A 72,089-nucleotide genomic window follows, 5' to 3' on the forward strand; every position below is an offset into this window, starting at 1 on the left:
GCAAGTGGTTAACTGATCAGACTTGTGACATGTGACATTTGCTCAGAGGCAATGTTAGCAATGCAAAATGTATTAAAAAAATATGTATTGAAAAAAAAAGGTGTAGCCCCCCTAATCCATACCAAACCCAGCAGGAATGCAGCCTGGTATGGTCCAGGAAGGTGGGGGCACTCACTCGCCCCCCCCCCCCTTTTCCTAGCCTGCTGGGGCTGCATGCTCAGATAAGGGTCTGGTATAGACATTTTTTTTTATTATTTTGGTATAGGGTTTCCCCTCCAAATTCGTACCAGACCTAAGGGGTCTGGTATGGATTTGGGGGTGGACCTCACGCTCTTTTTCTTGTAAATTTAGCGTGGAAATCAATTCCAGACCCAAGTCACACTCATCTCAAGTTGGATCCTGTTCATTAAAGTTGAATTGATGCTGGACCAAAGTCTCAGGGCAAAGTCGGATCAGATGTCGCCCAGCTTTCGTGTCGGAGAAGTGTGAACCTGGCCTGAAACAGGTACTATCTGCATCTAAACACAGTGAGACACCATCTGTCTGTACTTGCAATTTATTGAACAATTCTGTAAATATAAGACCAAAGCCTCTGATTCACTACTAATAAGTTAAAGGATTTTTTGACAGACCTCCTAAAAAGCAAAACTAAATGACCCTAACGTCATTATTTGAGAACTGAGGCTACAAGATACTATAGAATCACAATATTCTTTATTAGTCTTTATCTGGTTTATTTGCTGTCTAGTCACCTGGGAAGGTTTCACTTCATTTTCTGTCTTGGGGACACAACATGAAATAAAAGGGAATCTCAAGGAGGGGAACATCTCACTCCCCATTCCCTATTTGTTCTTGCGGACAACCGTGCAATGTTGTTTTTTTACCTTAACTTTCTATCCTGGTGACATTGATCACCAACAAAAATAACAAATATTTTTGAACTTTAAATGTTCTACTGTTTTAGAGTGGAATTAAACAAAAAAACGAACATTTATTAAATTGCAGCTTATTCTTATGCCCTGTACACGCGACCGGTTATCCCCTTGGAATAAACTCAGAGGCCGGGTACACACGAGAGGATTTATCCACGGAAATGGTCCGGGGGACCGTTTCCGCGGATAAATCCTCTGGCGGATTTTGATCTCATGGTTGCACTAACCATGAGATCAAAATCCCAGCGGAATTTCGTCAGTGGTGACGTGTCGCGCCGTCGCCGCGATGATGACGCGGCGACATGCGCGACGCTGTCATATAAGCAATTCCGCGCATGCATCGAATCATTACGACGCATGCGGGGGATGGATTCGGACGGATTGATCTGGTGAGTCTGTACAGACCAGCGGATCAATCCGTTGGACTGGATTCCAGCGGATCGATTTCTTAGCATGTCAAGAAATTTTGATCCGCTGGAAATCCATCCCCGGGGAAAAAAATCTGCGGAAACAGATCCGCTGGATCGTACACACCAGGGGATCTATCCGCTGGAACCGGTCCGCGGATCAATTCCAGCGGATCGATCCTCTCGTGTGTACGGGGCTCAGCGGTTTTTCAGACGGAATTCCAAAGGAATTCCACTCAAGCTGTCTTGCATACACACTAAAATCCGACCGTAAAAAATGCGGTGACGTATAACACGTATGATGGCAGCAGGGTTGCTGTTATAAATCATGGGGTCCCGTACAGCCTACCTGGCAGGGACCCCCTTAAATATATCAAAACAAAATTTTCACAAAAAATATGCAAAAATCATTCTTAGCGGACAAAAGATAACAGAGAAGCTGTGTGAATTTGCCCTTTTTTTAAACAGTTTTTTTTTACATTTTGAAATAAAATATTTTATAATTTTTTCAAAAAATGTTTAACTGCTTTAAAATATATATTTTTTTTTTTTATAAATTCTTTATTTTCTTAACTGCATTAGTGTTATACAGCAACACACATGTGTACATTAACAATTCCCGTCTACCTATACAATAGAATAACCTTTCAGCATTTATCAGACCATGCCTTCTCACCTCAGCATTATTACTTTGTTTTAACGTAGCATATTTCTGTTCATCCTACTCTTCTATTTTCTCATATTCTAGTACACTTATGTTAATATTTCTTAACACCAATGCAATATATTTTCCTTACCTAGGGTAATACCCCAGTACCCTCCGCCCCAAGTCTACATGAACAAATTAACCAACCAAAATATAACAAACTCAAGAAGAAAAAAGAGAGAGAAAAAAAAAAAAAAACACATCTTGAACATTGGGCTCCCCCCTACCCACCCGGTCCCCAACATATCCGCCTACGCACTTTGTTCCCTATATTTGATGTATGGTGCCCATACTTCGCGATATTTTCCTTCTTGCTCTCTCAATATCATCGTTAAACTTTCCATTTGCTGGATCTCCGCTATTCTCCCCATCCATTGTAATTTAGTTGGCGCTATCGCACTTTTCCAAAGGGCCGGAATACATGCTTTTGCTGCCGTAATCAAGTGCCTTACCAAAGAATTTTTATATCTTTCATTAGACAGAGGGATATCGTGAAGCAAAAAAGCTGATGGATTTTCTCCCAGAGATACATCTGTGATTTCTAGAACCGTTTCTGACACCATTGTCCAAAATTCTTTTAATCTGGGACATTCCCAAAAAATATGAAATAAAGTGCCCTCTGCGTTCTGACAGCGCCAGCATTGATTGGATACTTGCGGATATATCTTATTCAATACTACCGGAGTTCTGTACCACCTAGTCAAAATTTTTTACCCTCCTTCCTGATACTTAGTTGCCATAGATGCTTTATGTGCAATAGCAGTATCTTCTTTTTCTGTGTCTCCGTGAAGATAATGCCCAGATCTCTTTCCCAAGCTTGCAAAAAGGCCAATTCTGGAGGGGCTTCTAAATCAGCAAGGCATACATAACTGAAAGTGCGTGTCTAAGTGGCTCTCCTTTTAAGCATATCTGCTCAAACCCAGAAGGGATACATATTCCTTTAATGCGTTGCCTAAGTGACTGTAAAAAAGCATTGAGCTGTATTCTCCTAAACGGATCAAGGGTCTCCGAAAAAGCTCTTTCTATCTCTTCCCTAGTCATTACCCGGTTTTCTCTAGAAAAATGCGTCAGCCTACTAATTCCCTGCCGCCTTAATTCTCTAAAGTTCTGATCTATCAACCCCGGCTCAAAACTTGGATTCCCCAGGATTGGGATCATGGGACTTGGATGCATCGATATCTTTTTTTTCTTAAATATTTTTTTTGTCGTCTGGATAGTAGCCCCAATCGTGGGGTGTCTCTTCACCTCCTGTGGTATCTCAGCTTCTGGGAGCCACACTATACCTTCTAAGGGTATAACAGTTGTAGTTTGTTCCAACTGTATCCATGGTTTTGCCTCTTTTACTGTACACCAGTCCACTACCCGTGTTAAATGCGATGCTTCATAATAGCTCACCGGATCTGGGAGGCCTACCCCTCCTCGTTCTTTAGGTAGAGTCAGAATAGCTCTACGTACCCTCGGGGGTTTTCCTGCCCAAATAAATCTTACAAATCTTGCCCTTAGATCTTTCAAAAAGCCAACCGATAACTTAACGGGTAGGGTCTGGAACAAATACAATATTCTCGGCATTATGTTCATTTTGATGATATTTATTTTTCCAAACCAAGTAAAAATTTCTTTCTCCCATCTCTGGAAATCCACTTTGATTTGCCTAATCAGTGGTGCATAATTGAGTTCCAATATACGATTAAGGTTATTTGGTATTTTAGTCCCCAAATAACTTAGATGTGATTCCGTCCATTTAAAACTAAAATTGTCTGCCAGTTGTTGCTTTAACATTCCATTCATTTCCACTCCCATTGCTTCGGACTTACTGTAATTTACTTTAAAATTGGACATCTCCCCATACCTCCGTAACTCTGACAACAATGGCGGCAGAGATATCACTGGTGAAGTTATAAAGAACAGTAAGTCGTCGGCATATGCTGCCACCTTATGTTCCCTCTCTTTTGTTCTAATTCCCCTAATATCTGTATTGGCCCGTATTGTTCTTAGAAAGGGTTCAACTGTGAGAATAAATATGATGGGTGAGAGTGGACATCCCTGACGCGTTCCATTACCTATTGGAAAGGATTCAGACATAACGTCGTTCACCTTCACTCTCGCTCTTGGGCATGAATATAAACTTGTAATCCAATTTACCATTCCTTTTTTTAATCCTATATGTTGTAAAACTGCCCTCAGGAATGTCCACTCTACCCGATCAAATGCTTTCTCCGCATCCGCAGATACGATCACTAATGGTTTCTGCTGGGAGTGTGCTAGTTGAATGGCACTAAGGACCCTTTGTGTGTTTTCCCTCCCCTCTCTACCCGGGGTAAATCCCACCTGATCCGGATGTATGAGGTCCGGGATAAATCCCAATAACCTATTTGCAAGTATCTTCGTTAAAATCTTAAGATCTACATTCAACAATGAAATGGGGCGGTAACTGGCACACTGAGTTGGGTCTTTACCTGCTTTCGGAATTAAAGTTACATGAGCCATCAATGTCTCTCCTCTCATCTCCTGTCCTTCTCGTATAGAATTAAAGGCGGCAAGGAATTTCGGTGCCAACCTTTCTGAAAAAGTTTTATAGTATAGAAGCGTATAGCCATCTGGACCTGGTGATCTTCCTGGTTTTAATACTTTCAACGCTTCTAAGAATTCTTCTAGTTTAATTGGACCATCCATATTTTTTGCCTCCTCTTCTGACAGCCCCGGCATCCCTGATGTTACTATATAATCATTTACCTGTTGTTCCCTGCTTAAAGCCGGATGTTGGCTTGTTATGTTGTATAGTTTCAGATAGTACTCCCTAAACGTCCTTGCGATTTCCTGTGACGATTTAACTAGGGTATCTCCCTGCGTTTTTATATGCTCAATATGATTCCTCGCCCTTGTCTCTCTCAGCGCATTAGCCAACATTCTACCCGGTTTATTTCCAAATTCATAGTATGCACGCTTACATCTAGTTAGTTTTGCCCTCGCTCTCTCCGTTAGTAAAACATTTAGTTCCTCCCGTAATCTCATAAGTTTCTCCTCCTTCCCTATAGTTTGGAGTTTCTTATGCGACCGCTCAACTCTTTTGATCTCCTCAATCAGCGCGTCTAATTCTGCCCCAAAAATTTGTTTCCTACGTGCGCCGAGTGAGATAAGGATCCCCCTTATATAACACTTGTGCGCTTCCCATACGCATAGAGGACTTATTTCTTCTGATGTGTTGACTTCAAAATAAGATTCGATTTCCTTTGCTATTTGATTTTCATACTCTGGATCCTTCAGGAGCATCTCATTCCTTCTCCAATGCCATTCACGGGGAATTAGCTCTCCCAGTTCCAAGATACAGTTGGTGGGCGAATGATCTGATATCGTAAATGAACCTATAGAGGCCCCCACTACGCACGACAGGGCATTCTGTGATACAAAACATAGTCAATTCTGGTATACGTCTTATGTCTCGCTGAAAAAAAAGTATAATCTCTGTCGTGCGCATGGAGGACCCTCCATGTGTCCATCAACTGCAGATCCTGTAATAGTCCCTTTACTCTTCGTATTTTTCTAAATGATAAATGAGATACTCCCTTAGAAACATCTAGAGCCGGATCCAATACCAAATTCAAATCTCCACTTATTATCACCATCCCCTCCTTATTCTGATGGACCATATTCAGATATGTTTCCAGTGCACTAACTTGATTTTCATTTGGCAAATACAAGTTTACCAGTGTAACCTTTTGATCACATAATAGTCCTATCACAATAAGGAGGCGCTCCGTCTCATCTTTCACTGTCTTACACTCTTTCCAAGGCACTTGATTGGACACCAAGATAGATACCCCATTTGTTTTTGTAGACTGGGATGCGCTATGATATACCGTAGGGAATTTACGATTGCCCAATTTCGGGATTTTATCGTTTTTAAAATGTGTCTCCTGTAAAAATATTATTTGGGATTTTAATCTGCTTAATTCCGCTAGGAGTTTTGAGCGTTTCTCTGGGTTATTTAGCCCCTTTACATTATATGAGGTGACATTAAACTTAGTCATCTTACTATTTTACTTATGGCTAGTCCTGTTGGGGACTAGTAGGTTGTCCAATATACAAAACACAAAAAAAAAAAAAAAAAAAAAACGAAAAAAAAAAGAATTAAAATTAAATAGAGACAAACCGCACACTCCGGTTCTGGCAAAATTCCAACCCTACGGATATTGTATTTTCTAAATAGTCACAGGTCTTGTGCCACCGCAAATTGACCTGCAACCTGCAGTGTCTCAAAAAAAAAAAAATTCCACACACAAAAATGTAAACGTCTCTGACTTCCCCCCCACTTGGAGGAGAGACGTTAAGATTAGGAGAAGTGAATAAGCACAGCCTTGATCTGAGCCTTTTTGTCTATACCCCCCGTGCACCCCGCAATTAATCCTGTATTTCTTATATATATCACATCACCTTTCAATACCCATCTCTCAACATTCCTATATCACACATTGCTTATCCAGTAGTATACCCTTTCTTCGTACCTTTCCTATGTTCCCCCCTTTCCCCCCCCCATCCCTTTACCCTCCCTCCACCCTCGCTTCCTCGTTCATTTTATAGTAGATCTATTATCTATCTACTGCGATAGGTGAGGGAGACAAAAAAAAAAAAAAAGGATGCGGGAAAAAGAACGCTTCTTCCACCTTCGCTCCGGGGGCCTATCCTCCCTCCTTCCCTAAAAAAAAAAAAAAAAAAAAAAAAAGGGGGGGCCCCCTCATGTGACTTCCCAAATTATTATATTAATTAGTGCTCAATTAATTAGTGATTAAATATGTAATTTTAAACAATATTATCAGTGATTATTAAATAGGTAAATATCTATTCTCCCCGTGCATTATTTAGTGTCCATTACTTACAAAACATGTTGTATCTGAGGTGTCATTCCCCTAATGACTTCCCCCCCACTCAAAAAAAAAAAAGGTGTTATACCTCTATTCTGTGATTCTTGTGATTTCTCGTGAATCCCCTATTTCATCCACCTCCCCCTTTTTACCCCCCTCCCCCCCCCTTCCCACGTCAATTTTAGAGAATTTTTTTTTTTTTTAAAAACCACACATACCAAAAAAAAAAAAAAAACAACAACAAAAAAAAACAACACCATAATGTTGATAAGCCCCCTTCTATCTTAACCTACCCTCCCCCTCCTTCTCCTTTCCACACATTATATATAGGTGCTCCGGGAGTCCACACTCCAGCCCCTCTTATTTGGAGAGGGTGTCCACAGATGTAAATTTTCCCCAAAAAAAAAAAAAAGAGAAAAAAAAATAAATAAATAAAAAAGGGGGGGGAGAGAGATGTCCAGTATATCGCCGGATTCTACCCTGTCCTCCAGCCTACACATGACCACTTTATTTATACATACATATTATGCCTAGGCCTCTCTTCTCCCCCCTATCCCACCCCAAAAAGGAAAAAAAAAAAGGAAAAAGGGGAGGTACTCCAAAAATAAGTCCTACAACAAAAAAACATGGAGAGAAAGTTCATTTTCTGTCCTGACAACTGTCTCTTGATGCTCCTATTTATTCTAACTGGCATATTCGGTCATTGTTGGTAGTTCTATCCAGTTGGGGACCTCTATCGGATCGGATTCCAAAAAATTAAAAAGATCTGGTAATTGAGACAGTTCTTTCAAAATAAGGGTATGTCCCCCCTTTTTAACGATTACCGCGAATGGGTATCCCCATTTGTATGTCGCTCCCCTCGATAGCATGTGTTCCAGCAACGGTTTCAGCATACGTCGCCGGATTTTAGTTTGCCTGCTGAGATCTGGATATAATTGTATCTCCCCCCCCAAATACTTCACTAATCCCTCTTTCCATGCGGCCCTGAGAATGTCTTCTTTTACTTTAAAAAAATGGACTCTGCACAGAATGTCTCTGGGATTACTCTGCCCCGGGAGACGTGTAGCCGGGACCCTATGTACCCTATCTAATTCGATGGAAGTATCTGGGGGATTTTTTAGTAATTGATTGAAAATGTCCGTGACAGCTCCTCTAAGTGCTGGACCTTCCATTTCCTCTGTAACCCCCTTAATCTGGATATTATTTCTCCTAGATTTATTTTCGAACTCTTCAGATTGCAACTGTAGGGCAATTATATGCTGTTGTTGTTTATTTAATCTTTTCTCTGCAATTTCAAGCCGCTTTTCCATAAAATTTTGCATTTGCTCCATAGACGCTGTTTTTACTTCCACCGCGTCTACTTTGTTGTTTACTGCTATAATCTCCTCTCTCATAGGTCCCGTTATACTGAGAATTAACTGCTGAATATCCTCCTTAGTGGGGAGAGCTTGGATGAGATATTTAAGCTGGGTGAACTCCTGCTCTATCCCTTTCTCTGTTGTTTGCAGTCTAGATATATTATGGGAGCTAGCAGATAAATCTTCAGAGATTCCTAAGGGCAATATGGGGTCCCTTTCCGCAGCCTCCTTAGCCGATCCAGTGTCTATTTGTTGTGCTACCACCGCCGGGGTATTTGCCTGCTGTATGCCCTGTAATACCGCCTCTGGGAATGGTTCCTGTGTCACAGCCATATTTATAGCCGTATCTGCCACCTGTTTCATATCTCTTTTTACCGTCAGGTACCTGGTAATGTATGAGTGAGTTGGTGTGGGTGGCACTCCTGTGTTCTTCCCCCGCCTCGACATATATATCTGAGATTTTACAGATACCGTCCCCGCTTCCCCAAATATGTGGGGGCGCCCAGCTGTGTATTAACTCTACACTCTGTAAGTCTACTGATCCCAGGGGCATATGTCTCTGTTTTATGTCCTGTACGCAATAATACAATGCTTCACAGTCTTATTAACCACCGCCTATTAACCAAGTTTACGGTGATAACTGTAACTGATAGCTTTTTTGCAGCAACAATTAGGGGCGTCCACAGGTTATGCTGCTCACTGACCTTGCAGTCTTCTGCCCAGCTTGTGAATCCGTTCCCACATCTAGTCCAGAATATGCTGTTCTTAATAGTCCTGCAGCTCCAGACTCCCAGCAGTGCTCCACGCTACCATCAGCTGGTCTGCTTCACAGGTGTCGCGTATCTTGCGAGCCTCTCTTCCCGGTCTCCGGTACTTTTGTTCCGCTCTCCGCTCTCCTATTGGCCCCTCAGCTGCGGGCTCCTGTTTGAATTCAGCGCCGCCACCAGCTGATCTGTCCCACGTGTCCTGCGAAGCCGCCGGTGATCAACCCAGGTCTCGCGTGTCTTACGGACTTCTGTTCCCGGGAAGGTACGCGCTCGCAGCACCGCCGTGCTTCGGAACTAGCAGGGTCCCCGCACACTTGTACCTACAGGATTTCACGTCCTTCTAGCCAGTCTCCTACGGGGGTGTCCGGGGCTAGCTCTTGGCTCCGATCTCCTCGGCTCTCACACCGCCATGCTTAGACCACTCCCCCTACAAACGGAAGTCCATGAAGCAAGATCAAAATTTTCACAAAAAATATGCAAAAATCATTCTTAGCGGACAAAAGATAACAGAGAAGCTGTGTGAATTTGCCCTTTTTTTAAACAGTTTTTTTTTTACATTTTGAAATAAAATATTTTATAATTTTTTAAAAAAATGTTTAACTGCTTTAAAATATTTTTTTTTGACAATTTTTTTATTACAAGAATTTTATTGAGTTTTACAAGGGATTAAAACAATACAGGGTAACAATTTTTTTTTTTTTATGGGACAGGGAAGCCGGCAGCTGTGTCTGTGTCTCTCCCTGCAGTAGCTGAAAGTCAGCGGGAGGGAGAGAAACCAGTTTTCAGCTGCTGCAGCTGAACAACCTGTAATTGCCCCCCCCATCCGACCGCATTTATTCCCTCTACTGTTTGGGCCCCCCATGTGTGCCCGGGGCCCCCTACAGGAGGACTGGTGCCCCCCCTATCAGAAGCCCTGGATGGCAGTATAAAGCGGAAGTTCCATTTCAACAACGCCACCCTTTGGGCTGCTTTTGCTGATCTCGTGTTATCGCGTGTTAGTAAAAGTTTGGTGAGAGACGATTCACGCTTTTCAGTCTTTGTGCTTCTCAGATCGTTTTCTGCAGTTCAGGTGGTGCTTGTGGGTTCGTATCTGTCTTTCAATGCTTTCTTGTCCACTCGTTTCTGATTTTCAGGTCCTTCTTCATAGGCCTTTCTGTTCTTCAGTGCGTTCTGTTTAGTTCGTTCTGACCAGCTGACCATTTTCTGTTGCAGGTACGTACTCGTCGTAGAGTTTGTGCTGCATATGGGCTTGTTGTTGGGGTTCATGCTTTGACCCAAACTCAGTTCATGAACAGGGTGAGGAGGAGTTTATGGACAACAAATTGGTTGCTCCAGCGTGACCAATTCTGTCACATTCCTCCACTGCAGGAGATCCAGGGGATTAACCTTGATTACTTCAGGAATTATCTCCAGATGATGGACCCCGTTTTTTCACTGTCTGTTGGCTTTGCTGTCCCCCTATTTTACCAAGCAGGACACCTGCATGTGGCAAGCCATCACTGCCGAGCAAAGGCTAGTTGCCATGTTGAGATACCTGGCGACTAGGAGAAGTCTGCAGGACCTCAAGTTCATGACAAGCATCTCCCCCCAGGCTCTGGGGATCATTATCTCAGAGACCTGTTCTGCCAAAATTCAAGTCCTGCAGAAGGACTATATTAAGGTAAGTTTTCTCCTTTAACATCACATTCTATGTATTTAATGTTTGCTAATGCATTGTATTTCTCTCATCATTCCCTAATTACCATGATTGTAATATGCTGTGAATGTCCCCTTTGTCCCCATGCATGCTGTAAGCTTTTAATGCTCCTTTTTTGGACTACATGCATATTTACCTTCATGCTTTCCTTGGCCCATACACACCTAGCCCAGTCACTTAACAATGTATTTTGTCAGCTCCAATGTAGTGCCTCACCCTAAACACCCCCAAAAATGTCTTGAAATGTTTTTATTCTCATTGAATTCAGGCAGAGTGGCAGAGCCTTTTTTTGGAGGGCCCAAACTCCCCCCAAAAAAAAAATTGTCTTTAACCACTTAAGACCCGGACCTTTAGGCAGCTAAAGGACCTGGCCAGTTTTTGCGATTCGGCACTGCGTCGCTTTAACTGACAATTGCGCGGTCGCGTCCTTTTTTCCCCACAAATAGAGCTTTCTTTTGGTGGTATTTGATCACGTCTGCGCTATAAACAAAAATAAAGCGACAATTTTGAAAAAAATTAAATATTTTTAACTTTTTGCTATAATAAATATCCCCCAAATATATATATATATATATATAAAAAAATGTCCTCAGTTTAGGTCGATATGTATTCTTCTACCTATTTTTGGTAAAAAAAATCGCAATAAGCATTTATCGATTGGTTTGCGCAAAATTTATAGCGTTTACAAAATAGGGGATAGTTTTATTGCATTTTTATTATTTTTTTTTTTACTACTAATGGCGGCGATCAGCGATTTTTTTCGTGACTGCGACATTATGGCGGGCACTTCGGACAATTTTGACACATTTTTGGGACCATTGTCATTTTCACAGCAAAAAATGCATTAAAAATGCATTGTTTACTGTGAAAATTACAATTGGGAGTTAACCACAAGGGGGCGCTGAAGGGGTTAAGTGTGACCTTATTTTTGTTTCTAACTGTAGGGGGTGTGGCTGTAGGTGTGACACACGATCAATGACGGCGCCACAGTGAAGAACGGGGAAGCTGTGTTTACACACAGCTCTCCCCGTTCTTCAGCTCTGGGGACCGATCGCGGGACCCCAGCGGCGATCGGGTCTGCGGGTCCCAGGGTCACGGTCACGGTCACGGCTGGGCACTTAAAGAGGACGTACCTGTACGTGCTTGTGCCCAGCTGTGCCATTCTGCCGACGTATATGTGCAGGAGGCGGTCCTTAAGTGGTTAAATGGCAGACAATTTTTAAAGAATTTTTTAATAAAAAAATAATAATTGTTATGTTGATGTATTGCTTGTGTTTCTTTTAACTGTCTCCTACAGTAGGTTCTTCTAGTGCACTTGTAGTGCCAAGTGTAGTTTCCTTTAGTAAACAACCACCATTGTCACTGTAAACAACAAAACTTACTACAAAAAATGGTATTAAAGGGGTGGTTCACCCTAAAAACTACTTTTTTTTATTACACTGGCCCCCCACATTACAATACGATTAAGGCTATTCTTTTTTTTTTTTATGCTGTACATACCTTTGTACAGCATATTCACCGTGGCTTCGGGGTTCCGAGTCCCGCGGGAGTGGGCGTTCCTAACATGTCTGTGATTGACGTTTTGACCTGTTAGGAACGCCCACTCCCGCGGGACTCGCAAGCCGGAAGCCACGGGTGAATATGCTGTACAAAGTTATGTACAGCATCAAAAAAAAAAATAATAGCCTTAATCGTATTGTAATGTGGGGGGCCAGTGTAATAAAAAAAAAGTAGTTTTTAGGGTGAACCACCCCTTTAAGCATTGAAAGAAGAAGCCACACATTGTTGAGTCCAAAAGCTTTTACACCTTGCACATTTATAGGGGCAGATCCACAGAGAGAGTACGCCGGCGTATCTACTAATACGCCGGCGTACTTTCAAATTTCCCGCATCGTATCTTTTGTTTGAATCCTCAAACCAAGATACGACTGCATCTGGGTTAGATCCGACAGGCATACGGCTTTGTACGCCTTTGGATCTTAGATGCAATACTTCGGCATCCGCTGGGTGGAGTTTGCGTAGTTTTCCGCGTCGGGTATGCAAATTAGCTATTTCCGACGATCCACGAACGTACGCGCGGCTGTCGCATTCTTTTACGTCGTCCCTAGTCGTTTTTTTCCGGCGTATAGTTAAAGCTGGTGTTTTGCGGCGTATAGTTAGACTTGTCATGTTAAGTATGGCCGTCGTTCCCGCGTTTAATTTGATTTTTTTTTCGTAAGTCGGCAGTAAATCGAGATGGACGTAACTCACGTCTATGTTAAAAAAATGACATCCTAGCGACGTCATTTAGCGCAATGCACGGCGGGGAAATTTAGGGATGGTGCATGCGCAGTTCATTCGGCGCGGGGACGCGCTTCATTTAATCGCCGATTTGAATTCCGCCGCCAGAGATAGACTGCACCGCCGTAACTTACGGCGCAAAATCTTTAAGGATTCGAAGATAACACAAGTAAGTTACGGCGGCGTAGCGTATCTCTGATACGCTGCGCCGGGGCAGATCTTTGTGGATCTGCCCCATAGTGTGCATTATTATTTTTTTGTAAAAAATAGAAACAATTTTTATTTTCACCTTTTTTAGAAATACATGTTGACAAAATCGCATAAACAGGCATGTTTTAAACCATAAAACATAGTCAACTCAGGAACTTACAAAGTTAAACATGTAAAAACTGAAGGCAAAATCAGACATTCTATTATGTTAAAAATGTTTTGATCTTGCCTTCATAAGATGGGGTGATGTCACTCCTGTAAAAGCCAAATTTTGAAGATGCACAAAAAATTTTGTGGCAACATGTGGATTTCCCTCCTGATCCCATGCCTAATGTCAACATGTGCTATCTGCCATCATGGGGGATCAATTGACGTGTTTTGGGGGTGCAACCCCTTCCTCTCACCTACTTGAGTTACGAGGGAAGGGGTTGCACCCACAAAATGCATACATTGATCACCCATGATGGCAGATTTGGCTTGAAGAGAGGAGTAAAAAAAATTTAAATAGTGCTTCAAACAAAAGGGGGGGGGGGGGATTTGTGTTTATTTAGATTCGCCCCAAAACATCAATCATGTTCTTACATTTTTGATCCATAAGATTAATATTCCTCATGAATTTTTTTTTTTACTGTAACTGCTGATAAGGTGTGAGCTAGAGTTTGGCTTCAATTTGTTAGTGTATTTAAATCCGCAAATACATTTCATACAACACTTTCCCCACACTGACAATCCTGATGTCTGCTGTGCCTCTTGTGATCATTCATTCAGAGTTGTGTATCATTGATACAGGAGGTGTGTTACTGACCAGATCACAAGGTGAAAACAGAGGTGAAAAAAGCCAAAGAAAACAAAACTGATGCAACCATCACATCTAATGATTGGAAAGCTGCAACATATTCATAGTGAAAATTTTTTTGTTTTTGGAGCAGACTTGAATTCCAGAGACCTGCTGATAGGTAATTGGCTCCTGTATAACATGGCCCAAGTATGCATGAATGTTGGTTATGTACCTTTAGATTGTAGGCTGCTTGAAGGTTGGGAATGAATCTACAATACACAGTGGCCCAGATTCAAGAAGCACTTGCGCCCGCGCAACCATAGTTGCGCGGCGCAAGTGCTTACTTGCTCCGGTGTAACGAGTGCTCCTGATTCAGGAACCTCGTTACACCGAATGCAGCCTAGGATGTGATAAACATAAGCCTCCTTATGCCTTCACATCCCAGGCTGCATTCTTGCGTTGGCCGCTAGGGGGCGCGGCCTTTGTGATCGGCGTGTAGTATGCAAATTGCATACTACCACCGATTCACAAAAGTTGCGCGGGCCCTGCCTACGCAAGGTACGGAGTTTCCGTACGGCGCCTTTAGCATAAGGTTGCTCCTGCTAATAGCAGGCGCAGCCAATGCTAAAGTATAGCTGCGCCTCCCGCTCGCGACGTTCAAATTTAACGTTGTTTACGTAAGTGAACCGTGAATGGCGCTGGACGCCATTCACGTTCACTTACAAGCAAATGACGTCCTTGCGACGTCATTTGCCGCAATGCACGTCGGAGCATGCGCTGTTCGCTCGGCGCGGGAGCGCGCCTAATTTAAATGATTCCCGCCCCCGGCGGGATCATTTACATTAGGCAGCCTTGCGCCCGGCTGCTTAGCATATTGCCCGCGCAATTTACGGAGCAACTGCTCCGTGAATCGCGGGCAAAGCGCAATATTTGCGTGAGCGCAGAGAAAAAAATTTGCTCTTTGCCCACGCAAATATTGCGCGATTCTACTTGAATCTGGGCCAGTATATGTTAAGTGTTGCATAAATTGTCAGCTCTATTTGAATACCTGTAATGAATAAAATAGATAAATAATCTGAAAATTGAGAGTACATTTTAATTTCCTTTTATGTTTATTGATCACCCATTGTAAACTACATTGCTAAAATCAAGTGGTCATCATTTTGTTGCTCAATCTCACAAGCAGTTGTGGCTCAACCTAACTAAATTCTAAATCAGGCCTATAGCTTAATAATGCCAGGAGTAAGATAATAGCTACATATGGAAATGGTCATGTTGATATTTATAGAAATATGTAGAATTCCTCCAACAGGCCATGGAGGAATACACATACAGTGTATATTTTATTTTTTTGAAGTGGATACATTGGAGGAACGTGGTCCACCTGAGGTGTTATTGTGCCGCCTCAGCTGGATCAATTTATAATATGTATTTCATAAAAAAAGCCAAAACTGTCTAGTTTTGCACTGAAACTAGTGCTTAGTCATAGCTGCTAGCAAGCTACGACTAAGTACTAGTTTCAGTGTGAAACGCGTCAGCAGTCAGGTTTTATTTTATTTTGCTGTGACTTGTTGTGCTGTCCTTCTTTTAATAAAAGGCTACAATTTGTTCAGAGTGCGGCTGTTGTCAAGAGACAATCTTTGTTCCTGCTTAACCACTTCCCGCCCGGCCTATGGCCGATTTACGTCCGGGAAGTGGTTATGAAATCCTGACAGGACGTTCTAGAACGTCCTGCAGGATTTCATGCCGCGCGCGCCCGTGGGGGCGCGCATCGCGGTGATCGGTGATGCGGGGTGTCAGTCTGACACCCTGCATCTCCGATCTCGGTAAAGAGCCTCCGGCGGAGACTCTTTACCACGTGATCAGCCGTGTCCAACCACGGCTGATCACGATGTAAACAGGAAGAGCCGTTGATGGCTCTTCCTCACTCGCGTCTGACAGACGCGAGTAGAGGATAGCCGATCGGCGGCTCTCCTGACAGGGGGGGTTCGCGCTGATTGTTTATCAGCGCAGCCCCCCCTCGGATCGCCACACTGGACCACCAGGGATGCCCACCCTGGAGCACCAGGGTGGGCAAAAAAAAAAAATGCCAGAAAAAAAAAAAAAAACAGTCTAAAAAATAAATAAATAAAAAAAGCATACAGAAAAAAGATGCCAGTCAGTGCCCACAAATGGGCACTGACTGGCAACCTGGCAAAAATCAGTGCTGCCACCCCAGTGTCCATCAGCGCCACCCCCCAGTGTCCATCAGCGCCACCCCAGTGTCCATCAGTGCCACCCCAGTGTCCATCAGTGCCACCCCACAGTGCCCATCCATGCCCAGTGCCCACCTATCAGTGCCCATCTGTGCCACCCATAAGTATCCATCAGTGCCGCCCATGAGTGCCCATCTGTGCCGCCTATGAGTGCCCAGTGCCGCCCATGAGTGCCCATCAGTGCCGCCTATGTGTGCCCATCAGTGCCGCCTATGTGTGCCCATCAGTGCCGCCTATGTGTGCCCATCAGTGCCGCCTATGTGTGCCCATCAGTGCCACCTATGTGTGCCCATCAGTGTCGCATACCAGCGCCGCCAATCAGTGCCACCTCATCTGTGCCCGTCAGTACTACCTCATCGATGTCCATCAGTGCCATCTCATCGGTGCCCATTAGTGCCGCCATATCAGTGCCCGTAATTGAAAGAGAAAACTTATTTACAAAAAAATTAACAGAAAAAAATAAAAAAGTAATTTTTTTTCCAAATTTTCAGCCTTTTTTTAGTTGTTGCGCAAAAAAAAAAATCGCAGAGGTGATCGAATACCACCAAAAGAAAGCTCTATTTGTGGGGAAAAAAGGACGCCAATTTTGTTTGGGTACAGTGTAGCATGACCGCGCAATTGCCATTCAAAGTGCGACAGTGCTGAAAGCTGAAAATTGGCTTGGGCGGGAAGCTGCGTAAGTACCTGGTATGGAAGTGGTTAAATAAAAGTACAACTGTATTAGAAAAATTATGATGCGTTGTAGCCTTGCTTTCTTATACGTGCAATATCCTTTAATAGTAGCCCACAATTATGGATTTTGCATTATGGGTAACCCCCTCCAATTATGTGCTTTGTGTAAACTATACACAGTAAAATAGGCTATTTGTATCCCCTTATTTAAATTAATATGTAAGGTAAAAGGAATTCTATAAGATGAAGAAATGATCACATTCACATTACATGCTTTATTTTGTTTAAAAAATAATTCTTAAAATAGCAAAAAATCTGCATTTGGGACATTCTCTACATTACCTGAAACATGGAACCTGTTGAAATATTTGTTCATGTCAAAAGGGAAATATACAGAGCAGATACCCGTTTCTGCTGTAGGCAAAAACACCTATGACCCTCCTTGCCTCAACCATCCATCTCTTTCTTATATGTATAATTTTACTAACTAAGTAACAGTTTACCAATTAAAAATAAATGAGTACAGTGTCACAATAAGGATTAATTAAATATTTTATTGCATGAAATTAAAAGATTAGCTATAGTTTTATGTTTAATAGGTGTGGTGGACTCTTCTGAAGGAGCCAATTTTTGGTTGACTGGCTCCCCAGTCATTGTATTTCCTGTACTCTCCAGGTCTCAGGTAAAACTGACGTCCTCTGTAGTTGGGTTCCTCATAGAACATCCAGTATCCATCTTGTACATCCACGGAGTTGATGTCATGGTAACGGAATCTCTCATAGACATTTGCACAGTCTTCGTTGAACTCCATCATCTGACCTTTGAAGTCTTCTCTTTCATAAATCTTGATTCTGAATAAACCCTGATGCTGTTATAAAAATAAAAAAAAACATTTTAAAATAAATTTACAGTTCAAAAGTTTTTAGCACAAAGTACACTCTATTCCATTTGTGTGCTTTTAAAAAAGTCAAGTGGTTCATAAAAAGCTTAAAGGGGTTGTAAAGTCAGAAGGTTTTTTTTATCTTAATACATTCTATGCATTAAGATAATGTGTGCAGCTGCCTCCCTAATACTTGCTGGAGCCCCATCTATGTCCAGCGAGGTCCATGAGTTTATTGGCCGTCTGGGACTCTCCCTCCTGATTGGTTGAGACATAGCAATGGCGCCATTGGCTCCCACTTTTGTCAATCAAAGTCAATAAGGGGAGAGAGGGGGCGGGGCCCAACCACAGCTCTGTGTCTGAATGGACACACAGAACTGCAGCTTTGGTGCCCCCCATAACAAGCTGCTTGATGTGGGGGCACTTAACAGGAAGGAGGAGCCAGAAGAACAGAAGAGGAACCTGAGAAGAGGAGGATCCAGGCCGCTCTGTGCAAAACCACTGCAACAGATCAGGTAAGTATAACATGTTTGTTATTTTTATAGAAAGAAAGAGACTTTACAATCACTTTAAAAATAGTAATAATAATACAAATTATTTTAATAAATTGTTTTCTGAATTATTACCTTACATTGTAGAAAAGTTATTAAGCTGTCCCTCACATACGATAGCAGGTAAGGTGAATTTAGGTTGCTTACATTTTCTTCTAAAGCTTAATAGGGCCACTGTGGTATTTTGATTTGATTTGCATATGTCAGCTTACTATGTAAAATCTAGTACCTGGCTCAAGCCCCTTTCTACTGTATATGCCTTTTTTATAGGTTCAAAAACAACTTAAAGGGGTTTAAAGGAAAAAATGTTTTTCCCTAAATAGCTTCCTTTACCTTAGTGCAGTCCTCCTTCACTTACCTCATGCTTCAGGGCAGCACAGTGGTGCAGTGAGTAGCACTTTTGCCTAGCAGCAAAAGGTTCGCTGGTTCGAATCCCAACCACGACACCATCTGCCTGGAGTTTGCATGTTCCCCCTGTGTCTGCGTGGGTTTCCTCCGGGTACTCCGGTTTCCTCCCACACTCCAAAGACATGCTGGTAGGTAAATTGGATCTCATCCAAATTGGCCCAGTATATATGTATATATGTGTGTCCCTAGCGTGTCATGATCCTACGGGGTAAAAATGACCGCACCAACCAAGCAGATACTGTCTGGAAAAAGTGCCCAGAGGCAATTCAGTTCGCATGTGTTGCGCTATACAAGTCATTCATTCATTCATTCCATTTTGCTTTTATATGTCCTTATTTCTTCTGAGAAATGCTCACTTCCTGTTCTTCTGTCTGTAACTCAACACCGTAATGCGAGGCTTTCTCCCTGGTGTGGAGAAAGCCTCTTGAGGGGGGAGAGGGCGAGCAGGAGTGTCAGGACACCCACTAACACACAGCTCCTTTCTCTATCTGAAAAGTAGAGAGTGTCCTGACTTGCCTGCTCGCCCCCTCCCCCCTCAAGAGGCTTTCTCCACACCAGGAAGAAAGCCTCGCATTACGGTGTTGAGTTACAGACAGAAGAACAGGAAGGGAGCATTTATCAGAAGAAATAAGGACATTTAAAAGCAAAATCGAAGGATGAGGTAAGTGAAGGAGGATTGCACTAAGGTAAAGGAAGCTATTTAGGGAAAAAAATCCTTTACAACCCCTTTAATCAGAAGCCTGTGACAGATGTTCACTTAATCTAAGAAGATACAATTGGTACATCAGAGCATTTGAGGCTCTTAGGGCACTTTAGAAGGGGGTACCTTCTTGGGGAACTTAGTAGAGAATGTCTTTCATTACATGTAAATAATGGCTTAAAGCATCTGCTTTAATGTTAATAAACAGTATTAATTAAATAGTTTAAATTGTTTAAATTATATACAGAAAATGCATACTTATAATACGTTGTTTTTGCAAAGAAAACTGTTTTGCTGATATTTAAAGTTGCCTCTGGTGTGGAAAGGGTGGATTAGGAGATAGTTGACCTTATCTGTATATGATTTAATCTATTTTAATAAAATATTTTTGGGTTTTTCAAAAGTTATTTAACATAATTGCATGGCAATTTAAGTGCATTGCTAAAAAATAAATACAAAAACGTGATAGTTACTTGAGGACTCAGGCGACAAGACCTAATAGAATCATTATAGCCCATCCATTGCTGGAAGTCTGGGTATTCTCCTCTGTGAAGGAAGTATTGGTGTCCTCTGTAGTTGGGGTGTTCATACAGGATCCAATTTCCACCCTCCACACGGATGGAGTTGCAGCGTCTAAAGTATGAAGACAGGTCTGGGCATTCAGAGTTACACTCATAAGAGCGACCCTGGAAATTCCTGTCTTCGTAGAAGATGATCTGTGAAAAGTAATATATTGTCAACCATTTGTACATTTCTTTCATTACTGAAAACAGATGATTTAAAATGCAAGTAATTCTGTTCTTGTAAAATAAAAAATGTGCTAACCTAAAGTCAGCAATTCTAAAAATCAAAGTAATTTTAGTATACCTTTCCCATGTTGTAGGTTTAGATGTGTCCCAGTGAAGTGTGAACTCTGGACAGTAGGGATTGAAGGTTTATATACACAATGCTCTGAATGTGTAAAAATAATGCTTGCACTTTTCACCAGTGAACAAAAAAGAGAGCTGTTTCATCCCTTTTATGTAAAGGACCCCTCCGTTTCTTTGTGATTATTGTTCTTATTTGTTCCATGGCACAAAGCCGGCAAAACATTGTGTCACTTTGAACAAATGATGATTTTACACTGTATGAAGTGTTTATATTGTATTTCAAGAACAAATGATAGCCAATTTTAAAAGAAAAAAGCCCATATAGGTAAAAATACAATAGGACATTTACTCAAATCAGACCTCTATTGATTATAAAACTTTGCAGACATTACACCACTTTAGAACTCTAAAAATAAAAAAAGGTGAATCTCCAAACCTAGGACATAGAGGGCCAGATTCTCGTACCTTTGCGGCGGCGCAACGTAACCCGTTTACGTTACACCGCCGCAAGTTTTCAGTGTAAGTGCCTGATCCACAAAGCACTTACCTGTAAACTTGCGGTGGTGTATCGTAAACACGTCCGGCGCAAGCCCGCCCAATTCAAATGGGGCGTGTACCATTTAAATTAGGCACGCTCCCGCGCCGGACGTACTGCGCATGCTCAGTTTGGAAATTCCCGCCGTGCTTTGCGCGATGTGACGTCATTTTTTAGAATGGCGATGTGCGTAGCATCCATTCGTATTCCCTGACGTCTTACGCCAAAACAAAAAAAAATTGAAATTCGACCCGGGAACGACGGCCATACTTTAACATGGCTCGACTAAAGTTAAGCCATGTTAAAGCAGGTGTAAATTTGCGACGGGAAAAAATTACTAGCGACGACGTAACGAACGCGAAAACCGTCGTGGATCGCCGTAAATGCTCATTAGCATACCCGACGCAGGAAAACGACGCAAACTCCACCCAGTGGCGGCCGAGGTACTGCATCCTAAGATCCGACGGTGTAAGTCAATTACACCTGTCGGATCTTAGGGCTATCTATGCAGAACTGATTCTATGAATCAGTCGCATAGATACTCTGAGAGATACGACGGCGTATCAGAGATACGCCGTCGTATCTCTTCTGTAAATCTGGCACTATAATCCTAACCCTAATATTTGTGGACCATTTCAACCAAAACTTCCTTAGCAATATAGATTTTATTTAAAAAATATGTTTAAATATATAAATATAAATGTAATAATAATAATAATTTAAATATATTTTATATATTTCCCTCATATTAGATATCTGTTTAGAAAATTAGATGAGATGGCCGCACACTGCAACGGGATACTGTGTATTGCTTCTTTATTCTAAATGACAGGTAAAACAGGACAGGAATCAAGGCAAGTAAACATGTTTCACGCAATATAGTGCTTAATCATAACAAGAAGCCACTGACAGATTCGTTGCTGAAAAGGCAAAGCAGATAAATCTGATCAGTCCAGTTAACCCCAATTAACAAGCATTGTCATACATGTCATCAAGGTACTATTACAGTGATAATTAAGATCATACAAAAACAACATAAGAAATAAAAAAGGAGAAAGAGATATAAATATAAACACTGTGACAGACACCCCCTGTCAAGTGTCGATGGTGTGTATTTGCCACAAAGAATTTTGATGTTCTTGATGAAAATGGGTGGCGGTGAGAGGTCTGTAGCAGGACGCAGGCAGCACCGGCCACACCTTGCTCCCCACCAGGGGTATAATTTGTCTTCCCTGGGTTAATCAGGGTTTGTGCTGAGAAAGGAGACAAGCAGGCTGTGAGGGGACATGTCTGCAGGACTGGAGCAGACCCAGTAAGGTCTGTTTACTAGCCAGGAGGCTTAAAACTGTTTTGGCTGGGCTTTTGTTTTGGACTGTGTTTCTTACCCCTGCACGTAAATCTTTTGTTTGCTGTACATGCTGACCAATAAATATGGGCAGGAAGCCCTTAAACCTTACATATGTCTTGGATTACCTCTCTAGAAAGCTCTCAACTTTAAGCTGAACCCCACAATCTGGCAATCCCTCTACTGATCCTCACTGAAAAGCAAGTTTGCTGGCTGCCCAACAGCAACAAGATTCTTCTGCACAACAAGAGACCAATAGACTGTTGGCTGGTGATGAGCATGGAAGCAAAAATGTCTGCTTTACCTCAAGGCCGACAGGCCCTAACAGAAGAGCTACAGCAGTTGCCACCTCAGACTGCAAGTGTTTTCACTGGGTCCACTGAGATATATGTATGCTTGTGTAATTGGCCGCAGGACCAGTTATGGGCAGGTGCCTAGTAGTGTTGCTCACGAATATTCGTATTGCGAATATTCGGCTAGAATATGGCATATTCGAGTATTCGCGATATATTTCGAATTTCGCTGTGAATATTCGCAATTCCGAATATTCGCATTTTTTCAATTTTATTTTTAAAACAGATCACATCCTATCGACGTCTAAAAGCATTGCTGGTATGATTAGAGACCCTGGGCCGAGTAGCTAAGCTGAGGCGATCCTTTTATGTTGCAGAATTGAAAAAAAAAAATTGCAAATTTTCACTAATGCGAATGCGAAAATGATTGCGAATTTTCGATAACTGTGATAGGAGATCTCTGATTGTCTCTGATGCAAAAGGGGGGGGCTTTGTGTATGTTTCTGTTATGAATATTTGTATGTTTGATATTATTTTTTTTTGTAAGAAGGAAAAAATTGCGCATACCTTAAAAAAAGGGGAGAATACAGCAGCAACTCAAAAATGTTATACAACATAAATTAATACAAGACAGAAAATGGAGTCGCTCTACAAGAATAAAAAATATGTCTAGTGACAAGACATGTGGGCAAATTATAAAATAAGCAAGCGCAAATAACTTGTGAAATACACAGTGAAACAAATATATAAAGAAATATAGTCCCAATAATAGAAAAATAATCTTTCATAAAAATGTCTTTGATATGTGAAGTGAAAAAAAGTCCAAAGCATGCAGCATGAACGTGTTCAATCTTCAAGGTGTTTGATTGACAAACGGCTGTGACAGATGGATAGAGTAAAGAATCACCACCAATGCAAAACACTTTTTATTTTCTATTGTAAAATATCACGAATATTCTGAGCCAATCAGAGTGCTCCTTCCGCATTTGCCGAATATTCGCAATTATTTTGTATTGTAAAATATCAAGAATATTCTGAGCCAATCAGAGTGCTCCTTCCGCATTTGCCGAATATTCGCAATTATTTTGTATTGTAAAATATCAAGAATATTCTGAGCCAATCAGAGTGCTCTTTCCGCATTTGCCGAATATTCGCAATTATTTTGTATTGTAAAATATCAAGAATATTCTGAGCCAATCAGAGTGCTCCTTCCGCATTTGCCGAATATTCGCAATTATTTTGTATTGTAAAATATCACGAATATTCTGAGCCAATCAGGGTGCTCCTACAGCATTTGTCGAAATTGCGCAGTAAATATCGCATTCGCATTTTGCGAAATTTCGAAAAAATATCAAGAATATTCTGAGCCAATCAGAGTGCTCCTACCGCAGTTATCGAAATTTCGCAATTATTTTCGCATTCGCAATAGCAAAAATTCGCAATCATTTCATTTCGATAAAATATCACGAATATTCGAATTTAGCGAATATATCTCGAATATTCGACTATATATTCGAGATATATCGCGAAATCGAATATGGTGTATTCTGCTCAACACTAGTGCCTAGTCATGCAGGCATGAATATAGTCGCCAGGCAGAGAGAGCCATGTAAAATCAGTAGAAAGGTAAGAAGAAAGAGGGAAGGGGAGAAATAGTGGAAAAAAGGGAAAGCAGAGGAAGTGGGGCAGGGGGAGGATTGTTTCTACCCCTGAGGCTCCAAAAAGCATACAGGTGGCTGTGCAGATGGAAAGTGATGCAGATGGAAAGTGATCCAGCCAAAGCTGCCAAATGCGTATATACAGTACTTATGTGTCTCCCTTAATATTGCCATAAGCTTTTCATTTGCCAGCATACCGTGTACCCGGCTTTTCACTTTGTCAAAGCTAAGAGGAGTTCCACATTTTCACAGTTTTAACAGTAAATAACCCTTTCTGCAATTAAGGGTTAATCTTCCTTTCTTCTAATCTAAGCATGGCCATGTGTCCTCTTCAGTGACCTTAGTGTAAACAGTTTATTACAGTTACTGAATTCACCTTTGATATGTTCGTACATTATAATTATATCCCCTCTTAAAGGGGTTGTAAAGGTTCCTCTTTTATTCTCTAAATTGGTTCCTTTAAGCTAGTGCATTGTTGGTTCACTTACCTTTTCGTTCGATTTTCCTTCTAAATGTTTTTTTTTCTTTGTTTGAATTTCTCACTTCCTGTTTCTCCTCAGTAAGCTTTCCACCATCATCCGAGCAGTGGAAAGTCATTTAGAACAGCTTACTGAATACCTTACTGAGGAGGAACAGGAAGTGAGAAATTCAGACAAAGAAAACAATAAAAAAAAACATTTAGAAGGGAAATTAAAGGAAAAGGTAGGTGAACCAACAATTCACTAGCTTAAAGGAACCTATTTAGAAAATAAAAAACAAATCTTTACAACCCCTTTAAGCCCCTCTTTTCCAGCGTGTGTCCAATCGATGTAATCAATCCTGATAGCTGAGGTCCTCCATCCACCTTATTATTATTATTATCATTTTTTGCTGTTTGCTGGACTTACATGGCCCCTCCCCACTATGTAGGGTATATACTGTAAGGTGGTATGGTTTGACATTATAACTACATATAAATAGCTCACATACTGAACTCCAAGCAGACTCTATGCTAGTCCAGTTATTCCCACAGTTTGCCTTCTGAGCTTCCCCACAGGCCATGAGCATCCTCATTACCCATCAGGTGACAATGTCTATGTTGCAGTGTTGTTTTTAGATAAAGCAATGTTATTGTGAAAATGTACAAGAAAGCACATCCCCAGTCCTGAAGAAGTGGAATATACAGGAAACGTGTAGACTGACTATCAAATAGCATATTGATGGGATGTTCTGAGTTTTCATAAGAATACTCTGTAACCTGATGCATTTTATTCTGTGAATATTGGATTTTAACTGCCAATGTACTGAACACTTTCACCCTCATTCTGCCCAGGTGTCACAAGTCAGCCTGCAGTTTCCTACTTGTGTATTTTTTTTTATCATACAGGATTTATATAGCGCCAACAGTTTGCACAGCGCTTTAGCAAAAAGAAGGCAGACATTACAGTTACAATACAATTTGATACAAGGGGAATCAGAGGGCCCTGCTCGTTAGAGCTTACAATCTAAGAGGAAGGGTCAAGTGATACAAAAGGTAATAACTGTGGGAGATGTGCTAATGGAGAAAGTAAGAACACAGTGGGGTTTATTTACTAAAGGCAAATCTACTTTGCACTACAAGAGCACTGTAAGTGCACTTGAAAGTGAAGTCGCTGTAGATCAGGGGGGACATGCAAGGAAAATAAAAAACAGCATTTTTGCTTGTACATGATTGGATGATAAAATCAGCAGAGATTCCCCTAATTTCAGATCTTCCCACCATATCTACAGCGACTGCACTTCCAAGTGCACTTGCAGTGCTCTTGTGGTGCAAATTGGATTTGCCTTTAGTAAATCAACCCCAGTGTATTAGTTAGATAAAGGATTGGCTTCTTTAAAGAGAAGGGTTTTCAGGGATAATCTAAAGATGGATAGATTAGGAGATAGTCAGACAGCTTGGGGTAGGGAGTTCCAAAGTTTATCCAAGTCCAAGTAGAGAAAAGCTGGTGCTCAGACTGCACACGGATGAGGCGCAAGCCTTGCCATTGCTGCAGACTCATACAACACAAAAGATAGGATGGCTTCTCACTCAATCCTTGCAAAAGCATGGTAAGACAAACGAAGCGTTTTCGTTCTGTCTTGCATTCACGCAGACACAGCAGTCCTCCTTGGTCCCCCTACCCAAAAGCACCCCAAAAGAAGATCCTGGGCCAGATTCAGATAGAGATATGATGGCGTATCTCCTGATACGCCGTCGTATCTCTGAGTTCCGTCCATCGTATCTATGCGCCTGATTAATAGAATCAGGTTCCGCATAGATCTCCCTAAGATCCGGCAGGTGTAAGTGACTTACACCGTCGGATCTTAGGCTGCAATTCCAGGCCGGCCGCTAGGCGGCGTTTCGTTTTTTTACGCGACGAATATGCAAATGATGATTTCCGCCGATTCAGAAACGAACGACCGCCCGGCGCATTTTTTTTACGTCGTTTGCGTTTGGCTTTTTTCGGCGTATAGTTACCCCTGCTATATGCGGCGTATCTAATGTTAAGTATGGCCGTCGTTCCCAGGGTTGAATTTTGAATTTTTTACGTCGTTTGCGAAAGTCGTTTGCGAATACGGATGGACGTAATTTACGTTCACGTCTAAACCAATGATGTCCTAGCGACGTCGTTTGGAGCTATTTAGTAAATTTAGTGGACGGCACAGTTCGTTTGGCGCGGGGACGCGCCTGATTTAAATGTTACACACCCCCTAGCCGCGGAATTTGAATCCCGCTGGGGGATTTACGATCCGCAGGCGCAACTTTAGAGGCAAGTGCTTTCTGAATAAAGCACTTGCCTCAAAAACTTGCGCCGGCGGATCGTAAATCAGATAGGTTACGCGGATCTAAAGATCGGCTAACCTATCTGAATCTAGCCCGTTGTGTCTGTGGAAAACATGGACACCAGCTTTTTTTGTCCCTCTTGTGCTGGCCAACCTGGTCTCTGCATCAGTGACTGTTTCTGTTGCTTCCACACATGGAGTATTATTATCATGTACAGTATGACACAGTTCTAGTATTTGACAAAGGGAAAGTAAGGTAAGGGGAAAGGGAAAGGTGGCGCAAGTCTCCACTGTTATATAGGTGATACGTGTTACCATCTATAGTCGATCGTATACCCAATTGGGTAGTGTTGCTGTAACCAAAAATCTTAATCAAAAAGTAAAGGAAAACAAGGAGGGAAGGGAATGGGTATAACCCTGGAGGGGGGGGGGGTTTAGAAAGGGGAGGGAAGGTGGTCGGCCAACAGGGGGCCTAAAGGGGTTACTTGGGGCAACACAGGAATGATCAGTGAAAATATTGATATAGTTCAAATTACTTTATTGGTATCAAAGTTAAAAAGTAAGCACAAGCCGTAAGAAGTGCATGTAAATTAGTTAGCCAAGGGGTGCATAAGGCCAACTATATAAAAGAACACAACATATAGACAAATACAGACATAAACACACATAGACAAGCCACGTGGTCCGGACACATATATGTTCAGCCAGAACATGAACCGTACACCTATAAGGGTAAATGCCTGAATGAATGTGCGGCAGTCAGTAGACTGATTAGGACAGGACAAAAGAGTCCTGGCAGGAATATCCGCAATATATCGAAAGTATAGTGTACTATGTGTAAAGGCTGGACATTGGCTTGTTATGCACAATGGGGGAGGGGAGGAGGGGGGAGGGAGATGGTATGAGGATAAGATTGATGTCAAAAAATCTTTGTGATGAACAGAGGCCCAGTATATGACAAAGTGACACTTGAATTTTTCCAGAAATCTGGTATGTGTCCAAAACGTTTTATCTGGCTACAAGTGAATAGTAGATTTCAGTTCATTATATTGAAAAACGGCACTTTTGAACTGGAACACAGGTATCTGGCAGGTTGTATTTGGTTTTGTGCTTATTATCCCAATAGCATGGTTTGAAGAATGCTGGACATTAAGAAGCATCAGCTGCAAACAATTTTTGCCCCTCAATTTTGCTGAATTCAGCTGTATCAGGTGCTATACCAGTATAGATGTAATCAGCATCAAAGGAATTGGAGAGATAAATAACTTGCAGCAGTAGTAATTGCATCAACAGATAAATGTTCAATATAGCAGTGGTTTTGTTGTATACGTTACCACATCCTTGATTGGCTGCAAGCTAAAACAGTCTCTCCGTGAAGTGAATCAGATGGAGACTTCGCTGAGTCCTGGGATCCCTATAGGGCAATCAGTGATGATTAGATCGCCGTGCTGCCGGTTGCCACAAGTCCCAAGCTTGGGTGAATATTGTGGGCAGATGATTGGTATCAATTAGGGAATCCATCCATCGGTGCCGATGTGAGGGGGTTGGTTCAACCTGATGCCGATCCCAAATGGCGATAGCTTTGGGGGGCTGGTATGGTCGGGTTCTTCCAACCTCCGTCCTCCGTCCTCCCGACAAGCCGTGAGTGTCACGTGACCACGTGGGGTGGTGACGTCGACGCGTTTCGCCTGGCACATTGGCGTAGCTTTGTCTCGAAAAAGGTTAGATGGCCATCGTATTTTGAGAGACCCTAACCTGGAACATTTATAAATGGAAAAAAACTTGTGAGTTGTCAAACTAAATCCTAAAGTGAAAAATGTAACTAAACTAAAAACTAAAAACAGCTGCCAACACTCCCCACACTTCCCCAGAATGTGATAATACAAAATTGTATGACACAATGTGTAGCACTAATAACAACTAATTAGAATACTCATATTACAGTGAAATATATATATATATATATATATATATATATATATATATATATATATATATATATATATATATATATATATTTTTTTTTTTTTTAGAGATTACATACATCCTATGAAACAAAAATAATAATATGTCACATCCAAAATAAAGTGCAAGTGCTCCGTATAATTTGCATATAACTTCCAAAATAAACAAATAAATAATAATAATAAAAAAAATTGTTGTTGTTTTGATACTCTTACTGTTTTACTGTATTTTTTGCTATACTGTAATGTTTTATTGTTACTGTTTTTAATTGTGTTTGCTTTGTAGGTATGTCATTCTACTGTTTTACTGTACTGTTACTGTGATTTATTGTTAACCATTGTTTACTTTGCAAGTACCCCTTTCAGCCGCAGCACCGATTTGTTTATTTTGACAGCAACAGGGTTTGCTCTCACGATACAGTGATTTCACCACCACAGTTAAAAAAAAGAGCATATGTCGTGAAGCATTGGGGCTGGGGTGGATATAGGGGTGGATTGCCCCTATACTTCGCCATATATTTTTTACTCTACTTTTTTTGTCACAAACTGCAATAAAAAAAAAGTTGTTTTATTGAGTTAATGTTTTATTGATACTGATTACTCTTACTGTTTTACTGTATTTTTTGCTATACTGTAATGTTTTATTGTTACTGTTTTTAATTGTGTTTGCTTTGTAGGTATGTCATTCTACTGTTTTACTGTACTGTTACTGTGATTTATTAAAGCAATGAGATAGTGTGTCCGCGCTAGGACTAGGGATTGCTGCTGCCTCCCTGTGTGTGCCCTCTATCGAGGGTCAGTGTGAAAACAACAATACTGTGATTTATTGTTAACCATTGTTTGCTTTGCAGGTATGCCATTCAGCTGCAATACTGATTTGTTTATTTTGACAGCAACAGTGTTTGCTCTTGCGATATGCAAATCCATAGCTACAGCGCTGTAGAAGGTGATTTTACCATCACAGATAAAAAAGAGAATATATGACAAAGTATAGGGGTTGGGATGGACATAGGGGCGGATCACCTCTATGCTTCGGCATTTATTTTTATTCACTTTTTTGGCAGAGATTTCTTCATCCACATTAATTGATGTGAATAGAGGAATCTGTTAGGTTCTGTTTTTTTCATTTAGTCCACAGGCTGCATGAAAAAAGGAACATTGCAATATATGCCCAACAATGACCAGCAACGTACTGTATGTTGCTGAAATTTGAGTGGTTATACCAGAATGAAGCCCTAAATTATACATTGCTCACACCTGTCAAGAATCTATGTGAAACTACACCCCAAAATAAATTTTGCTGCTTCTCCTGAGTATGAGGATACCACATGTGTGAGACTTTTGGGAGCCTAGCTGCGTACAGGACCCCAAAAACCACTGCCTTCAGGCTTTCCAAGGGTGTAAATTGTTGATTAAACTCCTCACTATCTATCACAGTTTCAGAGGCCCTGAAATGTCAAGATAGCACAAACCCCCCCAAATGACCCCATTTTGGAAAGTAGACACCCCAAGCTATTTTCTGGTCATTTTTTTTGGGGGGGGGGGTTGTTCTATATTGGTATTTCATGGCCTCAGAATCTGTGATAGGTAGTGAGGAGTGAAATCAAATGTTTACGCCCTTAGAAATCCTGTAGGCAGTGATTGCTTTTCAGAGTCCTGCACGTGGCTAGGCTCCCCAAAAGTCTCACAGATGTGGTATCCTTTTACTCAGCAGAATACATTTTGGAGTGTAATTCCACACATACCCATGGCATGTGTGAGCAATTTATCATTTCATTGACAACTTTGTGTAGAAATAGTTTTTTGTGTGTTATTTTTCAATCACTTGACAAAAAAATATTCAATGGGCTCAACATGCCTCTCAGCAAATTCCTTGGGGTGTCTACTGTACCTTCCAAAAAAGGGTGATTTGGATGGTTTTGTACTTCCCTTCCATTTTAGCCCTCAAGAAATGAGATAGGCAGTCCTAAACTAAAAGCTGCGTAAGTTCCAGTAAATGTACTGTAGTTTGTAGACGCTATAACTTTTGCGCAAACCAATAAATATACGCCTATTCTATATTTTTTTTACCCAAGTAATGTGACTGAATAAACTTTGGCCTAAATCTATGACACAAATTGAGTTTATTTAATTTTGTTTATAACAAAAAGTATAAAATACAATATTATTTCAAAATTTTTGGTCTTTTCGTTTATATCGCAAACAAAAAATCACAGTAGTGATCAAATACCACCATAGGAAAGCTCTATTTGTGGGAAATGTTTTGTTTGGTTACAGCATTGCATGACCACACAGTTACCAGTGAAAGCATTGCAATTTTTTGTCATTTGGTTAGGTCTATTTGGGATGATGTCCTCACATAATTATTGCAAATGTATGATGAAGTGATTCCACACATACTTGGGTTGATTTGTATTTTTTGCACCCAAGTGCATAACTTTTCATTTCTGAGTATTGAACCTCATCAGCCACTCATAAGATGCCTAACCCCCTACCTTGTCAAGGTCTCCTTTTAATGATGCTATATCCTGTAACAAAAATAACTCCCTGCATGAATTGGTATCATCTATAAACACTGAAATTAAGCTCTTTATTCCCACGTCTATATCATTAATAAACAAACTGAACTCTTCTCTGGACCTGTTCATGTAACTAGTTACCTATCCATATACAGCTGTAAGCTGCTTGCAAATTTGCAAGCTCTTTGTGGAATGTGTTTAATTTGGCAAGTACAATAAAACCTTGGTTTGAGAGTAACTTGGTTTAAGAGTGTTTTGAATGACAAGCAGCATTTTTTTAATACATTTTAACTTGATATACAAGCAGGGCCGCCATCAGGGGGGTACAGGCAGTACAACTGTAAGGGGCCCGAAGGCCCCCAGGGCCATTTTTTTTTAGAGGTCCGGAGTTCCCCCTTCCTTTTTAAAAAAAATATCTATATTGGGGTGAGAAGCGAATCAATCCTTTTTACCCTTTCAGTGCCAGGACCATACAGCATACAGACCTACAGCACTGCTTCCAGTTGACCAGGTCCGTATACCATAAGGACCAGCATTACTCCTTCTGCTATAAGCTCATGTGACCATGAGCTTATATCAAAAATGTTCAGCAGACACTTTTGAACAAAACAGTAGCTCTGATCAATGGATGACAATCCGATGATTAGAGCTTTTTAAAATGTGGGAACCCCCCTTCGCCTGCCGCTAGTGACGCCACTAATTCTCTCAATTTTCTCCGCCCCACTGTCGCCAAAAATGCACCCTTGCCATTCTCTTTTTTCTCTTCCACACCTCACTAAACCCTGCACCTCTGATTTTCTCTAGCCCCATGCCTCCCCCCAAAGCTCCGCACAGATCCTGCAGCCAATCCAGCCCTGTAGCTTCCAGCTTCTCTCCTCTGCTTTATGTGTTGCAAGGGAGAAGCAGAGAATAAAATATATATATATATATATATATATATATATATATATATATGAATATATGCCCCTGCCACCATTCCGACCACCCCCCAGTAGTGCCCCTGTTCTGTCCACGAGACTTATATTCTGATTACCTGTATCTGTGTTGTTGAAATAACATTTAAGATTTGTAATTTACATAAGACAATCATATGTGGAGTGCAGGCTCCATCTAGTGTTCTTTTTTGGTATTGCTTCAGTTCTGTTTATTTAATTACTGTGTGTGTAGTTAAGGAAGTTGTTAGTAAGCAGGGAATTCTGGGTAAAATCTTCACAGGAAGTGAACAGCCACCATGCTCTGAGAAGACACTGCAGGGAGCAGGACATGTCTTGCTCAATCTATCGCCATCACCCCTTAGAGAACTTAAAAAGTAAGTTTTTACTATCACATCTTGTATAGTATATTGTTGTTTCTGTTATGTATGCTGTATTGTATACAATAGTGTACTTATTTAGGTCTATTTCTGTCATTTTGTAGTTTCACCTGGCTTGTTCTAATAAACTGAGATCAAAGAAATATGGTATCTGAAGTTTATGGGATAAGAAGGTTTAGCTAAATGTCCTTGAGACAAAACAGTGAAATTTTTAAGCTTAACTTTGAAAGGAAGATAAGCTGACTTTGGATGTCTGTACAGCCCGGGGCTATGCAGTATCCACACAGTTCATACAGTCAGAAGCCTTACAGAAACAGGCCTGCAGCAGATGAAGCAAGCAGCCACGCTACACAGAGATGTGCTCTGTTAAGCAGCATTGACACTAGAATGGTCTCTATACAGCAAGACAGCTTCTTCCCAGCAGACATGTCTCACAGTGGGACATCTTCTTGCAAAACACCTTCACAAACAAGCTCATCTAGGTCATCTGTCGCAAATGCAACAGCTATCGCCCGTTCAAAAGCTGAAGCAGCAAGAGCCAGGGCTGCATTCGCAGACAAAGAGCTGGAGATGAAAAAAGAAAAGGCCCACCTTGAAGCGGAAAGAGCACGCATGGAACAAGAGAGAGAGAGAAGGAAAGAATACACCTGGAAGCAGAAAAGGTGAGACAGGAACAAGAGAAAGAACAACAAAGAATACACCTGGAGGCTGAGCTAGCTCAGCAAGAGGCATCTCTGAAATTGCAGCAAGCTATCCTAGAAGCTAACATGGAAAGGCTGGCAGTAGACCGAGACGCTGCCGCAGCCATTGCAGAAGCAGCCGTCTATGATGAGCCAAGAGTAGGCAGCAGCATACCAGGCCTAGAGGAGGACCAACAAGATTCCTCGCAATGCATGTCAGATTATGTCTACCAGCACTGTGACCCAAGCAGCTTCCCACAACGAGAAATTAAACATGACGTCAGTGAGTCACATCAAATAAAGCAGCAACAAGATGACCTTGGACCCCAGTGCTACAAGCAAAAAAAATCTGACAGAGTTACAGACTTCCAGTCCCAACCAAGCCTTCTACTCCACAAGGTAGCCAGCCTCCATACAAACATCAAACACCTGTCTTTACTCCAAAGGGGTATGCAACAAGCCGGTACGAACTGCCAACCTTATGCAAGTTTGAGCCCAGTGCGCCTAAAGAAGGGACTTCTACCAGGTATGCCTATACACCGAACCACAATACACCAGCAGCCTACCCCAATGCCAATCAGGCTACTTAATAACCTGCTCATTAGTACCCTCGAGAATGGTCATCCTTCTCTTTTCCAACCCTGTCAAAATCACATCCTCACAAAGGAGCTACCACACAACAACCCTGTACTTCTTCCCTTCCTAAGTCACCTCTGTGACAGCAATAACTGTGATGACGACAAAAGTGACTTAGGAAGCGCAGTGTTCAAGAAAACAAAGGAAGATAACCAGGTGGCAATATCCATTGAGGCTCTTTCTAGAAGTTATGGAAAGGAGTATGGAGAAAGAAGACAAAGCCACAAAGATGACATTTGCCTAACAACAGAGAACTAGCATATAAATGCCTCACTTCTCTAAGACACCATCTTCAAAGGAACCCAGAGATAAGAGAACATTTATTTTCCTTCATGGAGAAAATATTTATTGGTCATGCTGAGATAGCCCCAAACCTCAAAGAGGAATGTTGGTATGTTGGTACTTACCCATATTTGGGGTCTATCACCCTAAGAAGCCAGGGCGAATTAGAGTGGTGTTTGATTCCAGCGCCAAGCATGAGGGTGTCTCCCTAAATTATGTCCTTCTGTCTGGCCCTGACCTTAACAGCAGATTTTTAGGAGTACTTCTCCGCTTTTGCAAAGATTCAGTCGCATTCATGGCAGACATACAGCAAATGTTCTATTGCTTTCTTGTTAAAGAAGAGCACCACAACTTTCTGAGGTTTCTCTGGTTCAGGGACAACAACCCCTCTGGAGACAGCACAGACTACTGCATGAGGGTGCACATATTTTGCAACATTCTTTCCCCTGCAGTTGCTATATATGGCCTCAGACACTCTTCTACAGTGGGAGAGTCAGAGTATGGGTTAGATGTTAGACAATTTGTGGACAAGGATTTCTATGTAGATGATTGCTTGAAATCACTACCCACAAATTAAGCCGCAATCAGTCTCCTCAAAAGAACTCAAGCAATGCTTGCTTGTTCCAACTTAAGACTCCACAAGATTGCTTCTAACAGTAGAGAAGTTTTAGAAGCCTTTCCTGTCCAAGATCATTCTAACGAGTTAAAGGACTTAGATCTAGGCACAGACTCACTTCCCATGCAACACAGCCTTGGTTTGCTTTGGGACTTAAGATCTGACACCATTACTTTCCAAGTAAACACTGAAGAAAAACCCTTTCCCCATATACAGTACCTGCCGCCGAGAATGTGTTTTTAGCACGACAGCATCGCGCTGATTCTCGGCGACAGGGTGCCGACATCTCGCACTCGCTTGAATGGTGACAGCACATTCCAGCAAGCGCGTCATAGAAGCGACGGGAGATCCGACTTGGATTCCCGCCAATTCTACACGTGTGCGGCGTTTGTTATGAATCCTGAGGGGGAAGTCCCCGCCGGATTTTAAATAAAAATCCGGCATGGGTTCCCCCCCTCAGGAGCATACCGGGCCCTTAGGTCTGTTATGGGTTGTAAGGAGAGCCCCCCCTACGCCGAAAAAACGGCGTAGGGGGTCCCCCTACAATCCATACCAGACCCGTATCCAAAGCACGCTACCCGGCCGGCCAGGAAAGGAGTGGGGACGAGCGAGCGCCCCCCCCCCCCCCCCTGAGCCGTACCAGGCTGCATGCCCTCAACATGGGGGGGGTTGGGTGCTCTGGGGCAGGGGGGCGCACTGCGGGGCCCCCCCACCCCAGAGCACCCTGTCCCCATGTTGATGAGGACAGGGCCCCTTCCCGACAACCATGGCCGTTGGTTGTCGGGGTATGCGGGCGGGAGGCTTATCGGAATCTGGGAGCCCCCTCGGCTTGCATCGGACCTATATAGGCCTCACAGTCCCATCATTCTCTGTACCTACCCATGTGATACCTACCCACATGGGTAGGTACAGAGCATGATGGTAGTCGGATCTCCCGTCGCTTCTATGACGGCTTTGTCTCTATCACGGCAAGCCAGCTCGGCGCTGGCTCCCGCGATGGGGCTCGTAGGTGCTCAATCTCGCCGAGAAAGGGAGCGAGATTGACACAATATCGCGTGCACCTACTGTAGGTGTCCTGTCTACCATAAACAGCCTGTATGATCCTTTAGGCTTTGCAGCACCTGTCACTATCCAGGGTAAGGCACTACTTAGAGACTTAACCTGTGAGTCGTTAGATTGGGACCACCCTCTACCCACAGACAGGAAGAACTTATGGCTGGAGTGGAAGGACTCACTAACAGCTTTATTCAACCTTAAAATTCCATGCCCATATGCTCCTCTGTCATCTGCAGACGTTCAGATGCAAAGACTTTGTGTGTTTTTGAATGCTTCTGTTAGAGAAATTGCTTCTGTAGCTTACTTGAAAACCATAGACACTAAAGGACAATGCCGCATAGGGTTTGTAATGGGCAAAGCAACACTCGCACCACTTCCTGAACACACCATACCCAGGCTGGAACTTTGTGCTGCAATATTGGCTACAGAGCTAGCTGAACTAATTGCAACAGAGACAAACCTAGAAATTCAAAAAGCTGAGTTCAAGTTTCATTAATGCTCTTAGACGTTTCATTGCAATCAGAGGCCCAGTGAAACTCATTCGCTCTGACAGAGGGTCTAACTTTGTAGGAGCAGTAAAAGAACTTCAAATTCCTTCTAACTTGGACATTCTCAGAGTAGAAAGATACTTAAGTGAACAAGACTGCATGTGGACCTTCAACCCACCTCACTCTTCTCACATGGGAGGTGTTTGGGAAAGGATGATAAGCATATCCCGCAGAATTCTTGACTCTTTCTTCCTACAAGTAAGGAACAAGGAACTGCAAGGCTTACTCAAGAATGTTTAGTGACATTTATGGCAGAGGTTACAGCTATCGTTAACGCCAGACCTTTGAAATCAATTTCAAGTGACTCTGAAGATCCAGTGGTCCTCACACCTGCCATGCCTTTAATGCAAAAGACTAGTCTTGCCGGTGCTCCAGTTGGAGAGTTTTGTGAGAAGGACCTTTACAAACGTCAATGGAGACAAGTACAAACCCTTGCCAATACCCTTTGGAGGGGGTGGAGGGAACAATATATATCTACTCTACAAGTAAGGAGAAAGTGGCACACTGAAAAGCCTAATCTTAAACCTGGTGATGTTGTGCTTATGAAAGATTTCCAGACACTAAGGAATATGTGGCCTTTAGGTCTGGTCACCAAAGTACTCCCAAGCAAGGATAATTGTGTCCATAGGGTCGAGGTCAAGATCTTTCAACAGAATGAGGCTAAAGTATTCTTAAGACCAGTGACCGAACTTGTTCTGTTGCTTTCTACGGAGGACTTTGTTAGTGACATCAGGCGGGGAGTGTTCTGTCCACCAGACTTATATTCTGATTACCTGTATCTGTGTTGTTAAAATAAGATTTAAGGTTTGTAATTTACATAAGACAATCATATGCAGAGTGCAGGCGCCAACTAGCATCCTTTTTTTTGTATTGCTTCAGTTCTGTATATTTGATTCACTGTGTGTGTATTTAAGTAAGTTGTTAGTAAGCAGGGAATTCTGGGTAGAATCTTCACAGTAAGTGAAAACAGCCACCATGATTTGAGAAGACACTGCAGGGAGCAGGACATGTCTTGATTAATCTATCGCCATCACCCCTTAGAGAACTTAAAGCGGGATTCCACCCGCAATTTTTTTTTTTAAAAGTCAGCAGCTACTAACAGTGTAGCTGCTGACTTTTAATAAGGACATTTACCTGTCATTCTCGCCCGCGCTGATGGCCCCCCAGATGTCGATCCCTCGATTGGTGCAGGTCCCACGCCACCATTCACACTAAGGCCTTACGGCTTCACTGCCCATTTCCTACTGCGCAAGTCTTGCGCCGACTTGTGAATGGGCGGCTGCTCTCTGGGAACACACACAGTTCCCAGAAAGCAGCATGCCCCATTCACTAGGAGAGGATGAAGAAGAAGGCGGACCGCGGCTAAGGAAGAGGCAGATTAACCGACTTCCACATAGCAACAGGTATTTTGGGTGAGTATAAAAAAAATGTTTTCAATTTTTTTTTTTCAATTTGTTTTAGGATTTTTGGGCAAATTTTTTTTTTCCTGGGTGGAACTCCACTTTAAAAAGTATGGGCCAGATTCACAAAAGAGATACGACGGCGTATCTCCTGATACGCCGTCGTATCTCTGTGATCCGCCCATCCTAACTATGCGGCTGATTCATAGAATCAGTTACGCATAGCTAGCCCTAAGATCCGACAGGTGTAATTGACTTACACTGTCGGATCTTAAGGATGCAATTCTATGCCGGCCGCTAGGTGGCGAGGCCATTGCGTAGAATATGCAAATGACTAGTTACGGCAATCCACGAACGTCTGCGTTACCCGTCGCTCTAACTTTACGTTGTTTCCATCGAGATACGCGTCGTAAAATTAGGGCTGAGCCCTAGGTGTTCTAAGCCATGTTAAGTATGGCCGTCGTTCCCGCATAGAAATTTAAAAAATCACGTCGTTTGCGTAAGTCGTCCGTGAATGGCACTGGACGCCATTTACGTTAACGTCTAAACAAATGACGTCCGTGCGACGCCATTTTGCGCAATGCACGTCGGGTAATTTTCCCGACGGAGCATGCGCAGTACGTTCGGCGCGGGAACGCACCTAATTTAAATGGTGCCAGCCCCATTTGAATTAGGCGGGCTTGCGCCGAGCGGATTTACGTTACACCGCCGCAAGTTTACAGGTAAGAGCTTTGTGAATCAGGCACTTACGCTGTAAACCTGCGGCGGTGTGACGTAAATCAGATACGTTATGCTGCCGTGGAGCAACGTAATTCTTTCTGAATCTGGCCCTATGTTTTTACTATATCATCTTGTATTGTATATCGTTGTTTCTGCTATGTATGCTGTATTGTATGCAATAGTGTACTTATTGAGGTCTATTTATTTTATTTTGTAGTTTCACCTAGCTTGTTCTAATAAAACTATGGTATCTGAAGTTTATGGGACAAGCAGGTTTAGCTGTCTGCCCTAAAGACAGAACACATGTCAATGAACTTATTGTATTGCTTTGTTGTATAAATATGTAAACATCACTGATTATGGTTAATGGCTTAATTTATTTAGAGCCCCTTTTCTATCTTGGCATGGTATAATCTTTTTCTTCAATTGGTCCATTGTATAAAGAGATATTTGAGCGTTGTGGATGCTAGATCATTGCTATTTTACAGACTCATTATCTTCCGACAATATATACCTACTTCACAGGTGTGTTGCCTTGGTTAGCAATATGAATGCTACATGATTTGTCTGTATGGTAATCTTTGAAGACATCTGTGGTTTTGTTTATATACAGTGCCTTAAAAAAGTATTCATACCCCTTGAAATTTTCAAAATTTTGTCATGTTACAACCAAAAACGTAAATGTTTTCTATTGGGATTTTACAACGTGGCACATGCAGGTGAAGTAGAAGGAAAATGATAAATGGTTTCAATTTTTTTTACAAATAAATATGTGAAAAGTGTGGCGTGCATTTGTATTCAGTACCCCCCCCCCCCCGAGTGAATACTTTGTGGAGCCCCATTTTACTGCAATTACAGCTGCAAGTCTTTTTTGGGTATAACTCTACCAGCTTTGCACATCTAGAGAGTGACATTTTTTCCCATTCCTCTTTGCAAAATAGCTCAAGCCGGTGTATTTGGGGTGATGTGCTGTGTTCGTTTTCCATCACACATCACATTTCACTTTTAGGCCAAAAAGTTACATTTTGGTCTCATCTGACCAGATCACCTTCTTCCAAATGTTTGCTGTGTCCCCCACATGGCTTCTCACAAACTGCAAATGGGACTTCTTATGGCTTTCTTTCAACAATGGCTTTCTTCTTGCCACTCTTCCATAAAGACCAGATTTGTGGAGTGCATGACTAATAGTTGTCCTGTGGACAGATTCTCAAACCTGAGCTGTGGATCCTGTAGAGTTACCATGGGCCTCTTGGCTGCTTCTCTGATTAATGCCTTCCTTGCCTGGCCTGTCAGTATAAGTAGATGCCCACGTCTTGTTTGCAGTTGTGCCATACCCTTTCCATTTTCAAATGATGGATTAACCAGTGCTTAGAGAGATGTTCAAAGCTTGTTTTTTTTTTTTTTCATAACCTAACCTTGCTTTATGTGCCATTTTGGGTTTGTCTATCACATAAAATCCTAAATAAAATACATTTAAGTTTTTGGTTGTAACGTGACAAAATGTGGAAAACTTCAAGGGGTATAAATAATTTTTCAAGGTACTGTAAATGGTCTATATTATACACCTATGGCATCCTTATAAATACAATCCATCCAATTTGGATTGAATACACCCATGATCTGGCTCTTTGTAAGTCCCCTATAAACCTTGGTAATTATGATTATTCTGCTAGTGGGAATTTGGATTTGAATGATGTTTTTAATTTTCCTATATTTATATAATGACATACCCTGTAAGGGGCTGTCGTCTCTATACTGTATATGGGGGGGGGGTAATTTTCTGGCTTCCTTACCCTAGTGTCTGCCCCAAAGGTGTGATCTTCTCCTAGCCTCCTTTTTCAATTCCCATACTTTCGGTGTTGTATTTTGGTGAGTTGAGATGTATAAATGTGATTATAAAGTATGATGTAAGTAAATGGTTTGGGATCAGACAATGATTATTTTTTTTTGTCTAGTTAGGTCCAATTTCTCGATCTCAAGATAAGGTCCTGAAGAAGCTATAGTTGGTAAATGTATTGACCCTGTGGATCTAGTACTAGTACAACTGGTGTGATTTGTATACATATTGTAAATGCCTTGTCACAATACTGTAAGAGATCAACATTGAACTATGTCCTATATTCGTGTTTTAATTATTCTTTTATACACAATACTCAAAATTTTAAGTGTAATTTTTTGCACACAAGTAAAGTCTGTTAAAAAAAAAATTCATGTGGATTTTGAGGTTAGGACGTGGTACATGTGGGGGTGGTCCTGTGTGTGTGTGTGTGTGTGTGTGTGTGTATATATATATATATATATATATATATATATACACTGTATATATTATACACAACAGTAAATGGTGCTTGCTCTATATGGTGTTTGGTATTACTATTATAGAGAAGACACGGCTAGGGTAAGTAAGGCACATATGGCACATTTGCCCACTACCTCATTGGTTAACACAAAAAAAAAAGAAATAAATATGCCAGTTAGCATATTCCGGGTTATTTATTTTACATCAGATAATAAACTCGTCTGAAGGAACTGATTCTGGAGTTGACACCTCCCCAGTCAGAGCATCTGCTGTATTCTCCAGGTCTCAAGTAGTACTGACGTCCTCTATAGTTAGGCTCCTCATAGAACATCCAATGGCCATCAAGGACCTGACATGAATTGATATCATGATAACGGAATTTCTCATAGACTTGAGGACAATCCTCACTGAATTCCATCATATGACCTCGAAAGTCTCCTCTTTCATAGATTTTCACTTTAAATGGACCACGATGCTACAAAAAGACATTATAAAATAGTATGAGTACCAGTCAGCACTGAGGACTGCCACAGGGACCTATAGTAAAGCAATAGTCATTTAGTAATTAATCTTTTGTTTGTTACTTATCTTCAAAGATAGATAGTGCAAACATTTATGGACCAAAACCAGCATATTCTAAACTATGAAAGTTTAAAATATATGAGATTACACATTAAACTTGTGGCAATTTCCCTTTTTATTATTAACAATATCTATCTATCTATCAATTCATACTTACAAGGGGAGCCAACCGGCAAGATTTAATGGAATCATTGAATCCCAGCCATTTCTGGAAATCAGGATATTCTCCCTTCCAAAGGTAGTACTGGTAACCTCTGTAATTAGGATGTTCGTAGAGGATCCAGTTTCCACTGTCTACACGGATAGAGTTGCAGCGGTTAAAATAGGTGGTCATATCGGAACAGTCTGTGCTGCATTCATAGCAGCGACCCTGAAAGTTCCTGTCCTCATAGAATAAGATCTGCAAAAATGTAATACAGCATTATATGTTTTCAATTTGTAAAGCTTTGTTTTTGAAGGCAGACAAACAGTTGTAAATTTACACTATAAAATTAAAACGAAACAGTAATAAGATATTGAAAAAATCTTAAATATTAATATAAATAAAACTGTAGATAAACATTCTTGTCAAACACAGCAATTTCTATTAAAACAAGCTGCATGCATTGTGCATGTTTGACAAGAAAAAGGCTTTATCTTACCTGCTTTGCCTTCAGTTGAAATGCACCTGAGAAGGACCTGATGCATCCAAAGAAACACAGCGCAACTCATAGTAGGTCAAATGTTGCCTCTGAACTGTCATATACTGTTCTAGTAAAGTCCAAGGCAACTTGCTTGACCTGCATTTGATGTGCATTTCAAACGCACATATAATGCAGGAAAACAACATACCATAATAGGTCATCATGAGCCTTAACTCATTTAATAAATAAATAGTGTATGACACCTATTGGTTTGGTACATATAGTAGTAATTTTATTTTGTGACTTTGTAAAGAATCTATAATATTGTTCTAGTGAGATTATTGTAAAAAGCATCCTTACCTTTCCCATTGTAAGGTGTAGGAATGGAGAAGTAATCAATCACTGCCATGGGAACAGCATTGACATATATATAGTGCTGCATAATTTAGGAGTAGGACTTTTTTTCTGTCCAGTAAGGCGAATGTGTAGATCTTTTTAATTGTTTTGTTTGAGTGTGTGATTATTTGAATGTTACAATTGTCGGTCTATGCTAACACACGTTCATACCAAAGCCTTAGCTACATAATACAGTTACAGCACAGTTGTTTCAGTTCTGAATAAACCTATTCTTTTAGAATATAAATGGGATGTATGCTTGCATAAAGGAACCATGAAGAGCAGTACATTAAACATTTCAGCATGATCAGCTAAATACAAAACCTGAGCAAGAACTATAGTATGGTGGAGCATTTTAAAACAAGCTCTCTTTATAGAAAACATGTCAAGCTTGGTTTCAGGAGTTTATGAGAGTGTCAATTTATTTAGACGTAATTGTCAACAAGAAACATTTCTGTTTGCCGTTGTAAAGCACATGTGAACTCAAGGCCAATAATAAATAATACATAAATAGTTTGTTAGTATTTTAATATAAAAACACTTTAAATTGTTTTTATGTGCAGTCTTGTTCTCTTAAGGCCATGAGTGTAGAAGTGGCACTTCTTTCTTTCTGCTTATCATCATGCGCTGATGCTGGAAGTACAATTATGTAAATTACCCGGGAGGGAGGTCCATGAGGAGGGGACCAGCCTATTCCTTCAGGATGACAATGCTGTGATGCTGGAGTAAGAGGCTTCATAATGCAGCTGACACAGCTTTGTAGCCCAATGACAGCAGTTCTTGAAAAAGAATGACAACACAGTGATTGAAAGAGTTGCATACATTCTTTTCACCCTGTAACAGAATGTGAGGTCTGCACACTGACACTTGCAATATCAACACTGCCATCTAACATCTATCAATATGGTATGGACAAACTATATATCAGTTTTCTAATTAAAGCCAAAGCACTTTCAACTTGCCATAGCTAGAATTTCATTGAAACAAAATAAAGCCAGCAATAATAGGAATATTCCCTGTAAAACATATATACAGCCAGTTTTAAGTGTACTGCGTGTAGTCAGGGACAAGTTGCGAAAAAAAAATCAATTGCAGCCAGAAACAATTCTGAAAAATCACAGTTGAAAAAAAAACACATGCAGCCTGTTATGACTGTAGTGCATTAGTATAGAGACTGTGAAAAAAATAAATTGTAAGCAGCACACAGTAAATTAGGAAATACCATCTGCAACCTGTTAAGACTGTAGTGCATGAGGAGAGGCTGTAAAGAAGCTGCAAGACATACATCAGCAGCAAAAAAATGTAAAAAAAAAACTTTCCTCCCCCAATCCAAAATTCCCCAAGATACACAACATTTGTCTACCTAAAAGGTGTTTAGTAAGGGTTTACTTGAGGAGACCAGTCCCTACAAGACTTACACTAATCTGACCCTTTGCACCCTCTGCAGTACTTCTTATGCTTTCTTTATCGCAGCTAAGCACATTATCAAAATCATTACCGGGAACCCAACCTTTTATATTGCAGGGACTGGGTTATCCAAAACCCCACTTATTAACAACAAAAGACTGTAGGCAAAACAAAGGTATTGGTACTCTGCACTATGTGGCTCTAAAGTTTCCTCTATGAGGAATAAATTAATAAATTTTGTATCTCAATTCCATCCCTTTTCGTTTTGTATATATAATATTATTAGGAAACATTGGTCCATTTTAAGTGATTTGTCCTACTATATCTGAATTCCAAGCCCCCTCTCCCTCCTCATACAAGGGGGGGGGGGGGTAAAACATTACTTGGGTTACTTTAGGTGGAAGTTAAACACCCTTTTGCCAGGCACAAATATGCTATCAGGGATAATCTAGTAAAATGATCACTAGCAAGACATTTTGTTGAAAAGGGACATTCGGTCTTAATTAAAATGTATGGTTATTAATGGGATAAAAAAAAATAGAAGCGGAGACAATTGTGAATTGCTGTTAAAAAAAAGTGTCAGGTGCAGTGGATCCATTTTTTGGATACCCTGCACCCCAGAGTGTTACATTAAGATCTGGATTTGTAACTTTAATCTTTTTAAATAATGTTTTGTGTAATTTTTTTGTCATCTATTCCTTATTTTAAAGCTTTTTCTGGAATGGGGTGGAATGATCTCTGTAGAAATATATGTATAAAACACTGACCCCACAAGTTTGCTTTGTATAACGTCTTGTGAAATCTGGATATTGTATTTTTAACAATAGGTTAACATTTGGATGCTTCTGGAGAGATGTCGGGGAATGCACCTGTCCCGTTAACCATTTCTCTACTATATAAATTAATATATTGTGGATGTTGTGGATGTTACCTTAATTGATGATTAATTGAATAATTGATTCCAAACGTATTTTGCAAAGTATTTAAGTCTTTATGGGTGTATCATGATTCATATGTGTTATTATCTATATGTGTCTATATGGTATGCACTTGATGTGTGCAATGTATTATCTTTATATATGAATAATCAAGTGTCATGGATCCTAAAGAAGTGACTTGTTCACAAAACACACACATATTTTTTTTGTGTTTTACATATATTGTTTGCACTCTCTTTAGTGGCATACTTAGCTCAGGTTCACGCTATAGTGACCTCGCATGTGATTTGCCCCCGCACCACAGGTGTCGATCACAAGTTCAGCAATACAGTCACATGGCTGAACTCACATTGGACTCACAGAAAAAAAGTTGCAGGGACTTTTGTTTCCCCCGCACTGGAATCAGATCGAATGGGTGTTCTCACCTATGCAATCTGATTCCTGTCCGAATCCGCAGTTCGCATTGCGATCTGTGAACTGATCTGGGGGTGTCATTAACATTGTATTAACACCCGCATCGGTTCACAGAGGACAGTGGGAACTGCCTGCGGGAGAGATGTGATGCAGGAAACGAAGCTGGAATCACAGTGGTCCCCGCATTGCATATGTGTGAACCTAGGCTCAAAGTCCCATTGTATTCCTCTCTTCCCTACCACCATTTTGATGGAGTGTGGGTGAGAGATTTTAGATCCCTAATTCACTCTACAAAGGACTTCCACATCTGTTCCTGTGCTTCAGAGCATCTTCACCCCCTGCTTCTTATACCCCCACTAAGTGCACATCAGCTGCAATGACGGCACAAACTGAAGTCACATGTGTGGAACATCTAGACTACATAGGGAATTCTGTATGTATAGTTTGGGCAAAATCAATATAATTATATAATCAATGCAAATGTTGGTATGGGCATATTAATAATGGCCTTTTCCTCACCCTGACTGTTTATAAATATGTCTTGATACTCCTGACACTCTCCTGATAGAGTGTGCTTTTCCACAGACATGGGTTTACTAGTTCTACAAAATGTATTGCAATATCATATTAATTGAATTGAGAACATTTTTGACTATTACTACTTAAAGCAGATCTGAAAGCAGCCAATAAAATATTGTTTATGGACTTCAGCTCTTGCAGCTGTATACCCCTTATAGACCAAAGCAATTTTTAAATTTCCACTATGGACTTGTTTATTTTTCAATAACTGTATCAATGCATAAGATAACAAAACATATACAACTTTAGTAATACATACTTTGTTTTTTTGGGGACAAAGTATGCTTTCTTGTAAAAATAATGTCCTGAAAAAAAAATGTTTATGTAAATTATGGACAGAAGGATGCAAAAAAAATACAAAGGCATAGAAGAGTAATTTGCAAATAAAAAAGGCACATCTTTTCAATTTTTCACATTTTATTTTTGCTAGGAGAAAGATTTTTTTTTTTATGAAATGGGAAAAGTTAATTAGGGCTGATTAAAATTAACTAAGGATTACTAAGGAGTTAAGATGTCATATGAAGATTATAGGTCACATCTTTGATCTACAGTACATATGAATGAAATATCAAATACAATGAAACAATACAGTGTAATGTCATATTTACTTAATGACACTATGGGCAGGCCCGGATTTACTCCCTTTGCCGCCCCAAGGCCGGGTCCTTCAATGCCGCCCCCCCCCCCCCCCATCATCACATGGGGGGGGCGATGCGAGGGGGGTGAGCGATTTTTTGCAGACAATGACTGGTGTTAGTGCTTCAATCATTCTGGTGCCATGGTAGTTATGGTGTCAGGATGATTGAAATGCATTATTTCTATCATTACATTGTAATATAAAATGAAATAGCTTAACTCACCATAAAGCAGAGTGGGAGCCCTGTGTCACTTGCCACCGTCGCTTGTCACCAGATGGGAATTTCACTTGCCACACTGCCTGCCACCAGATGGGGATGTCATTTGCCACGCTGCCTGCCACCAGATGGGGATGTTACTTGCCACGCTGCCTGCCACCAGATGGGGATGTCACTTTCCATGCTGCCTGACAGCATATGGGGATGTCACTTGCCACACTGCCTGCCACCAGATGGGGATATCACTTGCCACACTGCCTGCCACCAGATGGAGATGTCACTTGCCAAACTGCCTGCTAGCAGAATAGGGATTGCCACAGTTACCTGGCTACCACCCAAAAAGTACCTGTTTGTCACTAATTGCATGTAAAATCAAGCCCCCCCCCAGCATTGCAGAGTACTTGCACCCAGGTACAACGCTGCCAGCCTCTCCTCTCCCGCGCAAGGAAACTAGCTGCAGGTGAATCGTAAAACAGAGACACATGAGATGAGAGTAAGGGCGGGCGGGCGGGCGGTGAGAGATGACGTCATTCTCTCTCTTCTGTGTCGCACAGCCTGTAAGGTGGGGGCGGAAGTTGTAACGGCAGTGCGGGCAATAAGAGAATCTCTCTCCGCCGCACGGCCCGCACCGCTGAAAAATTACTTGTCTCCCCTGCCGCGCGGCGCCGCCCCTGCACACAGTGCGAAATCTGGCCCTGACTATGGGGGTTATTTACGAAAAGGGAAATCCACTTTTCTCTACAAGTGAAAACTACAAGTGCGAAGTGCACTTGAAATTGCACTGAAAGTGCACTTGGAAGTGCAGTCGCTGTAAATCTGAGGGGTAAATCTGAAATGAGGGGAAGTTCTCCTGACTTTATCATCCAATCATGTGCAAGCTAAAATGCTGGGTTTTTTTTTCTTGCATGTCCCCCTCAGATCTACAGTGACTGCACTTCCAAGTGCACTTTCAGTGCAAAGTGAATTTCCCTTAAGTAAATCACCCCCTATCTGTCATTTACACTGGAGTAACTGAATTTTGACAGCCACTGCCACTTTGCAATATAAAGTGATTCCCAGCTGTCATTTTTAAAACCATTAACTGCCAGTAATAATGTGTGTGTGGGGGGGGGGGGGCAGGGACAGAATGGCAGGACATAAGAGATGAATCTCTTACATTCAAAATCCTCCAGTGGTTAAAGTAGAACTAAAGTCCTGGTTTTATTTCGATATTGTAAAGGAGTGTTATAACCTAGGTAATTTATTTTGCTATCTACTGTATGTCAGATTAAGGAGATTTCCCATCACTTCTTGTCCTATAACCAAATCAGGGAGGTAGATGAAATGTATCCACAGTGAGAGAATCCCTGGTTGCCACCAAACCTAGTGTCCCCATTAAATGATTTTGCCTCTATTCCTGCTTTGCCGACAACCCAAAATTTGGGATTTTCTTTCATCCTCAGGGATTTCAAACAGGGCTAGCAGTGAGGATGAATATCTTTAAAAGGCACAGACAATGGTAAAAACCTGATAGAGGTTATAATCCCTTTCTACTCTATCAAAACCTAAAAAGGTTTGCTTTTCGTTGTATTTTAAGCTTTAACATGTTATGGCCATTTCAAAAGTTGTTTCCAAGCTTTCATTAGAATAAAACCTGATGATCCTTCAATAATGATTCATGTTTAGGTACTTCCTATTATAGGGTGACAACTGTTTCCCTGATGTGAAACTGCATTGTCACCACGCCACATGCAACTGTGGAGACTACAAGTGTTATTGCCACAGAGGGCCAGATCCTCAAACTAATTACGCTGGCGTATCTATGGATACGCCGCGTAATTTAAAAGTTCCCGCACTGTTTCTCTGTTTTGTATCTACAAAACAAGATACGACGGAATCTGGGCTCGATCCAACAGGCGTACGTCTTAGTACGCCGTTGGATCGTAGGTGCATATTTACGCTGGCCGCTAGGTGGCGTTTCTGTCGAATTCCGTGTTGGGTATGCAAATTAGCTAGATATGGCGATCCACGAACGTATGTCCGGCCGGCGCATTTTTTAACGTCGTTTGCGTTCGGCTTTTTCCAGCGTATAGTTACCCCTGCTATATGAGGCGTATCCTATGTTAAGTATGGCCGTCGTTCTCGCGTGGAATTTTGAAAATGTTACATCGTTTTCGCAAGTCGTTCGCGAATAGGACTTTGCGTAGAATGACGTCTCCGTCGTAAGCATTGGCTTGTTCTGGTTAAATTTCGAGCATGCGCACTGGGATACCCCCACGGACGGCGCATGCGCCGTTAAAAAAAAACTTAATTTACGTCAGGTCACGACGTATTAACATAAAACACATCACATAGATTTGAATTGGGCGCCCTTACGCCGGGAGAATTATGCTACTCCGCCGTAACTTTAGAGGCAAATGCTTTGTGAATACAGCATTTGCCTCTCAAAGTTGCGGCAGCGTAGCGTTACTAGGATATGCTACGCCTGCATAAAAATACGATCCGCTACGTGGATCTGCCCTAGAGTGTTACTTTGAAGTGGATGTAAACTTTCTCCTATACCCAGAGAAGTGAACAGTCTCAAATACACAGGGATGAAACAAATCTCCCTACATAAGTTTAACATGTATATCTGTCTTCAGCTTGCTATATTCTTTCAAATTCTAACATTGTGGTAGAATTTTTACTTCCTCATTTAGCAGTAGGAGTGTATTCTTGACATACACTGTGTGACAGCTGATTGGAGGAAAGACACAAACCCCCACTCCACAACAAAGATACTTTCAGAGCTGTGCTTTGATAAGACAAGCTTTCTGCTAATTTATTTATAGCACCCACCACGACACAAATTTCAGGCTGGTTTTATCTCTCATCTAGGAGAACATGTCAGAAGTTTTGATACTGATAACAGAGGAATGAAACAGCAGAAAGACACGGGACTCTGGAGAGAGATAAGAAAACACTACAGATATATATGCCTTCATGAATCGGGATTACATCCACTTTAAGCTAACTAAGTGTCATACTGTCATATTTTTCTTTTTTTAAAATAAAGAGCCACTCCCACCCCCATGTTAAGGGCATGTGGCCTGGTATGGTTCAGGGGGGCGCTCGCTGGATCCCCGCTTTCCAGACCTGCCAGGCTGCATGCTCGGATAAGGGCCTGTTCTGGATCCTGGGGGTCCTCAAGCCATTTTTTTTATTTTGGCGTGGGGTTTCCCCTTAAAATTCATACCAGACCGAAGGGCCTGGTATTATCTTCAGAGGGACCCCAAGCTGTTTTTTTTATTTATTTGTATTTTGGCGTGGGGTTCCCCTCTCAAGATTCATACTAGACTCTAAGGGCCTGGTATTGTCAGATCAAAGTTTGATCCCATTTATTGAGGTCTCATGGAAGTCAGACATGAAGTCGTAGGGCAAAGTCGGATCGGAAGTCGTGCGACTTCTATGTTGGAGAAGTGTGAACCCGGTCAAACAATCTCAGTGTGGTTAAACAGCAGATCATCAGTGTGAAAGCATTCTTAGGCCGCGTACACATGATCGGTCCATCCGATGAGAATGGTCTGATGGACCGTTTTCATCGGTCCAAATCGATCGTGTGTGGGCCCCATCGGTTAGTTAACATTCGGTCGAAAAAATAGGAACTTGCTTTAAAATTTAACCGATTGACGCCTAACCGATAGGTCAAAACCGATCGTTAGTATGCAAAAGCATCGGTTAAAAACCCACGCATGCTCAGAATCAAGTCGACGCATGTTTGGAAGCACGTCGTTGTGTTTTACGTCACCGCGTTCTTACACGATCGGTTCATTAACCGATGGTGTGTAGGCGCAACGGACCATCAGTCAGCTTCAGACTGTTCTCATCGAATGGACTGTACGTGTGTACGAGGCCTTAGTTTCCTTTCACATAATCAGTCCAATCAGGTCCGCCTGTCTGTTTTTTAGGCAGAACCAATTGGACCCTCTATTTACCTCTATGGATCAACAGATGTAAATTTGGACCGACTGCTGAAAGTGTGCTCTTTTCACTTGCCTTCAGTGTCTCCATCTAGTGCCCCCCTGCAGTGACTCTTTCTCTGCCCTTCCCCTACACCCAGAAAAAAAAAACAACCAAATATGTTAGAGGAGGGAGGAAGATGATCTGTATTTTTATTTTTAAGCAAACTTAAGTTTTATATGCATAAAATGCTTGAAACCTTTGTTCCAGATCCTCCATCCATCTTACAATTATTTGTTCCCAATCCCACACTAGATTTTAAAGTCGGATGCCAAAGTGTTACTGTCCGTGCCTGCGCACACGCCTTGCATTCTAATTTATTCCTATTGACTTCAACATACAAGCTTTTACTCCAAAAACTATAGGAATGAATGGGCATGCAGATTGGGGTACTTATACTTCATGTGAATTTGTAATCTTACATACTTCTATTTTTTTGTAGGAATTTTAGTTAACCCTTTCGCTGTCATGTCTGTACAGCGGACAGACCTACGGCACTTCTTCCAGCTGGCCAAGTCCTTATGTCGTACAGACCTTGCATTTTCTAAGCCTGTAAACTCATGGTTCCTTTAATAACCATGGAGTTACACTAAAATGGAAGCTGACACTTTATATTTTACTGAATGAATGTAGTCAGCAGATAACAAGCTTATGGTTACATATAAACGGTGTGTAAAGTTGTTGATTCTATTGTGGCTCCACTGCACTGCTTTGTGAATGTAATCAAGCAGCAGCATGGCTGCTGAATGCATCCACATGCTGAAAGTGTTCTCTTTTCACTTGCCACTGTCCCCTACAGTGTCCCACTTCAGTGTCACCATCTAGTGCCCCCCTGCAATGACTCTTTCTCTGCCCTTTCCCTATCCCCAAACACTGTTAATGTCCCCGTTGCCAGCGCCGGTTCTGTCATCCAGCCAGCCTCTGGCTTTTTTTTTGCTTACCTCATGCTTTGACATCCTGCTGGCTTTTTTATTCCTCTGTTGCTCTGACCCCTGCAATGTCCCACCACTTAGCGATCCCCTGGCATGGGACCTGCTCCCGCTCTAGTCCCACTCCTGCTGTGCTGCTGGCCAGCTCTCCCTCTGGCTGCAGCTTCTCCTAGGGCACACAAACAAGCTGTCAGGATGGAGAGCGGTTAAGGGGGATGATAAACAAGTGTTTACCAGACCGCTTTCTCTTCTTGAATGGGCAGAGTGAGCAATCAATACTGATTGATCCTGTGTCCATTCATCACTGAAGTAGAGTAATCAGTGTTTACTATGCTTTAGTTTTGTGAATGAATAGGAACATCTATACATTTATGTACAATGCAGCTCAGGCTGCAGAGAAAGGCACTGTTTTCAGTCCTTTACTCAGTCTCCAAAAAGAGACATCAGAGGTCTGTTTAGACCTCTGATATCGCACCAAAGCCAACTTGGCGATTTGATAAACATTTGCACAAATGTCACAAGGCCTATAAAAATCAGTAGTATATTTTTTTTTATTCTATAGGTCATGTGCTTTCAGAAAATATATGGTTTGAGGTGTCTTTCACAAACTCTGTAAGGGAAAAATAAAAAAGCAATGGAAAAATTGCAAAACATTTCTGGCTACTTGAGTTTAAAAGTGGAGAGCAGGGCCTGGCAGTGAAAAAGTTAAACTGGAGCATTTAAAAAGAACAGACAGATTTATGAACCAATTTACCTATGTGTAACGATACAATTTTTTTTTTGGTTTTCTTTTAGATACCATGTTGAGGAGTTAGAACCCCTGGGAGATTGTTATTATTGTCTGTGTCTCTGCTGAGATCCACCCCACTATTTGTCCTAGAAACACTATCACTAGGACTAAAAGTTAGGAAAAAATAAAAAAATTATAGGAATAGGCAAAGGAGGGAAATCTTGTTTCAGTGAAAACTGTCTAAATGTATATTTATTTTACTCTGAAGATAATTTCTACCATGCCTTGTTGTAAGATAGATGTCACAAGATAGAAAAAAAATAAAAAATCTCCCCAATGGCAAAATAAACAAGGGATGTTACCCATTACCTACTCTATCCAATATTAAAAAAATGCTTTAAATATGATATGATATAATATGATAAAAAAATTTAAGTAACATTTCATTATTATTCAAAAAGAACATTAAGCTAAAGGATGCAAAGTGTATTAATAGAAACTGCAATTTTGTTGCTCAAAAATGCATTGATTTTATTTAAAATCAGAAAAAAATTGAGATAACAACTTATGCAATTATGTTACATTTATTAACAGTTAAAAGAGCATACTGTGGGGTTCCAAAAGAAAAGAACCTGCTGACTGAACAGTAACAAGTTTTTGTTCTATTTATTTGTTTAGGTACAGCTTTGCAATACAGGTAAAAGAAAAGGCACTACAACAATGACCACACACAAAGACAGACCAATGTGACTTTTACATAATACTAGATAAAATAACTGTACATTCTGCTTACTGGGAAAAAAAGTCAGCATTATTTTCAATGTATGCAAAACAGGGTACATATAAAGGAAGGATTCTCTCATTTGGACAACAGCACATAGACTGTGGCTTGAGTGAGTAAAGATACCTTAAAATGGTAAAGGTAAGACATAACTTTTAGAAATATTATCATAAAACACTTTAATCTTGAAAAATCAGTACCTACTACGTATGTAAATCCAAAAAGCAGGTTTTTCCAACTATTAATCTAGACATCTTTGGGTAAATATATTAAAACAGAATGTTATTGTAGCCTAAATTTAAAAAGCCATCAACTTATTCTGCCAGCACTTACCTGGCATATTCAATAATTTAGTTTAGGATTCACAGAGACATAGATATGGTTAACATATTAAAGAACCAGTCCACCTAGAAGTGACACTTTATTTTCGTCTGAATGCATTTTCGTCCGAATTTCAGTTATTTTTGTTATCGTTTTAACAAACGAAAATGAACGTGCAGAATCCGAAATCTGAAACATCCGACATAAAAAATGTATTTTCATTTTCGTTGCTACAACAGTTCGATATAGATAGGAGATTCGACATGACGCTGACGATAGCAATCTGTGTCTATCGAACCTGTGGTCGAATGTGCCTAACCTAACTCTATTACTCCAAGATTATTCTACATTATAGAGGAAAGATTCGACATTATAGAGACAGTGTTGGGGTAGATCATTCGACATGAACGACGAAGATTCGACGAAGCAGCGAAAAACATACAAACGTCGAATCTGTCATTGAAGGTTTATGGTGTCTGTCGAAAGTTCTAAGAAGATTCGACAAGCAGCTAAACTATACGACGTCGCAATCATACATTTCTGGTCAAATGCTCGGCCCATAGGCTATAGAAGAATTTGAATGTTGGTTGACTAGTAATAATAATTTATAAATATAATTATTACTAGTGTCATACAACATTAGAATTCTTCTATAGCTTGTGGGCAGAACATTCGACCGGAAATGTACGATTGCAGCGTCATACAGTTTAGCTGCTCCGTCGAATCTTCTTAGAACATTCGAAAGACATCATAAGCCTTCAATTTGGATTCTTCTATAGCTTGTAAGCGGAACATTCGACCGTAAATGTACGCTTACAGCATCGTACAGTTTAACTGCTCCGTCGAATCTTCTTAGAACATTCGACAGACACCATAAGCCTTAATTCAGATTTTTGGACGAATGCATTTTTTTAACGAAACAAAATAAATATAAACAAATTTTGGGAGTAACTAAATAAATAAATTTTTCGGACCAAAACGAAATTCCGAACCAAAATATTTCAGTGTGCACATGTCTCATTTTTTGTAGAACCTGGTGGAGTCAACATCTAGCTTCTCTTAAGTTTTAAATACTTTAACAGTAAACTCCGCTTTTGTCCACCTAGTGGGTCATTGTGTTCCATTTACCTCTGTGTGTTTCCGCTCATTCTTTTACATGCTCTATAATGAATCATAAATAAAGATCCAACAGGGAGACTGGCCACAGCAAGTGTGCAGAACTAGGAACTTAGGGGCAGATAGAGAGATGGAAGATATTGTCAGGTGGTTTAAATCTTGTTATAAACCCAAAAGTAAAAATATCAGTTTTGAATTTACTGACCATTTAATTTTGTTCTTCTAAGTTACAGAATCTAAAAAAAAAAAATATATGCATAACATAACATAAAATGTATGAAATTTAAATCATCTCAGAAAGTGTAAATTAATTGTTTTTTATTCCACAGATCATCTTCTACGAGGACAAGAACTTTCAGGGTCGCTCCTATGAGTGTAACTCTGAATGCCCAGACTTGTCCTTATACTTCAGACGCTGCAACTCCATCCGTGTTGAAAGTGGAAACTGGATCCTCTATGAACATGCCAACTACAGAGGACACCAGTATTTCCTTCACAGGGGAGAATATCCTGACTTCCAGCAATGGATGGGCTACAATGACTCCATTAGATCTTGTCGTCTAAGCCCCCAGGTAACTATGGGCATCTCAGTTTAAAAACAAAGCCCATGTTAAAATGTATGAACAGCATAAACCTAAACCGGTCAAAACTACTATATTGTAAGGGCTGTATGTATGTAGGCATGCATTAAAAGCTAGCAGCAAAATTAAACTATGAAGTAATATAAAAATACATTTCACACAGGTATCGAGTTTGCAGGACATTCCCCACATAACCCCAATCTCCAACAGCATGGGACTTTCTAAAGCTATGCAAATTACTTTGAGACTTCACCTAACAACAATTGGCATTAAAAAAAAAAACATTTATTTCAAAGGCAGACTAACTCTTATTAAAAAATAATTTAGGCTTTTAAATCTGAATAATCGAAAGAAAATGACATGGTAGGTTAAAGTTGTGCAAGAATAAGCACCTTCATTGTTTACCTATCAAGAACTTTCAAGAGTAAATGGAAATAAATATACAGTATGTAAAGTTAACTACTTCTGGACCAAGTCTATTTCTGACATTTGTTGGTTACAAGTTAAAATCTGTATGTTTTGCTAGAAAATTACTTATAACCCCCAAACATTATATATATATTTTTAGCAGAGACCCTAGAGAGTAAAATTGAGATAGCTGCAATACTTTATGTCACAATGTATTTGTGCAATGGTCTTACAAACTCAATTGAATTAGAAAAAATCTGAATTAGAAAAAAATAATTTTTTTGTATAATGTGAAAGATGATGTTACGCCAAGTTAATTGATACCCAACATGTCAAGCTTTAAAATTGTGCACGCTTGTGGAATGGCGGCAAACTATGGTACTTGATCTCCATATTCAACTCTTTAAACATTTTAACACTTTTACAGGTTACAGGTTTAGAGTTACAGAGGATGTCTAGTGCTAGAATTATGACTCTCACTCTAATTTTCACGGTGTTATCTCCCATGTGTGGTTTGAACACCGTTTACATAAGCGTACATTAGACTTACGTATGTATGCGCTTTTGCACGCAAGTTCTGAGATTTTTTTTTTCTTATTTATTTTACTTTTTATTTTTCATTTTTACACTGTCCCTTTAAAAAAAATCTTTTGATCATGGTTATTCCTATTACAGGGATTGTAAACATCCCTTGTAATAGAAATAAGCAGGACAGGGCCTCTTTAATGTGACATATGGGGTCAAAAAGACCACAGATCTCACATTTACACTTAAAAAAAAAAATTTACTTTTACGCCCCAAAAAAATAGGCCCTGTAAGGCAGAAGGGCGGAAGTGACGTTTCATGTCCCTCTGGTCCTCCAAGGGCATAGAGTTGAGTGGGGGCCATCTTGCCTTCACTCCACTTCCTGCCCACCCCTCCAGCATATCAGAACGTTTTTGCTGCTACCGACGTCTCCGGTAAGCTGGGAAAATTAACGAAAGGCAGGGCACCACTTTTATCTGAAAGAGGATCGCCCACTGTGTAAAAGTATACCAGGGTTTTGGCAGCTATCTGACAAAGTCATGACATCTATATACAGTGGGCGGTCCGGAAGTGGAGTATTTAGCATAATTTTGGATAGCTTTGCTCAGTCTTTATTCTCAATCCTATTTTTTAACAGCATGAAGGTTCATTCAGAATCAGGATCTATGAGAAAGAAGACTTCAGGGGTCAGATGATGGAATTCACTGAAGATTGTTCTAATGTCTATGAGAGATTCCGTTACCAGGAAATCCATTCTGCCCATGTACAAGATGGGTACTGGATGTTCTATGAGGAGCCCAACTACAGAGGACGTCAGTTTTACCTGAAACCTGGAGAGTATAGAAGATTTTCAGAATGGGGTGCTACTCAGCCAAGAATTGGCTCTTTCAGACGTGTTCAAATTCTTCCATTAAAATAAAATAGTTTCTAGTCTTTTGATGAACCAATATACTATATTGTATCAAATAAAATAATTTAAAATCGAACTTGTTCTGTTTCATTTTATTAAACTTGAAGAATTTTCCTTTATATGGAAGGACATACATTTTAATGTAAAATGTATACAAAGATAAAATATAATCCAAAATGTTTATATGATGAGCATGCTACTCATTCTATGGTTTATTTCTTATAATACAAAAATAATATCCAACCCTTTGTTGAAGATGTCTACTGAGTCTGCTAAAGTCTGCAAGTTTCTGTGGAAGATTATTCACTTTTTATATCTCCTGGAGTAAAGAACCCTTTGCCTATTTAAGGGATACAATTTTTTTTTTTTTTACAGTTACAAGTAGTGCATCATATCTCCTTAACCACTTCAGCCTCAGAAGGATTTGCCCCCTTTCTGACCAGGCCATTTTTTGCGATATGGTACTGCGTTGCTTTAACTGACAATTGCATGGTCATGCAACGTTGTACCGAAACAATTTATTTTCCCCACAAATAGAGCTTTATTTCGGTGGTATTTGATCACATCTGCGGTTTTTATTTTTTGAACTATGAACAAAATTAGAGCGACAATTTTGAAAAAAAACATAATATTTTGTAGTTTTTGCTATCATAAATATCCCAATCCCAAGGCCTATATTTATTCTTCTACATATTTTTGGTAAAAAAAATCGCAATAAGCGTATATTGATTCGTTTGCTCAAAAGTAATACAAAATAGGGGATAGATTTATGTAATTTTTATTATTATTCATTTTTGTACTAGTAATTAGCGGCAATCTGTGAGATTTATCAGGACTGCGACATTGCGGTGGACAGATTGGACACTTTTGACACTATTTTGGGACCATTGACATTTATACAGAGATCAGAGCTACAAATAGCCATTCATTACTGTATAAATGTCACTGGCAGGGAAGGGTTTAACACTAAGGGGCGATCAAGGGGTTAACTGTGTTCCCTAGGTGTGTTCTAACTGTATGGGGGGATGGGACTGACTAGGCAAGGAGAGAGATTGGTGTTCATACTTAGTATACACGATCTGTCTCCTCTTCCTGAGAAAAAAACTACTTTCCATGCATTTTTGATGCAGAAAAAAAACTTTTGATGAACAGGCAAACAATGTTGTATTCACTCACATGCCAAGCCCCAACGCCAACTGCAGCTAAAAGTCATAAATTTAGCAGTAGTATTACTACTTCTGCTAAATGTTACAGCTTCCGGTACAGGGCACCTGATTCTAGGAAGCCAGGGGCTGCCGGTGTCTTAGCAACTATTTAGCCCCTTTCATCTGCTGGTCATGAGATTTCTGACAACTTGTAACATCAAGGACAAGTGTATGCTGGGCCAGTGACTTCACAAGGGTTTGGACCACCAGGTGACGTTGCCAGGTGGCTTAGCCCTTACCTATATAAGAACTGTCAAAGTGCAGAGGAGGCATTTAGTGGTCAGCTGTCCCAGAAGGCAGAGCGTTGCTTTTTGTTTTATTTTCAGGGCCAGGGGGCGGCGTGATTGATGATGAATTTATATCGAGGGACACAATTATTTTTTTTTTAATAAAGTATTTGTCAAAAACTTGTCTCCTGTTTTTTTTTAACACTTTTTCAGTGAATGGGTAGGGGTACTATGTACCGGATAATCATTCACATAGGGGGAGGTATCTTGTGGCCCCTCTTGTTAAAGGGGGCTTCCAGTTTCGGATAAGACGCCCACCCGCTGACCCACACAGCCACCGACCACAGTTGTGGGGATGAGGCCCTTGTTTCCATCAACATGTTAAGAGCATGCGGCCTGGTATAGTTTAGGAGGGGGGGTGCCTGCTTGGTATGAATTTTGGGGGGAACCCCACGCCATTTTCTTCTTTATTTTTTCGATAGCCAGGTGCTAGCAATTGTAACCGCGAGTCATTTTAAATGTGTTTTATTTAATTTTTTTGGAAATTACATTTTTGCTGCAGCATGTTACATGTATATGCTACAGATGCGCCAATTTACAGGCAGACTAAGAGGACACCCCAGGGACTATATTTAAAGTAATTTTTCCTTCTTATTGTTGCACTTTAAGCATATTAAGTATCACTGCACCTGAAAAAAGGATTGTTTAGATACATGTCCCTTGGGGCAGTACCCAGACTCCCATACCCCTTTTATTGTCAATTACTTGCATATAAGCCTTTAAAATGGGAACTCCTGAGTTCTGCTGCAAACCAAATAGGAGGGTGTTCAGCCCATGTTTAGTTGCTAAGCAGCGAGCTGGAAGCTGACCACCACATCCTTAACAGCCGATGAGTCATCAGCTGTCAGCGGAATTTCCTGCTGACAGGAATGCAGAAAAAAGAATTGCCAGCTAAAAAAATCTGTGAAAAAAACAGTGTAAATGCAAAAAAAAAAAAAATTGCCAGCTAAAATAATCTGTGAAAAAAACAGTGTGGGTTCCCTCCCAAAATCCATACTAGGCCCTTCAGTCTGGTGTGGATTTGGAGGGGAATCCCACCCCAATTTATTTTTTTTAAATGCGTGGGGTCCCCCCCCCAACATCCATATCAGACCCTTATCCGAGCATGCAGCCGGCAGGTTGAGGAAGGGAGGGAACAAGCAAGCACCCCCCCATCCCGAACACACCAGGCCACATGCCCCCAACATGGGGAGGGTGCTTTGGAGCAGGGGGGCTCTGCTCTCCAGAATGGTATCCCCTGTTTTAATTTCTATGCTATCCTCTTATTTATTATTATGTATAAAATAAATGGTAGTCTATCACAAGATCTGATAATGAAAAATGGTACCAGGCAGGGATGCCCCTTATCCCCACTCTTGTTTGTGCTTTCTCTGGAGCCACTGTTATCCAGGATACGCAGGTGCTCAGACATAAGAGGAATTAAAATAGGGGAGGACGAACACAAACTCTCGGCATTTGCCGATGACATCCTCTTTTATCTATCGGACCCTAAAACCTCAATACCAAAATTACTAGATCTATGCTCGCTATACGGGGAAATATCAAATTTCAAAATTAAGGTAGCCAAAACCGAGATCTTAAGTTTCAATGTCGACAGACATGAAGAAAGAGATCTAAAACTGAAATACCGATTCTCATGGGTAAAAGCACTCAGGTATCTGGGTATCTTTCTAGTTAAATCAACTAAAAAAATGTATGAGAAAAATTTTATTCCCTTGTTAAACGAAATTAGGGAGGAAATGGGGAGGATAAAAAATAGACCATTATCCTGGTTAGGACGAATAAACTTTTGTAAAATGGTAATTCTACCTAAGATTACCTATAAGTTCCAGATGATACCTATAGGTTTGCCTGGGACACTCTTCTCAGCTCTCAAAAAACTGATTATGAATTTTATTTGGAGAAATCAAAAACACAGAATATCTTTCCAGACCCTAAGACAACCAAAAATAAAGGGAGGACTCGCAGTACCAGACATTAGAACATATTACGAGGCGGCGATCCTGTCAAGGGTTGTAGAGTGGGCTAGGGCCAGCAAGGAAAAGAGGTGGGTTAACATAGAAAACGAATTGGCAAAAGCAAGTCTTAATAAGATCATATGGAACCCTCCTCAATATAGGACACTCGATAAGAATACACATGAGATCACCAAAAATGCACTTAAAATTTGGGACATTAAGTATAAAAAAATTGAAAAGGAGTTTAATTCACCACTATTAGCACTAAAAAATAATGATTACTTTGCACCGGGTAAAGCACAGGTTGGAGGAAATTGGATAAAAAAAGACACGACCCAATTAAGAGACGTAATAAAAGATGGGCACATTGCAACGTTGCAAGAATTAAAAGAGAAAAAAAATATATTTTTAGAAATTGACGAGTGGAGATACCATCAGCTGGCCCACTTTATACAAAGACTCCCGCACCCACTGAGGTCAGGGGAGCGGCTATCGGACCTGGAAAAATTATGTACATCAGAGAGGGTCAAGGGAACCATCTCAAAAGTATATAAGATCTTATTAAAGGTGGACGAGCCGATGGTCCCTCCTTTCGTCAAAAAATGGGAGAGGGAATTAGGATCAAAACGGGATAGGAACACAATAGAGAAAATGCTGACACTGACCCACTCCTCGGCAGTAGACTGCCGCACAGCTGAGATGAGCTATAAATCCTTGACTGGATGGTACATGACCCCGGATAAATTATCTAAATTCAAGGACGAACAAACGGGAGAATGTTGGAGGGGATGCAGGACTCTGGGAACTATGGCTCACCTGTGGTGGAAGTGCCCTAAAGTAGAGGAATTTTGGAGAAAAATTTTGGGATGCATTGAAGAGATCATTAAAGAGAAAATTAAATTTGATCCTTGGGTGGTACTGTTTCATGGGGGAGGGGAAAATATTAAAAATTACAAGAAAACCCTAGTTCCACATCTCTTAAACGCTGCCAAAAGGATAATACCGAGAAAATGGCAGGAGGTTGAATGTCCCTCAATCTGGGAATGGATTGACTCCGTAGAGGAGACTTATAGAATGGAAGACATGAGAGAAGGAATAGAAGGCAATAACATAGCTCAAGATAAAAAGTGGGACAATTGGAGGAAATTTAAGAGATCCTGGAGCTATGTAGAAAAATTAAGGGCTGAGACCTAAAGAAAAATATTAAATCAATCGATGGTATCAGGAGTCATTTTGGATGGTTTATGGTGAGATAGGGGGAGGGTGGAATTGGGTAATAGGATTGGCAATATCACTTTGTGTTATTCTTTTGAAACTAGACACTTTAAAAAAAAAAAAAAAAAAAAGATATACAACTTACACAGTTTTTATAAGAGAAATGGTAACTCAAGAATAATGACCACACTAATGATGCGAAACCCGATTAGAGGCGCGAAGGGCAGGAAAACGGAACATGAGCGCATAAACGCACACTCTATAAGGTTGATGTCTGAAGTGAGAGAAAAAAAAATAATTATTATGTATAATTACCAGTATAAGAGCCTTTTATACCAGCAAAATACTGTTAGAGTGTAATATATATATATATATAAATATATATATATATATTGTCCTCCACCATTATGAGTCCTCTAGTCCCTTTACCCAAATGATTTAAACCTACTATGGATCCATACTAGGAAGGCTTGACAGATGGAGTGGTAGCTCTGAAATGGGTTGCCTGTCTTTCCACTGGGGGAGATTCAGAAAGAGATACGACGGCGTATCTCCTGATACACCGTCGTATTTCTCTGAGATCCGACGGTCGGATCTATGCGACTGATTCATAAGAATCAGTTACGCATAGATCTCCCTTAGATCCGACAGGTGTAAGTGACTTACACCGTTGGATCTTAGGCTGCAATCGTTTTTTTTACGCGACGAATATGCCAATTCCGATTTCCGCCGATTCAGAAACGAATCGTTTTTTTTTACGTCGTTTGCGTTCGGCTTTTTCCGGCGTATACTTACCCCTGCTATATGCGGTGTATCCAATGTTAAGTATGGCCGTCGTTCCCGCGCCGAGTTTTGAATTTTTACGTCGTTTGCGTAAGTTGGTCGCGAATACGGATGGACGTAATTTACGTTCACGCCGAAAACAATGAGGTTCTAGCGACGTCATTTGGAGCATGCGCACTGGGGACGCGCCTGATTTAAATAATACACCCCCCCTAGCCGCGGATTTTTAATTCCGCCGGGGGAGTTACGATCCGCCGGCGCAAGTTTTGAGGTAAGTGCTTTCTGAATACAGCACTTGCCTCAAAAAATTGCGCTGGCGGATCGTAAATAAGATAGATTACGCGGATCTAAAGATCCGCTGATCTATCTGAGTCTAGCCCACTTACTTTTTCTTTCTGTGTGCATCTTTAGCTGTTACACAAGCCCTTTTCTTTAAAAGCTGAGTGTGTCCAGCATGCAAGTGCAGGCTTCAAACAGACTCTGGGGACTGTGCTCTGAGATTGCTATGTCATGGATAATCAAGTTTGCCTTCTAATACCCATTATGTGAGTGGATACTGTTAACTTCTAATAAATCGACTCATTATTAATACCTTTCTGTGCTATTGTGTTTGCTGTCACTATTTGCATTATGTTATGAATAAGACCATATTTTAGAATAGACAACTGTAAAATGCTGGAGAAACACTTCTTTTATACACAACTGTTAAACAAAATGAGACTCTCCATCTCAAATCTATCCTGGCACTATGGATCTGCTGTTGGCTACTTCTTAGGCCGAGTACTCACGAGCAAACATGTCCGTTCGAAATGTCCGACGGGCTGTTTCCGGCGTACAAGGCTGTTTTTTCATTTGGCCCGCTGGCTTGTACACACCAGCGGACGATATTTCCCTGCGGACCTGAACGCGTGCACGTAATCCACGTTTGACGTCACTATAAAGGGAAAGGCCAAAGTCAATGGCGACGCCCTCTGTTCCGCTTTTGCTAGTTACGGCTTTGCTCGTGTTAGTGAAGGTTTGGTTAGAGCTGATTCGCGCTTCTCGGTCTCCAGGCTTTAGCAGGTAGTATTTTCTCGTTCAGTGCGTGTGCTTGTGGGTACGTAGTTGGCATTCGGGTACAGGCGTGCAGTTCGTTCTGCTTAGCAGATTCGTACTGTGCGTTCGTATCTGTGTGTCGTGCGTTCTTTGCAGGTACCGCTGGATTTGATTGTGCTTTCTGTTGGAGTGTGTTCTTGACTGACCAGCCGGCCGGTTTGAAGCCATGATGGAGCAGCAGCGTCAATTTTCGCGAGTTGGTGCTGTTTATGGGATGGCTGCTGGATATGTTCATTATTCCAGTACTTTGGCCAGAAACAGGGGGCGGAGGCGTTTCTGGACCAAGAATTGGTTGCGCCAGCGTGACCAGTTCTCACATATGCCTCTGCTTAGGGAACTCCAGGAGAATAATCCTAATGACTATAGGAATTTTCTCCGCATGACGGACCCCGTATTCAACAGTCTGCTGGATCTTCTGTCCCCCTATATCACGAGGCAGGACACTGTGATGCGCCAAGCCATCACGGCCGAGCAGAGGCTTATTGCCACGTTGCGGTACCTGGCGACTGGGAGGAGCCTGCAGGACCTCAAGTTCTCGACAGGCATCTCTCCGCAGGCGCTTGGGGTCATCATACCGGACACGTGTGCTGCCATCATCAAAGTTATGCACGAGGAGTATATGAAGGTAAGTTTCCTCATTTTAACCTCACAATGTGTCTTTAATAATGTGGCAAACTAACTTTTTATTTTATTTCCCAGATATGCTGTGTGTTTAACTAACGTTCCCTTTTCTCACTATGCATGTTGATATCAGCTTTTACATGTTCTTTTTATTTTGGCCTACCTGCATATTTTGATCTTACCCAATATTAACCTGTCCAGCATGCTATCTTCGGGCCAACCCCCACCATGCCACTTTTTTTTATTTTCTAAAAACAGTTTAAACACCCCCCACCCCCCTTCAAAGTGTTTTTGTCCCCATCAGAGGGCTGTGGAGTCTCTTATTAATTAAGTGGGCCTATATATTTGTGCCCCGAAATTCTCCCTTCATAATTTGCAAATGCTATTTTAAAAATGTAAAGTTGCACAAGGATGCTTGTAGGATTATGTTTGCAATGTTTATGTGCCAAAGTACTAAATCTCTTTTTTTGTTTGTCCCCACAGCTACCCTCCACACCACAGGAATGGCAGTCTGTGGCTTCCCAATTTGCCGAGCGGTGGGATTTTCCTAACTGCGGTGGAGCAATAGATGGGAAACACGTCCGCATTGTGCCCCCACCCCACTCGGGGTCCTACTATTATAATTACAAGGGTTATCATAGTATCGTGTTGATGGCGGTGGTGTCGGCACAGTATGAGTTTCTATATGTGGACGTGGGGAAGAACGGCCGGATGTCAGATGGGGGAGTGTTCGCACGGACTGATTTCTATGATCGTCTCCAAACTGGTGGTCTGGCATTGCCACCAGATGAAGATAATGTGGAAGGACTTCCGTTTGTGTTCCTAGCGGACGAGGCTTTCGGCCTTGGACCTCACCTAATGCGGCCTTTTCCCCAGAGGACCCTCACCTTAGAGAGGAGTGTGTTTAATTTTCGGTTGTCCAGGGCTCGGAGGGTAGTCGAGAATGCCTTTGGGATCCTCAGCAACCGGTTCCGCCTGTTCCTGACATCGATACATTTGGCGGAATATAAATTGAACACCATTATATTTGCCTGCTGCATTTTGCACAATTTTCTACGCAGGCACTCCCAGACGTACCTAGCCTCCATGGGCTCTGAGGCAGGACTACCCTCAGAGAACATTCCTGGCCTGGACACTGGTCGCGCTGGCTTGGCCCCCCAATCTGCTCGTGAGGTACGCGACAAATATGTTGAGTACTTCATGGGTCGGGGGGCCATTGCTATGCCAGATCATATTTCTTTCTAATTCGGCCCCCAAAGAAAGGAATATTCTCACAACTAATAAATAATTAGACCATTGGACTTTATACAGTTGTTTGTCATTACTGCTTTTTCTCTATTTTTCTGTCTTCCAGGTTATCTCCAAAAATCGTGCACTTCTAGTGCCAAATTTACTTACTCAGATGTATTAACTAACCACATTTGCACATTATTCACTCATCTACAAACTGGGTATTCAGTCTAGAAATAAGAAGCCACTCATTTTTCTGCTTTTGATGTCTCATATTTTTTTTTTTATTTTATTCATTTTTTAACAAGAAATGTGTATTTTTAGGCAGAAAACATTTCCTGCAAATTCTTGAGACAAAATATTGGCTTTTAATTATTTATTTTTTTGTCTTTATTGACAGTGATTATCAATAATAATGATCGAAACACAATGTAAGAATAATTTCACTGAAACTATACGCAAGAATTTTTGGGCTTGTCATTTGTTTGTGTCTAATTTTTTCAACAAGATTTTAACACAACACAAAAATTTTTGAATTTTTTACCAAAATTAGTTAACTTCTTTCTTTAGGTGAGATTTTTTGTTCGTTTTGTGATCTGAAACTGGAAACATTTACAAACCAAAAAAGATCAACACCAAACAAAAATTAAAAAAAATAACAGCAGTCAGTCATATGGATGGTGTGCTTTCACACTGGAACACGCCAAAATTTCTAAATGCACACATTCAGTGCAAACTCGCCAAATGTCATTGGTTAAACAGACAAATGGCCACATGTGCTATCTGACATCATGGGTGATCAATGTCTGTGTTTTGTGGGAGCAAACCCTTCCTCTCAACTACTTGAGGATCGAGGAGGGGTTTGTACCCACAAAGCACAGACAATAGATAGTCTGTGATGGCAGCTAGCACATATTGGCACACTGTGTGTGCATTTAGAAATTTTGGCGTATTATAAACTACAAAAATTAAAAAGGGTTTTGTGGGCGGGGGATGGGCGGGGGATGGGCTTCTGTGGTTCAGTCTTTGACACGGCCCATCATGTCCATGATATTTTTGTAATTTTGGTTGATGACTAGCATCCTTTGTCGCATGTTCTCCATTTCCGTGCTACACTCTGAAATGACATTTCGCACATTCTGCTCCATGACTAGCATCCTTTCCTGCATAATGTCCATTTCCGTGCTGCACTCCATTAGTTGCTGTATAATGATAGAAGCACTTGCACGTGAAAAATGTGCTACTCCATCTTCATCCCCTAAAAAGAAACAAATTGGCATTCAAAATATGTAAATAATTTCCAGCCTATCTGCATATGTTTGGCCCTATTAATATAGGGGTGACACTGACCTGATGGCCTGATAATTTCCACATCCCCAATTTCTTCATCTTCTATCACTCCTCCTTCTTCCACCACCTCCCCATCATCTTCTATCACTCCTCCTTCTTCCACCACCTCCCCATCATCTTCGACTCCTCCTTCATCCATCAATCCACCTTCTTGCAATTCGCCAAATTGTTCTTCCGCCACTTGCCCTTCATCTGATATAAATTCTAAGTCCAAAATAACTTCTTCCTCCTCTCTTCCTTCCTCCTTTCTTCCTTCCTCTTCTCCTTCCACATCCTCTTCTCCTTCCACATCCTCTTCTCCTTCCACATCCTCCTCTCTTCCTTCCCCAGCCTCCTCCTGCTCAACATGTGGAGGTGTTTGATTTTCCGGGTGTCTGGCCCTCTCTGCCTCCTCCAATTGCTGGCGTCTTCTTTCCCCTATAAGAAATAATAAAAAAAAAAAGGTATACTCATCAGCACACAGATATTGGATATCATAAATCGCACACATTGCATAGACGATACATTTATGATGATTTTTGGTTGTTTATTCTTTCAGCAATCCTCCATTTTTGGCGTAGTTCTAGGCCAAGCTCTGATCCTGCCCCTTTTTTGCAAAGAAGTGACACAAATGGATGTCACCCCAAAACATTAATTCTCGTCGACCCTCCAAATAAATATACTTAGATTTTTGAGACACAGGTGCTTTGCATTTCAAGATGTTAAAACATCAGCTTTATTTGCATTTTGGAGAATGAATCTTGTTTGCCTGTCACATTCACTCAATTTAATTTCTGTGATTTTGCTAGTCAACAATGTTGGAAAACCAAGTTTGGGGCCAGTCAGCCATGTCCAGGTGTGTTGTTCCTGGAGTAACGTCACATTTTTGCTAAACAATGTCATATTACGCGTGTTTACTATTTCACAAAATTTGTTTAAGGTTGTTATTTGACATAAACACAATACAGTATCTACACGTGTTCAAAAGTACAAGCAGGCCAAGGAGGCAGATGTGAAAAAATACATGTCAACACATTATTGCAGACATTTCCCCCCCCCCTTAAATAATATGGACTTACTTTTACGCAGAATTTTTAGTATCTTCTTCATGTGATGTGGCTCCCTCAATTTTAAATCGGACCAACGCTTCCGTAGTTGCTCCTTTGACCTGGTGACACCAAACATTCTCCTCATTCTCCTTGCCACCTTGTCCATTATGTGTGACTTCCTACGGTTCGGTGTTTTGTAGGGCCCACATTCACCATCATAATCCTTCCTCCTCATGATGTAAACCAACTCCACCATTTCTTCGAACGCCATATTAGTGGCTTTATATCTTTTAGGCCTGGATCGGGACGGTCCAGCCTCTGTCCCTTCACTTGCGCCATGAGAGCTCCGTGCCCGCTCGTGTGACATCGCCATCTTTCCTTCCCACAGAGATTAGGGGCGTGGAAACGAGGAAATGTCCCGTCAGGGGCGGAGATGAGGGCGGGGATTATAGCATATGCGGAGTGTCGCGAATGCCAACAACGTATTGACGTACGTTACGCGGAGAATATTCGCGCGATTCCAGAACCTACACAGTTAACGCCATATTTACTTTTTCAATTGATTAGGGGCATGGCAAAGGTGACGAGGGCGGCGTTTCATACATACGCGGAGTGTATAAAAGGCGCTTGACGTGATTACGTAGGTTACGTGTTAATTCAGCGAGCGGAAGAAACGAGGATTGTGAGAGAGGCAGGTAAGAAATTTAAACATGGGATCAGCAGCGGGCTCTAAAATGTAGAGCAATGGGATGGGGGTTTGGTCTGTTGGTTGCACAGTTTTATTAAGCTATTATGTCTCTTGGATACCAGAATGTGATTTTCATACCCAAATGCTTTTGTAGACATCACAAAATAGAGAGATCAAAAATGCTGTGACTCATTATCAATTATGTAGGGTGTATTCAGATCAGGCCAAGTATTGTTCTGTGTTGGTTGGACAGAGGTCATTAGGAAGTTTCTTTCATGTAATCAATGCTGAGGGGCAGGATATCTACACATGCAATAGTGGCTTGATGAATGCTGTCATTTGTAATAATTGTGTATGGTTGTAGATTTATATTATTTCCTGCAATGTAACCAAAGGGGCGGCATGTATAAAAAAAATGTTATCTAAAACCAACCAATGGGGCAGAGCTGGCCAGCATTTTCTAAACAAGAGACACTGTGTTTGTATTTCTATATAGGTACTACTTTTTAAACAACATATTCTATCAATGTAAATGCTGAGGCTTTTTTTAATTGTGTTTTTGGTTTCTTTTTATTTTTTCAATCTAGAAAAAAAAAGAGTAAATCCTAATTTCCCAATGGATCTCCTGCAGAGCCAAGACATTATCCAGCATTTGCTGGATAAATTCAGGGAAATGCCCATCCTGTGGGATTCAAAGCAGGACCATTATCATAACAAGGACGTACGAGCGGCAGCACTTGAACAGCTAGCAGCATACATGAGGACATGGGTGCCAGAATGCAGTGCCAACATGGTGAAGGATAAACTTGCCAACCTCAGGGGCACATATAGGAGAGCGTACAAAGCTCACCAAAAGCAGCTAAGATCTGGAGCAGCAGCAAGACCACCAAAGGAACCCAAGCTGTGGTATTACAACCAGATGTCATTTTTGCGGGATCAACTGGAAGGCAGGGCATCAATGTCAAGTCTGAATCCCAACCTTTCCTCCACGCTACCTCCCAGCGGGACTTCCCCAGATCACCACAGCCCTGCAGAGTCGGATGAAGAGGGCCTGGCTGACAGAGAGGCAGATCTGCGCCTCTACGATGATGAGGTATAGTAGTTTCATAACTATTTAGGGAATAATATTATTTCTTGTTTGATTCTTGACTTGATATTGGTTAATAAAATACAAGCTGGGAAGTAAAAATCTAAAATCGTGGGCAAACAAATAGGTGTCAGGGATGACAACTGCAGGGGTCAGAGGGTGAGTCTGTTTTCAAGTTTAAATTCAAGGCAAAAAATAAGATTCAAGCATGAAAATGTGAGTGAGTATATTCCTAAATATATTACAACATGTCCCTTTTTTTTACACAGGAAGAAGAGACCAGCCAGGAGGTGGCAGATCCTCTCCTCACTGTCAGCCAGGACGAAGGGGTCAGTGGCAGCCAGGAGGAGGCCGGGCCCAGTGGCGTTCAGCAGCTCCCCAGGACAAGCACCACCAGCCAGGCTCCTCCCCTTTATATTAGGCCACCAGGCCGTAAGAAGAAATTGGGGGCAGTGGAGGAAGCCAGCCTGAAAATGATTCAGGAGGCGAGTGCCATCATGAGGGCCCCCCTCAACCCCACTGAGGCCTACAGTGCCTCCGTGGCACATGACCTCAATAAAGGCACGGAGGAGCAGAGGCAATTGGCCAAGGGCATCATCAACCAGGCCCTTTGGTGGATGCAGAGGGAGCTGCTGACCCCAGACACTGGGCTATGTGACCCGGCCCGGCTTGCTGAACATCATACTCCTGCTGCCACATCATCCCCACCTGCAAGGGCCCAGGGAAGACCCGCTGGAAGGCAGCCTGGAAGGAAGGTTGCAAGGAAGAGGAGACGTTGATGCCCTGCCTTCCATTTGATCCCCCACAAATGGCATCTTGTTTGGACTACCACAGCTTGGGTTCCTTTGGTTATGTGCTGCTGCTTCAGATTTTATTTTGTGTGCTTCCTGAGGTTGGCTAGTTTATCCTTCACCATGTTTGAAATGCAAGTTTGCATGTATGTTGCTAGCTGTTCAAGTGCTGCCATTCTGTTTTTGATCCTTTTTATAATTTGCTCAAATAAAAGCCTTTTTGTTGATTTGAAAAACGTGCCTATTGTTTGTAATACTGTGGGTATTATTTTAGGCATCAAACATTACAAACAAATAAAATGTTTAATCTAAACTATTCACTAACTCATGTGGGGGGGGGGGGGGGTCATTTGGTGTGCCAACATGGTAGACAATTTAAACAACCTTCAAAAAAATCATGTTAAATATACAAACAAAAGCTAAATCAAAACTATTTCCTATTAAAATATTCTAAATGGTGACATAACTATAAACACCTAAAGAAAGTGGGAAAGATAACCATTAAACATTAAAAGCAAAAAATTTGAAATGTGGAGGACCACTAAAAATATGATACGTCGGGCCAATAAAAGTTTGCAAAAATCTTACTACATCACAGCTAACAAATGTCACTTTTCAGTATGGAACAACTCAGTTGAAATAACATGAGCTAAATAACTGATTAGTTATAGCAAGAGAAGAATGAATAAAACGACGGCATCAAGCATTGGTTATTGTGTGTTTTGCTTCAGTGTTCTATTGCTAGAATTAATCTTTCTATTGACGAATGTGCCATATCCCAAAGAAACGTGAGTTTTACCTGAACGAGCGCTCCCGTGGCCTCATTTAGTCTGAGCATGCGCGGGGTTTTTGTACGTTGGTTTGGTGTACTCACCACCAAACATGTACGTTCGGACAGGATTTGAGCGGACGGTTTTAAAACAAGTTTGGAAATAAATGTCTGCTGAAAAACAGCCCGGCGGGCAAATGTACGGTGAAATTCTGTACGCTCGTAACTACACACGACCAAACATGTATGCTGAAACTGGTCCGCGGGCCAGTTTCAGCAAACATGTTTGGTCGTGAGTATGGGGCCTTAGATATTTTTGGTCATGCAGAGAAATAGAGGTATACTAGTGATGAGCCAAATATACCTGGGTTCATTTCATTAGGGGTTTGCTAAACTGCCCCTAAGTTAAAATCCTATTCTGAACCCCACTGAAGTCTATAAAATCAGAATCTTCAAAGTAAATTCTGGCAATTTTCAAGGCTAGTAGGCTAAGGATTGTCAAATAAAGGGCACAGAGAGCTGGCCACTCCCCTGGCAGAGCATGTACCAATGGCAGAACAGCCCCTTGAGAGGGGACATGATAGCGATTTACAAATACTTCAATGGTGATCCCAGTATAGGAAAAAAGCTAATCAGAGGAAGTACCGTCCATATTGTGTATATGCACTTATTTGTTGTTCAGTTCCTGTTTCCATGCTGTAAGACATGATCTGCATTTCTCCATGAAAGGCAAACACAACCAACTATATATTTTAATAGTAGGGATGCTGTGTGGTGTAATACATTTCTATTTTTAGGCTTGTTTTTTTACTTTATTTCTTCTGGAGCTTCTTCTTCTTTATCTCAAGGTATAGATATTAGCAGCAGTGTTCACAGCCGCAAACGAGGATGACAGCTGTCAAAATGCCTGGTGGATGTTGGGAGGGGGGGTGTGCATG

General features: G+C 41.2%; 3 protein-coding genes across 3 annotated transcripts; 1 reads left to right on the top strand and 2 right to left on the bottom strand.

Annotated features, from left to right (window-relative positions):
• Positions 1 to 17,454: 17,454 nt before the first annotated feature.
• LOC120943799 (gamma-crystallin-3-like) lies at positions 17,455 to 20,435 on the bottom strand. Its single transcript, XM_040357346.1, has 3 exons — positions 20,327 to 20,435; positions 19,933 to 20,175; positions 17,455 to 17,788 (listed from the first exon to the last, which is right to left on the bottom strand). The coding sequence occupies exons 1-3, from the start codon at positions 20,333 to 20,335 to the stop codon at positions 17,513 to 17,515; spliced, it is 528 nt and encodes a 175-aa protein (XP_040213280.1). The 5' UTR covers positions 20,336 to 20,435; the 3' UTR covers positions 17,455 to 17,512.
• Positions 20,436 to 41,147: 20,712 nt separating this feature from the next.
• On the bottom strand, positions 41,148 to 42,605 carry LOC120943800 (gamma-crystallin-3-like). Its single transcript, XM_040357347.1, has 3 exons — positions 42,538 to 42,605; positions 41,712 to 41,954; positions 41,148 to 41,447 (listed from the first exon to the last, which is right to left on the bottom strand). The coding sequence occupies exons 1-3, from the start codon at positions 42,544 to 42,546 to the stop codon at positions 41,172 to 41,174; spliced, it is 528 nt and encodes a 175-aa protein (XP_040213281.1). The 5' UTR covers positions 42,547 to 42,605; the 3' UTR covers positions 41,148 to 41,171.
• A 10,613-nt stretch (positions 42,606 to 53,218) lies between these two features.
• Positions 53,219 to 57,117, top strand: LOC120943801 (gamma-crystallin 1-like). The gene is made up of 3 exons (XM_040357348.1): positions 53,219 to 53,324; positions 54,950 to 55,192; positions 56,772 to 57,117. The coding sequence occupies exons 1-3, from the start codon at positions 53,316 to 53,318 to the stop codon at positions 57,051 to 57,053; spliced, it is 534 nt and encodes a 177-aa protein (XP_040213282.1). The 5' UTR covers positions 53,219 to 53,315; the 3' UTR covers positions 57,054 to 57,117.
• The last annotated feature ends 14,972 nt before the right edge of the window (positions 57,118 to 72,089 follow it).

Source organism: Rana temporaria, chromosome 6 (genome assembly GCF_905171775.1).
Source record: "Rana temporaria chromosome 6, aRanTem1.1, whole genome shotgun sequence".
Taxonomy (NCBI): domain Eukaryota; kingdom Metazoa; phylum Chordata; class Amphibia; order Anura; family Ranidae; genus Rana; species Rana temporaria.

Excerpts from the sequence above, each read along its gene's own strand:
- LOC120943799 (XM_040357346.1), bottom strand. Across the intron at positions 17,789-19,932 it reads CTTGTCGCCTGAGTCCTCAA|CATCAGGGTTTATTCAGAAT; the intron begins GTAACTATCACG and ends TTTTTATAACAG.
- LOC120943800 (XM_040357347.1), bottom strand. Across the intron at positions 41,448-41,711 it reads CTTGCCGGTTGGCTCCCCTT|CATCGTGGTCCATTTAAAGT; the intron begins GTAAGTATGAAT and ends GTCTTTTTGTAG.
- LOC120943801 (XM_040357348.1), top strand. Across the intron at positions 55,193-56,771 it reads CTTGTCGTCTAAGCCCCCAG|CATGAAGGTTCATTCAGAAT; the intron begins GTAACTATGGGC and ends ATTTTTTAACAG.